This window comes from Monodon monoceros, unplaced genomic scaffold (assembly GCF_005190385.1).
Source record: "Monodon monoceros isolate NGI ecotype Baffin Bay Population unplaced genomic scaffold, NGI_Narwhal_1 Super_Scaffold_12, whole genome shotgun sequence".
NCBI classification, from domain to species: domain Eukaryota; kingdom Metazoa; phylum Chordata; class Mammalia; order Artiodactyla; family Monodontidae; genus Monodon; species Monodon monoceros.
In genome coordinates, this window is record NW_021703768.1 from 164,387,529 (window position 1) to 164,448,476 (window position 60,948).

Here is a 60,948-nt window from a genome sequence, read left to right on the forward strand (position 1 = left end):
GTGATGGACATGTTTCGGAACTAGATAGAGGCACTGGTGGCACGACATTGCGAACGTACTCAATGCCACTGAACCGTTCACTTGCAAATGGTTAATTTCATGTTATGTGAATTTCACCTCGTTAAAAAAAAAAGCGGAAGACCTTCTCTTACTCCCTCATCCTCTACCAATTTAAAACCCTAGCCCCCGCCCCCCTTCTGGACATGGGTGGTAGTGATGGTTGCATAACAATGTGACTGTACTTAATTCCACTGAACTGTACACTTAAAAAAGGCTGAGAAAAAAAGCTGGTAAATTTTATGTGTATTTTACCATCGTTTAAAAAAAAAAAGACCAGCCTCCCATCCCAGTTCCCATCTTCAAATGTTCCTTTCCCTCTCCTCTCACTTAGCCAAATTTGAAATGAATTTGTGTTTCCAGGTGTGATTCATTGTGAAGCAACATCAGTCACCCCCTCAGAATGTGGGCTCCACAAGGCTTTCTGTGTCTCTGGCACCAGACCAAATGATCTTTTCATATGCTCAGAGAGGTTTAGCTATTTGCCTAAGGTCACACAGCAATAAAAACAGCTTCTAATCATTAAGCATTTTCTTTCCCAAGTGCCTAACTCATTGAATTCTCAGAACCAGCCTTGAGAGGCAGGTTCCATTATTATCACTACTTGATAGAGGAAGAAACAGAGGCTCAGAGAGGGAAAGTGACTGGTCCAGGGTAACACAGCAAGGACATGAGGGAACCTGGAAGTGAAGGGCTTGAGAGTGGGGCAGGGCTGGGGGGTGCGGGTGGGCAGGACTAATGGGTCCTCTCAACCTGAGAAGTCTAGAACCTGAGTGGTCACGCTTCCAAAGCCTCTGTTTCCCCAAATCACTCCATTGTACTCACTACTTCTGGCTCTGGAGGTACAGCGTGGAAGGGGCTCCCAGGTCCCCAAGAGGCTCCCATGAGCAGTTCAAGTCGCCCAAGGGTCCAAATCCATAGCACTGCAATGGCCCAGGGCTGCCTGGAGAGGGAGGAGGGAGGGTCCGAGGGAAGGGGGTCAATTCCCCAAGCCGCCCTCACACCCCAGAACTTGAACTCCCCCCACCCCTTACGGAAGTGATCAGCAGGAAGGGGGCGTTGGGCACCGCTCCCCAGGCTTCGGGCATAACTCCTCCCCTCCCTCTACCAGCTACATCCTGTTACCACCCGAAGAGCCCTTTCCCCTACCACCCCCCAACCCCGGACTCCGGCTCCCACCTCGCTGCCGCCCATTCCCCAACTCCTCTCATCGCCCGGTCCCTGTCCCGGGGGGGAGCAGAGTGGCATCCGGACCTTTGTCATTCATTCCACAAACTTGCGGTTCACCCTGGAGGATGTGCGTTTCCGCGGAGCGCGGCGGCAGAGCGCCGACACGAGTTCGCTCCGTAACTCACCCTGGGGCCGAGTCCTGCAGAATAGCAGCATCAACAGAGGCAGCAAAACCAGCTTCGGCCGCCGCCGCGGCGGGAAGGGAGCGGCCCGGGGTCCCCGCATGGCGTCCCCGCGCCCCCAGTCCGGCCCGGCCCTGCCCGGCCCAGCGCTGCAGCGCCGCCCGATTATCTCTCGGGGTCCAGCGCCCGAACAGCAAAGGGAAGCGGAGCCGCCCCTCCCAGCCGCCTCCGCACCTTGCGCTTCGGCTTCCCGCCCCTTCGCTGCACCGGAAAGTCCCTCGCGGGGCTGAGGAGGGGTAGTAGGGGGTGGGCGGCGCTGAGGCGTGGCCGAGCTCCGCAGACACCTGCCCCTCCTCTCCCCCAACAGGCTGCCGAGTCCTTTGGAACTTTTTATCTTTGGGGTTGGAGAAGGTTCTGATCCGCTCTCCCCACTGAGCTTCCCACCCCAGGATATGAAGGGAACCCAGGGGCCCCTCCACCAACCCTGGGGTCCGCAGCTTTAGAACCCCCAGCAGGCGAGGTCGGAGGAAGAGGGGCTGGCAGACAGGGGGACGGGAGCGGGCAAAGGCTGGAATGGGGTGGTGGTATAATTGGGGCTGGCAAGGGGACAGCGGCCACAGTTGGGACAGGAGAGAGTCACAGTTTGGGTAAGGGTCTCGGTGTGGCCAGTTTGGGTAGAGTAGGGGCATCCTTTGCGGCGGGAGACAGTATAGGACAGGAAAGGCGTGATATGGGCTGCGGAGAGGTCAGGGTCCCCATTTGGCCAGGTAGGGGCACAGCTTGCTCAGGGTCAGGATAGGCAGGCTGCTCAAAGGTCAGGATTGGGTCGGGGGGGGACTCTGTCCAAGTCCGCAGTGCCTGACCTCTGAGACTCGCTGATGAATGAATGCATGAGGGGCCAGAAACAGGTGCCCAGCTGGATACCGGTTAGGTGGATGGCAGGGCTGGGGCGTTCACCCTGGTGCTGCCTGGCTGCCCAGTTGCCCTTCCAGCAGGGGCTGCTGATTTGACTCTTGCCACACCCGCATTTGCAGCAGTTGCTGGAGAGGCCAGCCAGGACATTGCGGCTGCCCCGCAGAGCCCCTGGGGTGCCCTGCCAACCCGGTCAGCCTCTATAGAAGGCCTGGAGGGACTTGGTCAGGGCCAGCCACTCGCTGGAGGCCACTGCCTCATCCAGCTCGCTGTCTGCATTGGAATCTGCGTCTGGGAAGGCATCCCTTGCAAAAGATGAAAAGAGTTAGTGCTTGGGACTCTGTCAAACCCAGAGTCCAGGCTCCTGGCTGGTCCAGCTACTTCTCTGTTCTTGTGACTCAGCCTCCTGAGTAAAGATTTTGATTCCATTCAGACCTGGGTTCCCGCTTTGATGGGCAGCTTACTCAACCTCATTGAGCTTGACTTTCCTCTTCTGTCGTATCTTTTCCCCTACTATTTATTTACTGAGGACCTGATGGTTAAGAACATGTGTTTGGGAGCTGAACTGACTGAGCACCAATCCCATTATCATCTCTCAGCTTCCGTTTCCTTGTCGGCAAAACGGGGATAATAACTCCTACCTTCCAGGGTTTTATACAGAGTAGATGATTTAATTAATACCCATTAAAAAAAAAAAAACTTAGAATAGTGTCTGGCACATGGTAGGCACTCAACTTTGTCCTAATCTGTTTTCACTGAATTTTGCTGCTTAACAAACCTGCAAGATACAGGGGCTGTGCCTCCCTTTTGCAGATAAAGAGGATCAGGGGAGGAAAGCAACTTGGTAGGAGGGTCACCCACTAGGTGGCAAATCTAGCCTTGTACTCACCACACCCCTCACACTCCCTTCTCTGAAGGCTTGGAAAACACTTTAGTTTCGGCTTCTGAAAGGCACTTCCCAGTGTTGTGCAAAGAGCAGCCTTGCCTAATGCAGGGCACAGGGCTCCCAAGTAGCAGCAGACTTTTAGCTGGTGTGGATGGCTTGCTGCCCCTCCCCCATCCAGCTCCCCCAGCCTTGACACAGCTTTGAGGGCCTGGCCCATCTCCCCAGCTGCATGTGGTGGAGGAGGGACTCTCCTGCCCCAGCCCCTCATCTCACCTCTGTCCCTGGCTCCTTGGACCCATCTTGTGTCCTGTCAATGCCCCTAACACACACACAGCACCTCCCCAGCCTCACCCATAGCTTCACAGGCCAGGATGTCTGACCTCTCCACCAGGAGCCCCCACAGGTGCAGATGACTGCTCGGATGAATTCACGGCCGCAAAGCTTCACTCCGTAGGGTGCTGCCTGGGCCTCGGTCCACAGCTCCCCAGCCAGCACCCCCATGGCCAGCAGCAGCAGCAGAGGACGTTTGGCCATGCTGGACAGGACTGCCTGAGATGTGAGAGGTGGCACAGCAAGGCAGCTTCCTGTGGTTGGTGCCTCCACCGCCTCCTGGCCCCCCATTTATACATCTTAGCTCCCCCCTCTTGTCATGCCCGTCATGGGGGAGCGAAGTGACCTCCTTTATCTCCACTAGCAGAGAGGAGGCAGGCACGTGGCCCCCTCCACCCCTCCAGCACTGACCTTTCCCGTTTCCTAGACCAAGCGATAACCTTTCACCAGGGATGGGGTGACGTGGTCCAGCTCACTGTCATCTTCAACAGAGAGAGGTGAGAAGGCCTCCACTTAGCAGAGACCAGGAACCCAGACCCCCACCAGACCGGGAGAGAGGGCACAGCCAGCCCCCCATCACCACCATACTGCTAGGGTCCCAGGCCTTCTCCATAACAACAAGAATAATGAGTGCTTACACAGTATGCACTGTGGGGCCAGGCACTGCTCTAAATATGTATATTTGTTTAATTGATTTAATCCTCCCAACAGCCTATGATAATAGTTCTCATTTGAGCAAGCCTCAGAATCTCCTGGAGGGCTTGTTAAAACACACATCACTGGGCCCTATGTGCAGAGTGTCTGAAAATCTGCATTGGCAAAAAATTTCCAGGCCATGCTAATGCTGCTGGTCCAGAAACCACACTTTTTTTTTTTTTTTAACTTTTTATGTTATATTGGAGTATAGCCAATTCATAATGTTGTGATATTTTCAGGTGCACAGCAAAGGGCCTCAGCTATACATACACATGTATCCATTCTCCCCCAAACTCCCCTCCCATCCAGGCTGCCACATAACATTGAGCAGAGTTCCCTGTGCTCTACAGTAGGTCCTTGTTCAGAAACCACACCTTTAAGAGCCACTGGACTATGAGACTAGGACTAAGACTGTCTCCAGGTTACAGGTGAGGATACAGAAGAGTGACCTAAGGTGCCCAAGATCAGCTAGTAAGTGGAGGTGGGAGTTGGGGTTCAAACAGAGCCTCTGGTTCCAGAGCTCATGCTCTCCAAGGGAAAAAATTTTTTTTTTGATTTTTATTGGAGTATAGTTGATTTACAATGTTGTGTTAGTTTCAGGTGCACAGCAAAGTGAATCAGTTATACATACACATATATCCACTGTTTTTTAAGATTCTTTTCCCATATAGGCCATTACAGAGTATTGAGTAGAGTTCCCTGTTCTATACAGTAGGTTCTTATTAGTTATCTATTTTATTTGTAGTAGTGTGTGTATGTCAGTCCCAATCTCCAAATGTATCCCTCCCCCTAGGGAAAATTTTTAAGGATTAAAAAAAATGTTGGGACTACCCTGGTGGTGCAGTGGTTAGGAATCTGCCTGCCAATGCAGGGGACACGGGTTCGAGGCCTGGTCCGGGAAGATTCCACATGCCACAGAGCAACTAAGCTCATGCACCACAACTACTGAGCCCGCGCGCCTAGAGCCCATGCTCCCCAACAAGAGAAGCCACTGCAATAAGCCCGCGAACCGCAACGAAGAGTAGCCCCCGCTCGCCGCAACTAGAGAAAGCCTGCGTGCAGCAACAGACCCAATGCAGCCAAAAATAAATAAGTAAATTTATTTTTTAAAAAATTGTTATGGGAACAGAGTTTCAGTTTCGCAGATGAAAAGGGTTGTAGAGATGGATGGTAGTGATGGTTGCACGACCATGTGAATGTACTTTATGTCGTTGAACTGGACACTTAAAATGGTTAAGATGGTACATTTCATGTTATGTGTATGTTACCATAATTTTAAATATAATTTTTAAACGTTTAACTAATATCATATACAGAGAGGAACTGTCGTGTGCTGGGCAATGTTTAACAGTGGGCTTTCCGGATACAAATGAACTTATTTACAAAACAGAAATAGACCCACAGACAGAAGACAAACTTATCATTACCAAAGGGGAAAGGGGTGGGGGAGGGATAAATTAGGAGGTTGGGATTAACATATACACACTACTATATATAAAATAGATAACCAACAAGGACCTACTGTATAGCACAGGGAACTATACTCAATATTTTGTAATAACCTATAAGGGAAAAAATCTGAAAAAGAATATATATATATGTATATATATATATATATACACACACATATATATATGTGTGTATAACTGAATCACTGTTCTATACATCTGAAACTAACACATTGTAAATTAACTACGCTTCAATTTTTTAAATAATTTTTTTAAAATATTTATTTATTTATTTATTTGACCGCACCAGGCCTTAGTTGCAGCACGCGGGATCTTTAGTTGTGGCATGCGGGATCTAGTTCTCTGACCAGGATTGAACCCGGGTCCCTTGCATTGGGAGCACGGAGCCTTAGCCACTGGACCACCAGGGAAGTCCCTATACTTCAATTTTTTAAAAAATAAATTATTTTATTTTATTTATTTTTGGTTGCGTTGGGTCTTCATTACTGCATGCGGGTTTTCTCTAGTTGCTGCGAGCGGGGGCTACTCTTCGTTGCGGTGCGCGGGCCTTTCATTGCGGTGACTTCTCTTGCTGCAGAGCACGGGGGCTCTAGGTGTGCAGGCTTCAGTAGTTGCGGCTCGTGGGCTCTAGAGCACGGGCTCAGTAGCTGCGGCACACGGGATTAGTTGCTCCGCGGCATGTGGGATCTTCCCAGACCAGGGATGTCCCCTGCATTGGCAGGCAGATTCTTAACCACTGCGCCACCAGGGAAGTCCCCTATACTTCACTTTTTAAAAATATTAAAAAAAATAACAAAACAAAACAAGTAAACCCCAATGGGCTCTCCGGGAAAAAAAAAAAAAAAAAAGGCCCTGATTTATACCAGTTATAGGTTTCTGGCCAATTTCAAGCTACCAGCGTGATATCAGTGTGATGTTGCCAAATTCCTGAAAAGGTAACAATCAGTTTTCACAAGTCAGTATAAGCCGGCTCCAGGACACCACCAAAATGTGAAAAACATTGCAATTTGCTCAATTTAAAAAATAATGATTTTTTTAAACACTCATGTCATCATTACCCAGATCAAGAAGAAGGACAGTGCCAGCACCACAGATGTCAAGCCCCCCCGCCCCGCATCCCCAGTCACAATTTCTCCCCTACAGAGGTAGCCACCATCCTGACTTCAGCCATCACCACTTCTTTGCTTTTTATTCGTTTTTTTTTTTTTTTTTTTTTTTTTGTCACCATGCCACATGGTTTATGCGATCTTAGTTCCCCAAGCAGGGATTGAACCCAGACCCTCTGCAGTGAGGGCTCGGAGTCCTAACCACTGGACCGCCAGAGAATTCCCTGCTTTTAATTAGTTTTAACACCAACCTGGGCATCTCTGAAACAGATAACTGAATCTCTGAAACATAACTGAGTCTATATATTTTTTTTTCCTTTTTTTTTTTCATTCTAACAAGTTGAACTTTTTATCAAAGTTCATACAGATCTGGGCACATACAGAAAAGTGCCCAGATCATCAGTGGACACCTGGAAGAATTTTCACAAACTGAACACACTTCTGCATCCACCCCTCGGGTCCAGAAACAGAACATTCCCAGCCTCCATCCAGAGCAGGGAAATTAAACTCCACCATCTGGGAGGAGGAGTATGGAAGAATTTGTGGACATATGTTAAAACTATACTAACTAATAAATGCTTTGAGTGAGATGCTTTGAGGCTATGCAAAGATCCTGTTTCCCGTTCCACCCACTGATATTAGCATTCATTGGTGGATCGTGTGCATATGCTATTATTTATTATTTGGAATTCTTCTGTAAGGAAGAGTTGTTTCATCTCCATTTATTTACTTGTGCAATTATTTGTTTATACCAATATGGACCCATGAATAGTTATTTTTATTCTTTGGGTTAAAATTCAATACTATTATTATTTATTTCACCACCCAAATTGTTCCAGCTTTGGCCATTGGGAGCTCTTTCAATTGGTCTCTGCTCTAAGCATTTTCTTTCAGGCACTGCTCTTTTGACATGACTATCTCTCTCTGTCTCTGTCTCTCTGTCTCTCTGTCTGTCTGTCTCTCTGTCTCTGTCTCTCTCTCTCTCTCTCTCTCTATATATATATATATATATTTTTTAAGTACTTCCTTACTGTCTGGCACCACAAGATGTTCCAGGCTCATGTTGCATTTCCCCTGCCCCAGTCCTAGTATCAGACATTTTCCCAAGGAGCCTGTGTTCCCTTTACTGGAGAGTGGCATTGAGAAGCCAAGACCTGGATGCTGAGTCTGCTCATTGCTACTGAGGGTGGGAGTTGATGTTGTTGCTTCTGGGCCTTCTCAGCTGACAGCATCACTTTAAAAAAAATATATTGAGGTAAAATTCATATGAAATAAAATTGACCTTTTTTTTTTTTTTTTTTGTGGTACGCGGGCCTCTCACTGTTGTGGCCTCTCCCGTTGCGGAGCACAGGCTCCGGATGCGCAGGCTCAGCGGCCATGGCTCACGGGCCCAGCCGCTCCGCGGCCTGTGGGATCTTCCCGGACCGGGGCACGAACCCGTGTCCCCTGCATCGGCAGGCGGACTCTCAACCACTGCGCCACCAGGGAAGCCCAAAATTGACCATTTTAATGTTACATGCACATGCATGTTCATAGTAGCACTAGTCACAATAGCCAAAAAGTGGAAACAACCCTGATGCCCATCAACAGATGACTGGATAAACAAAATATGGTCCATCCATACAATGGAATATCACTCAGCCTAGAAAGGAACGAAGCAATGACACATGCTACAATGTGGATGAACCTTGAAAGCATTATGCTGAGTGAAAGAAGCCAGACACCAAAGGTCACATAGTGGATAATTCCATTTATAGGAGATGTCTGGAATAGGCACACGCATAGAGACAGAAAGCAGACTAGTGGTTGCCAAGGGTTGGGAGGAGGGAGGAATCAGGAGTAATTCCTACCGGTATGTCTCTGGGGTGACGAAAACATTTTGGATCTAGACAGAGGTGGTGGTTGCACATTATGAATATACTAAATACCGCTGAATTGTTCACTTTACCACGGTTAATTTTATATGTCAATTTCACCTCAATTTATTTATTTATTTTTTTTGTTTTTTGTTTTTTGCCACACCGTGCAGCTTGTGTAGCTTCCCCAGTGAGGGATCGGAACTGTACCCCCTGCAGTGGAAGTGCAGTCCTATTTAATTATTTATATTATATATTTTAAAATTTCACCTCAATTTACAAAAAACAACAATAAGGGCTCTGGTGATGGGCAGAGCGGGGTTCGAATCCCATGTCTGCCTAGTTCCTGCTGTGTGACCTTCGGCAAGTCACTTAAGCTCTCTGTGCCTTGGTTTCCTCACCTGTAAAACAAGGAGGATTCAATGAGTGCGTCAAATTCTTAAAACAGTCTGTGGCATGCAGTAAGTGCTGTTTAATTAAATGTTTTTTTTTTAATTTTTTAATTTTTATTTTTATTTTGGCTGTGTTGGGTCTTTGTTGATGCACGAGGGCTTTCTCTAGTTGTGGCGATCGGGGGCTACTCTTCATTGTGGTGTGTGGCCTTCTCATTGTGGTGGCTTCTCTTGTTGTGAAGTGTGGTCTCTAGGCGTGCGGGCTTCAGTAGTTGCGGCACATGGGCTCAGTAGTTGTGGCACGCGGGCTCTAGAGCCCAGGCTCAGTAGTTGTGGTGCATGGGCTTAGCTGCTCCTCAGCATGTGGAATCTTCCCAGACCAGGGCTCGAATCCGTGTCCCCTGCATTGGCAGGCGGATTCTTATCCACCGTGCCACCAGGGAAGCCCCTTAAATGTTATGTCTACTTGACACATCCCTTTTGGATTTGAACTTTATTCCTTTGTCCTTTTCTTCATGACAGACTCCTGGCCTTGGTTGCCCCCAAGGCCAAGGACAACGCTCCAGAAGACAGGAGTCGTATCTGACTGTACTGCTTCAAAAGGGTTGATGAATAATATGTTCCCCTCCTCTGCCTCTTCTCCTGGCCGCTCTCTACGGATGTACCCTTCTGCCCTTTTCTCCATATCCCCAATCCTGGCCCAGGGGCTGCTGATGAACAAACACGTCAGGAAATATTTGTTGCCTGACTGTTTGACTTTAACTGACTGTCCCAGAACCAGAAGCTTCTTTTGTGCCTCACACAGAATCAGAATTTTGAGCCCATCACAGCTGAGTGCAAATCCCACTTCCTGTGAGCAAGGCGCTGCACCTCTATGAGTTCATTGGGAAGATGTAGATAATAAGCGTATCTACTTTATGGGGTTGTTTGAGGACTTGGGTGAAATTATGCAAAGCGCTTAGCACTGGGCATAACACCCAAGTGCAGAGGGTTGAATGGTGATCACCTCCTGGTGATATATCGCAGGACCTGTGAATGTGATCTTATTTGGAAAAAAGGATCTTTGTGGATATAATTAAGGACTCTGAAATGAGATCATCCTGGATTATCTGGGTGGGCCCTAAATCCGATGACAAGTGTTAATAGACAGAGACAGAAGAGAAAAGGCCAAGTGAAGATAGAAGCAGAGATTGGAGTGATGTAGCCAAAGAGGCCAAGTCATGCCAGGAGCCACCAAAAGCTGCAAGAGAATGAAAGATCCTCCCCTAGAGCCTTGGGCACGAGCCACGGCTCTGCTGACACTTTGATTTCAGACTTCTGGCCTGCAAAACTGTGAGCGAATAAATTTCCACTGCTGTAAGCCACCCAATTGTGGTGAACTGTTACAGCAGCCATAGGAAACTCATATATAAGAATTGGGAAATGTTATCTGCTGCCAATATCATTATTGTTACTGTCATCACCACCACCACCATTATCATGGGCAGCATAAAAATGCACTTAAGGGACTTCCCTCGTGGCACAGTGGTTAAGAATCTGCCTGCCAGGGCTTTCCTGGTGGCGCAGTGGTTGAGAGTCCGCCTGCCGATGCAGGGGACACGGATTCGTGCCCCGGTCCGGGAAGATCCCACATGCCGCGGAGCGGCTGGGCCCGTGAGCCGTGGCCGCTGAGGCTGCGCGTCCGGAGCCTGTGCTCCATCCGCAACGGGAGAGGCCACAACAGTGAGAGGCCCGTGTACCACAAAAAAAAAAAAAAAAAAAAAAAGGAATCTTCTTGCCAATGCAGGGGACACGGGTTTCAGCCCTGGTCCGGGAAGATCCCACATGCCGCAGAGCAACGAAGCTCATGTGCCACAACTACTGAGCCTGCAGTCCAGAGCGTGATCCACAACTAGTGAGCCCACGTGCCGCAACTACTGAAGCCCGTGCGCCTAGAGCCTGTGCTCCGCAACAAGAGAAGCCACCGCAATGAGAAGCCCGCGCACCACAATGAAGAGTAGCCCCCGCTCGCCGCAACTAGAGAAAGCCCGTGTGCAGCAACTAAGACCCAACACAGCCAAAAATAAATAAATAAATAAATAAATTTATATTAAAAAAAACACCCACAACCCAGGTCTTTAAAAAAAAAAGCACTCAAATCTTACCAATCAATCCTAAATAAAGCCATTCTCCTAATCTGTTAACTAATTTTATTTATTTTTATTTTTTTATTTATTTAATTTTTGGCTGTACCAGGTCTTAGTTGCAGCACGCGGGATCTTTTAGTTGCGGCATGCGGGCTCATAGTTGCAACATGCGGACTTCTTAGTTGTGGTGTGTGAACTCTTAGCTGCGGCATGCATGTGGGATCTAGTTCCCCGACCAGGGATCAAACCTGGGCCCGCGGCTTTGGGAGTGTGGAGTCTTACCCACTGGACTACCAGGAAAGTCCAGTTAATTTTATTTTTGAACAGTTAATACATTCATGGGCTTCAAAAAAATGAAAAGTATAAGGTTTATGCTGCAGTGTCTCCCTCCCAAGTCTTAGTTCCCCTCTCTTCACCCACAGGTAACCCACTGCTCTTGATTTCCTGAGTATCTTTCTGGAATTTCTGTGCACATATGAAAAGAAATATGAATACAAGTCCTTATCCCTCCACCCCCTCCAACACACACACACACACACCTGCTTTTACATTAAAGGTAGCATTAAAATGTTGGGTTTTTTATTGTGGTAAAATATATATAACATAAAATATACCATTTTTAAGTATAAAGTTCAGTGGCATTAAGTACATTCACATTGTCATGCAATTATCACCATCATCCATCTCCAGAAATTTTTCATCTTCCCAAACTGAATCTCTGTACCCAGTTCAACAGGTACTCCCCATTCCTCCCTCTCCCAGCTCCTGGTAACCACCATTCCACATTTTGTCTCTATGAATTTGCTTTTTCAAGGTACATTGCAAATTGGAACGACACAGGACTTTCCCTTTTGTGTCTAGATTGTTGCATTTAGCGTAATCATTCAAGGTTCATCCATGTGGTAGAATGTGTCAGAATTTCAGTTCAAGGTAACATGTTTTACATATCCTTCTGCACCTTCCTCCTCCACACACCCCCCCCCCAACTTAACAACAAATGCTGGAGTGCTCCCCTTTCCAAAGCTCTCTTTATGCACCCTTGTCATTTTCTACAGCCGGATGGTATTTTGCCATGTAGATACCCCATAGTTAATTTCACTGCCAGAGACAGACAGTTTTTCATTCGTTTGTTCTTAGGTTAACACTGCAGTGAAGAACCTTGCACAAATGTCATTTCACACGTATGCAAGTGTATCTGTATATAAATTCTGCAATGTGAGATTTCTGGCTCGAAGATTATGTGCATTTGTAATTTTTACAGATATTACCAGATTTCCTTCCTTGAGGGTTAGATTAATTCACACTCCCTCCAGCAATGGATAAGAGTCCTGTTTCCCTTCAGCTTCACCAATAGAATATTATCAAACTTTGGATTTTTGCCAAAAGAACAAGTGAAAAGTGGTATCTCAGAGTAGAGAAAATTTGCATTTGCCTAACCACAAGCAAGGCAGAACATGTTTCCATATTTCCATGTGTTTAAGAGCTATTTATAGTTTTCTTTTTCCTCTCTGGTCACCTTCCTTGTCCATAATTCTTTCAGGTTGTTGATCTTTTCCTTCCTGATTTCTAGGAGTTTTTTTTTTTTTAATTTTTTTCTTTTTTAAAAAAATTAGTTAATTATTTTTGGCTGCGTTGGGTCTTGGTTGCTACGAGCCGGCTTTCTCTAGTTGCCACGAGCAGGGTATACTCTTTGTTGCAGTACGTGGGCTTCTCACTGAGGTGTCTTCTCTTTGTTGCAGAGCACGGTCTCTAGGCGCACAGGCTTCAGTAGTTGTGGCATGTGGGCTCAGTAGTTGTGGTGCACGGGCTTAGTTGCTCCACGGCATGTGGGATCTTCCTGGACCAGGGCTGAAACCCGTGTCCCCTGCATTGGCAGGCGGATTCTTAACCACTGGGCCACCAGGGAAGTCCCTTCTTTTGTTTTGTTTTGTTTTGTTTTGTTGGCCACTCCATGCAGCTTGCAGGATCTCAGTTCCCTGACCAGGGATTGAACCCGGTCCACGGCAGTGAAAGCCCAGAATCCTAACCACTAGGCCACCAGAACTCCCCTAGCAGTTCTTATATGTTAAGGAAGCTTACCATATGGTTATGAAATGTGTAGTAAATATTTTTTCCCGATTTGTCATTTCTCTAAACTCTTAAGATTACTGACCACTAACATTTATTGAGGATTTGCTACATGTCTGGCTTTGTCCTAGGTTCTTTAAACACACCATCTCTGTTCAACCTTATTGACACCATTTTTCATCTCTAAATACTACAACACACATTTTCCTACATAATATAATGCCATTTTCACACCTAACAAAATATACAGTCATTCTTCAGTATCATCTTACACCAAAGCGAATGTTAACATTTCCCCAAGTCTCTGAAATATCTGTTCAGAGTTGGTTTAGAGCAGTGCTGGCCAATAGCACTTTCTCTGATGATGAGAATGTGTTTTCCCATATAGTAGTCACTAGCTACATGTGGCTGTTGAGCGCTTAAAATGTTTCCTGTGAGACTGAGGAACTGAATTCTTCATTGTATTTTATTTTACTTTCTTTAAGTTTTAATAGCCGCATGGAAAATTATAGGCCAATATCCCTGATGAAGCTAGATGCAAAAACTCTCAACAAAATATTAGCAAATCAGGGACTTCCTGGCAGTCCAGTGGTTAAGACTCTGAGCTTCCACTGCAGGGACTAGGGTCCGACCCCTGGTCAGGGAACCAAGATCCTGCATGCCCTGTGGCTCGGCCAAAAAAAAAAAAAAAAATTAGCAAATCAAATTCAACAATACATTGAAGGGATCATACACCATGATCAAGTGGGATTTATTCTAGGGATGCAAAGAGGTTCAACACCTGTAAATTAATCAGCGTGATAAACCACATTAACAAAATGAAGGATAAAAATCATGTGATCATCTCAATAGAGGCAGAAAAAATACCTGACAAAATTCAATATCCTTTCCTGATAAAAACTCTCAGCAAACTGCTATTCAGAGGAAATGTACTTAATGTAACAAAGGCCATATACGACAAGCCCACAACTAACATCATACTCAACACTGAAAGTGTTTCCTCTAAAATTAGGAACAAGACAAGGGTGCCCACTCACTACTTCTATTCAACATAGCACTGGAAGTCCTAGCCAGAGCAGTTAGGCAAGAAAAAGAAATAAAAGGCATCCCCTCCCGTAAAAATAGCCACACAGGACTAGCAATTACCATATAAGACAGTGCAGATATAGAATATGACTTCCTCACCCAAATACATCTCACCTGTACTCACTCTATTATTCCCCTCCCACTTGGCCCTCAGCCTTTTGCAGTGTGATATCTGCCCCCCGGCAAATTGCCACTGAACCCAGGTCTCACCCCAGCCCCGCTTCTCCCCAGATTCTATCATATCTTCATTGGTTCATGCAAAGCCCTCACCAGTTTAATTTCTGTCCCCTCCATCCCAGATCCCCAGTTCCTTGCCCTTCCCAAACCTTTGCCAGCATCCCTAAAGCATTTGCTACCTGTTCTTAAGCTGGTAGATATTCTTAAATAATAGGATGTATCATTTTGTGTGTTTATACTTTTACTTTATATGCTTATACAAGTATGCTGTAATTTGCAAAATGACATTGTGTACTAGGTCTCCATCTGTATCCTTTTCAGTGATACATTGTGGGATTTTTTTGTTTATTTTGTTTTTCTTTTTTTTTTCTTTTTTTTAACCAGATTGAAAGCATTTATTAACTTCTTTCCTTCAGCCTCCTCTCAACAAAAAGTTGTCTTTCCAGAGTTGGGGGGATGGGGAATAGGTTGACACAGGTTCATGTAGATATGCATACACCCCAAGCATTTTCTCTAAAAGCCTAATTATTTAGGGCATTGTCTCTCAGATCTTTGTTATTTTTAAATCTCAGTCCATTCTTTTCTTTTACAAATCTTCTTTTCAGTGCCTCCAGAAATCTTCCACGCGTGAAGATTGTCTTCATGCATCAGATTCATGGATATATCTGCACAGTGTTTATATATCAAACATAAATAAATAAATAAATATATATATATATATATTTCTTTTACCCTACTGTGTACATAGTTTGAAAAGTTAGAAGAACCACCCTGGGATTCCCTGGTGGCGCAGTGGTTAAGAATCCGCCTGCCAATGCAAGGCACGTGGGTTCAAGTCCTGGTCCGGGAAGATCCCACATGCCTCGGAGCAACTAAGCCCGTGCGCCACAACTACTAAGCCTGCGCTCTAGAGCCCGCGAGCCACAACTACTGAGCCCACGTGCCACAACTACTGAAGCCCGCGCGCCTAGAGCCCACGCTCTGCAACAAGAGAAGCCACCGCAATGAGAAGCCCGCTCACCGCAATGAAGAGTAGCCCCCGCTCACCACAACTAGAGAAAGCCCGCACATAGCAACAAAGACCCAACACAGCCAAAAATAAATAAATTTTAAAAATTAAAAAAAAAAAAGAACAAGCCTGCTAATCATTCACTACACCTCATGTTTAATCAGCAGAAATGCACAGGCTTTTAAGATGAATTTCCAGCATAACAGAAGGACATCTTGTTTGCATTTCAATGCACCAAGTGTCAGATTCTTATTTCATTACTCACTGGCACATTAATGGATGGCTCTTAATTTCTTTTTTTCTCTCTTTTAGCAAAACTCCATGAAGACCTCTCACTCTTGGGTCAGGAGCAAGGTTGCCTTATTTTAAAATGCTATAGTGTCTGAGTTTCACCGCATCAGCATCACATTTTTTAAGAGCTACTTTGTTGCTTTCACTGTTAGATTAGTACTCTATCATTCAGCATTCTTATTTCATCTTTCTAGTCCCTGAGGGAGGGACACCTACATTGCTTCCAACTTCCTGCTTCAATGAGCATTCTTATCTGGTGCAAAACTCAGTGAATATAAAAACTTGGAAGAGAATTACCAAAGTTGTAGTTCTCTCAATTTAACAGGGATCCAATAACTGGCTTAAACAAGAGAGAATGTTTGTCTCTGCTGGCAGACAGCCTGAGGACCCTGGGTCCTTCTGTCAGTTGCTCCACCATCCTCCAGGGCAGTATCTCCAAGGACATTTGGCTGTGTCTGGAGACATCCTCGGTTGTCACACCTGGCAAAGGGAGGGGTTGGGGAGGTTGTGTGCTCCTGGCATGTAGTGAGTGGTGGCCAGGTATGCTGCTCAATACTCTACAGTGCACAAAATATCCCCCTGCGACAAAGAACAATTTGGCCTCAAATGTCGATGATGTCGCCTGCCCTACAATAGTCCCCAATCTTTTATTTTTTTCTTTTTTGGCCGCACTGCGAGGCATGCAGGACCTTAGTTCCCCGACCAGGGATGGAACCTGTGCCCTCTGCAGTGGGAGCGTGGAGTCTTAACCACTGGATCACCAGGGAAGTCCCCCACTCCTTTTTGTCATGACTGACGCGTTGAAGACACCGGGACAGTTGTCCTGTAGCACACTCCACCCTTGGGGTTTGTCAGTTGCTTCCTGATGTCATTTAACTTGTTCCTCTACGCTTCCCATTTCCTGCAAACTGGATGTTAGGTCAAGAGACCTGATCAGAGTCAAGTTTAACATTTTGGCAAGATGTGTCCCAGGGGAAGCTGTGAACTTCCATTGGTATCACATCAGGAGGCCCCGGAGGCCCAAGGGTCCCTCTACTGTGATGCTCAGCTTCACTGCAGCTAACACTGGTGACAGTCTGGCCTCTGTGATGAAGTCTGCATCCCTACACCTAGTGAACCCTGGGCGTATCTTGCTCCCCAACATCTTCTCACCCGCTGTTTGAGAACACCCATCGATGAATACTGCCCAAATCAATTATTCATTGGCTTCTGCAAAATGGTGATTGTTCTAATTCTCTCATTCCTTCCAGTTTTTTTGGCCATGCCACACAGCTTGCGGGATCTTAGTTTCCCAAGCAGGGATGGGGCCAGGGATCAAACCCAGGCCCCCTGCAGTGGAAGCGCGAAGTCCTAACCGCTGGATCGCCAGGGAATTCTCTCCTTCCACATTTTTTAGCTGGCATTCTTAGACTGTTTGGTGACCATGAAAAGTTACTAGTGGGAAGGCAAGATCGTGCTTAATTCCTTACTTTTAATTACCAACATTTTCGGAAAGGAGTTGGTTGAGAGCTACTTCCAATGGGTTAATAAGTGTGTGTGTGTTTTAACTTTCAAATCGAGGTATAACATACATAAAGTGCACACATCTTAAAGGGAGAGCTCAGGGAATTTTTACAGCTATATACCCGTGCAACCACCACCAGATAAAAATATAGAGCATTTCTAATCCCACACTGCCTTCCCTGCCATTAAGTTTTATAATGAGTAATTTTAATTGAAGAAATGATTTCCAGGCTTGATTGTACCCATCTTGGAGGTTCAAGGACTTCAGGAAGGTGGGAAAATGGGTGAGAAGTAAAAATAGGGCTTCTTGGCACTCCCCCACCCAACATGGCTGGCTCTGGCACCCAAACCTGTCTCACAGAAGTAGCTGCAAGGGTCGAGCGACTTGTTTTGCCAGTCAGGGTTTATCTCGGGCACCTCCTGCCTGGAAGTCTCATTAATTCTTGGGGCTCAGCTAGCATTTCCAAGCAGACGGGGACTGCCCCTTCTAGTCTTCCATCGAGGGTCACACCCAGGGGCAGAAAAGCACACTGGAAAGTCCCAGAGAAGGAGACAGGCTGTCTGGGTTCTGCTGCCTTCAGTTACATGATCCTAGAGGAGGTACTTTCCCTTCTGAGCCTTTGTTTGCTTACCTGTCAAGTGGGGGGAATATTCCGCTTTGCTGGGTTCTTGGGAGGATTTCAGCAGAATCATCAGACTACCTTTACATTTCTGACCTCACCTCTTGGCACTTTCCTCTTTGCTAATTCCACCCCTGCCAGATGTTTGTTCCAGTCCCCAGGCCTTTGCTTCTGCAGTTCCCTCCACCTCCGCTTTGTGGGGCTTGCTTGCTTTCTACAACTCAGGCGCAGTTCGAATGAGCCCCTCCTCAGGTTACGTGGGCTACAGCGGTCTCTCTTATCACGCACACTCTAATGTTGCTTTTTTTTTTTTAAGAGTCTTTGTTGTTGTTGTTTTCTAAATTGAAGTATAGTTGATTTACAATGTTGTGTTAGTTTCAGGTGTAGAGCAAAGTTATTCATATATATATATATATATATATATACACTTTCTCAGATCCTTTTCCCTTATAGGTTATTACAAAATATTGAGTATAGTTCCCTGTGCTATATTATCAGTCCTTTCTGATTATTTTCTACATAGTAGCGCCTCACAGCTCTTACGAACCTATCTTGAGTATTAATTTCACTGCTTATTGTGTCTCCTCCTGTAGTAGAATACAGAGTCTAGGGACTTGTCTGCTTTTTTCACTTTTACAGGCAGGGCCTTGCCTGAGGAAAGTGTAATGTTCGTTGAACTAGGAAACATAAACCCAGAGAGGTGGAGCCACTTTCTCATTTGTCACACAGCAAAATCTGAATTAGAACTTCAGGCTCCAAGCCTTTGCTTTCTTTTCCCTCCCTCTTTGGTGGGGATTAGGACACAAAACTTAAGGGTTGTCAAAAAAATTAGTCATCGAGATATTTTTAAAAGTCAAAATTGGGAATTCCCTGGCGGTCCGGTGGTTAGGACTCTGCGCTTTCACTGCGGAGGGCCGGGGTTCAATCCCTGGTCTGGGAACTAAGATCCTGGCCAGCTGTGCCGCTGCCAGGAAAAAAAAAAAAAGTAGAAAGAAGCAAGCTGTGTGTCGCTGCCAGGAAAAAAAAAAAAAAATTAATGTCAACAAAAAGCAAAAGATAAGATTCGACCTTGCACTCGCATGACTCACCCCGCCCTAATCCCAGTTCTGGCAGATCCCGTCTTTATTTAAAATTTTGCTATTCTGTTCACCATGGATTTATTTTTTTCCCATTAATTTTGATATTTAAAAAATATTGCAATACTTCATTAGAATGTTATTCATCTTGATGATTGAGTTTTTCCACCCAAGACGCTCACCCTAGTACAAGCCCCGCTTCTGTCTCTTCTCCTCCCCTAGAGAAACTGAGGCACGGAGGACTCGGGGTGGGAGTGGGGGAAGGATGGGGGAGCTGTGTGGAGTCGGTTGAGCAACCCGAGCTGCCCCGGGAGGGGCTGGACGGTGACCTTTGCTTATCGCCCGCGGAATAAGCAGCTAATTAAGTCTCCCTCGCCTGCGGGAGACTTTTCCCAGGTCGGCCCGCGCCTCCTGCAGGGCCGAGACAGCCGCGGTAGCCCCGGCAGCGGTGACCTTTCCGAGTCCAATGGGGCGGGGAGGCGGGAGAGAGCGGGATGGATTTAGGCGGAAATGGTGGCGGTGGGTATCGCGGCCCTGGGATCGAACCCCGCCCGTCTCGGCTCCCCAAGTTCATCCTACCACCGTTGGGTAATAGGGGAAGGGAAAGAGCGCCCGGTGACGTCATCGAACCCCGAGCCCGGCCTCCGCCGCCAACGTCACAGACAAGCAGCGCAGCGTCACCGCATTCCTCCCGTGACGTCAGCGCGCAAGGCCAAGAACTGGCCCATAGGGGAAGGGAGAAGTCTGAAGGAAGATCTTTACTTTCTCGCACTTCATATTTGGTAAGGCGTTTAAAGTACGCAGAAACGGACTACCACTCCCATCTGGCCTTGCGTGCTGCGCACGCGCACAGCTTCCAGCGAGAGCGCGCGGCAAGCCTTTGGGCTAGATTGACGTCCCTTTAGTCGAACCAAAAGGCAAGTTTTACGGCCGCAAACCAGTCCCGACCTTACAGGCCCCACCCCTTTATTCTTAGCCCGCAGCTTCCTTGAGGGAGTGACGGGCTCCTCTGCCTTTGAAGGCTTAGTTTCCCTTGATGGACATTCACACCGATGAATCAGAGCGTCGGGAAGTCGAGAGGCTGTTGAAAGACGTGCCTTGGAGCCAATAGCTTAGCGGCAGGGCCTGGCGCCATCCAATCACTTTTCCCAGTGCCGCCAATCACCCTGGACCCCGCCCCCAGCGCGTGACGTAAGTAGGGTGGGTAGCAACAGTTGCCCCGGTGAGGGAAACGGAGGCGCCATAGCCACGGTAGTCGTGGCGACCAAGCAACCCGGCAACGCGAGTCAACAACAACAACCGACCGGCCGACCCCCACCCCCACCCCCCCGGCCCGGCCCGGGGACCCCGGCACGTTCTGTCCCCCTCCCAACATCGCCTCCGAGACCTGTGGAAAGCCCTTCCGCGGACAGAAGTAGGGAGAAGCCGAGGTAACCCGTGCGGCCCCAGGGTGGCGGTCCGGGCCGGGGAGGACAGCGAGGCCCGGGCGGCGGGTGTCTCTGTAATCATAATCTTGGGGGAAGGGGCGGGCGGTCAAAATGGCGGCGGCGACTGTCGGGGCCGTGGGGGAGGGGGCTGGGGCCCGGCTGGGGCTACACCACCCGCCCCCGGGCCCCGCAGCCCGGCCCCCGCGAGGGGCGGGCGCTCGCAGGCAGACGGCGAGTGGAGGTAGGCCGGCCAGCCAGGGCGGGGGGCTTTTATATGTCGGGAGGCACAAGGGGGCGGGACTGGGAGGGCTGGGCCAATGGGAACGAGGGAGGGGCGAGGCGGGACCGAAGTGAGTGGGCGGGGCCAGGCCATAAGGTGTGGGCGGGACCGGCCGGTGCCCCGGGAACTGGGTGGGGCAGCTGCCCCCTAGGCATTCCTGCTCGCGTAAGGGATGGAAGCCGCCTGTGCTTTGTCACTTTAGAACCTGCCAGGACTCAAGTGTGTACCACATGTGAGGCCTCAGTTTTCTATCCTGTAAAGTGGGGAGAATCACTGCCATCGCCTTTTTTTTGTATTTCAGGGACTCCTAATTCCTTTCAGGAATTTCTCTAGGGCTCATTCTTGAACTTTTTACTCCTATCTACTTTTTCTGAATGTTTTTTATAGATTAACTGTTAGTCTTGATTTCAATGCTGTTCGCTCCTAAATCTGCCTTCTCTCTGAGAAGAGATGAAGGTAGACAATTTCATGAAGCTGTGGGATAGGGGTATGGCTTTAGTCTGGACGATTTGGTTCGCAGAAAGCGAAGCCCATGGCAGAGAGGAGTGATCTTGGGTGACTGAGTTAGAAGAACAGAAACTTGATTGCTTCTATGTGAGCAGCTCTAAGATCTAAGATCTCGTCTTGTCCCTGGGCAGGGGGCTTGTTCCTGGAGATGGGACCATTCCTAGCTGTTCTGCCCATTCTGGTCTTCCTTTGGGGAAGGAAGTAAATGATGGAGTAAAGGGCGCCTGAGGAAGTTTCTGACGCTGCTTCTCTTGGCTAGACACATGTTTTTGTGTCAGTCAAGTTGGTGTCAACTGGGTCACATGTCACTGAGGAGGTACCGGCTTACAGAGCCACGTGGGCAGGGAGCTGGGACACCGAGATCAGAGGGAAGGGGAAGTGTTCCACATTTGTTAGAGGAGAATCTGAGTGACTGCTTTGCCGGGACAAGATCTGCCAGCTTGGGGAAGAATTTTTTTTTTTTTTTTTTAAACAGCAGCTGGGCCAAGTCCACTGTGCTTATTCTCTGTCTTGCTTTGGAGCTTGGCATCAGCAGAACCGAGTGCATGCTGCAGCCGTTTTCTTTTAAAATCAATCAGTAAACTTCAGGGAGAAAGAACGTTTCAGGTTCTCCCAAAGCTTTCCCTCAAGAATTTGAGATAAGGCTTGGGAGTGTCACTTCTCCAGGGATTTTTCCCAGGTCAGGAAATAACCTGATCTGGGAAATATTTCTAAACTCTAGAAATAACCAAGTTGCCAGGTCATCGGTACCTGTTAGAAAGGCGAGCTCTGAGCAGAAAGTGATCTAGTCTTGTTAACTGCCCCACCCCGTTCTTATATCTTATGCATTTGAAAGGCCCAAGCCCAGAGGGGTTCCTGAAGGGAACACTGGCTTTGGTCCCTTGTCCTTGAAACAATCAACTGCTTTCTAGCTGTATGCTCCTGGGCAAGTAACTTAACTTCTCTGGACCTTAGTTTCCTCCCATCTAAACTAGGGACAGTGATCATTGGTAATGATTTTAATCTCATATTACTATGCTGTGGATCCCATAAAAGAATACATGTTGAGCATCAAATACATAGTAATTGCTCAAACTATGTTGGCTGCTACTGTTATTATGATGGTTGTTGCTTCCTGCTCAGCCTTTGGAATTATACCATTCGCATTTATTTTTATCATTTTGAATCGGGTGACAGCCTAGTGGCTTTAAGGCTTGACTCACTTGCTGTGTGGGCCGATGACTGGGCTCCCGGGAAGCTGAGTGCTAGGACTCTAGTTTCTAGTGGGAAAGTGTCACTCTCCTAAGGCCCTTCTCCAGCTTTAGGAGGTAGCCAGAAAGAAAATTTTTCCCTGGGCCCAGGCTCAGACTCAACCTTCCGGGAGGCAGCTGGATGAGCTGGGGCTGTGGGTGTCATGGGAAAGGTGGGGACCTGGGAAGGGTGTCTCTGGAGCTAAGGGTCTCTCCCTCCCCTTCCTGCCACATGCTCCAGCATTTTGGGGCTGAAGACAGGGGATAGGCTAGGCAGGATCCACCCCCCTCCCCATCACCACCTACTAGGGACACGGCCTCCAGATAGCAACCACACAGCGCATAGTCTTCCTGGCCTAAGGGGCCTGTTCTGGACCAGGAGACATCACCTGCCCCTGTAGCACAAGCTTGCTGCTGGCAGGAGGCAGTAACTTTTTCACAAGGTCTTACCAAGTGGGCAGATTTGAACCGGCTTTTGACAGTCACTAGCAGTGTGTTCCCAGCATTGTGGACACTCATTTGACAGTAAAAGTTGAGCCCCAGCTGTGTGCTTGTCAGTGTTTTAGTAGCTGGGGATAGAGTCATGGGCAAGGCAGGTCACATCTCCACCCCTGGGGAAAGCTTACCTTCCTGGTCGTGGAGGGAAGAGGAAAATAAACAGGATACAGGGCCAGGAAAAAAATAAAACAGGAGTATGTACTCCAGAGGGCTTGGAAGGGGGTTACTTGAGACCTGAGAAGGTAGCATATGAACTAGGACATGAGTGATAAGGAGCCAGCAGCTGGAGGCGAGGAGAGCATGCCAGTAGATGGAAGAGCTGGTGCAAAGGTCCTGAGGCAGGAGGAGGCCTGGAGCATTTGGGAAGCCACATTGTGGCTAGAACATTCAGAATGAGAAAGGGGAAAGGGCCAGATCCCACACGGCCCTATGGGTCATGGGGAGGGCTCTGGATTTTATTCTCTGTGATGGGGCGCCTTAGAGCCTTCTCAATAGAGAAGTGACACGATAGGGTTTGTGTTTTCAAAGGATCTTATAGACTATACAGGCAAGAGTAAAGCCAGGAGCCAGTGATGAGAGGGTCCAGGCAAGAGATGATGGTAGCCCAGACTAGCATGGTATTGATAAAGATGGAGGGAAATGCCCAGCCTTAGGATCTATTTTGGAGGAATTATTGACAAGTCTTAAAAACTAAGTGGCTAGGGAATTCCCTGGCAGTCTAGTGGTGAGGACTCCATGCTTTCACTGCTGAGGCCTAGGTTTAACCCCTGGTTGGGGAACTAAGATCCTACAAGCTACATGGTGTAGCCAAAACAAAAAACAAAAAAACTGGATATAGAGGATGAAGGAAACACACATTATTATATTTAATTTCCCCATTCCCCCAAAAGTTCATTTTTGAAGCCAGTCTACAAGTGAGGGAAGTGAGGTTTTCTTTCCATTTCCTTGGGAGGGCCTTGTCCAAGATGTAAACCATTCAGTTAAGTATCTGGCATCTAAAACAGTTGGCAAACTACGGCCTTCACCTGTTTTATATGGCCTGTGAGCTAAGACTGATTTTTACATTTTTAAGACTGATATTTTGTGACATGATTAATATATCATGATATGTGAAAATTATGAAAATTCAAATCTAAGTATCTAGAAATAAACTTTTATTGGCACACAGCCACACTTGCTTGTTTACATATTGTCCATGGCTACTTTAATACTCCAGGGGCAAAGTTGAGTCATTGCAATAGGCTGTCTGCCTTCAAAACCAAAAATGTTGACTGCACAGAAATTTGCCAGCCTCTGACCTAAAGAATTGATTCAAACATTCTCCAAAAACAGGTGTTGGCTTTGAAGATAGGTGCAGCCATTGGTGCTTTTTTTTGGCAGTTTCGTTGCTAAGGAACAGATCTGCTGAGTCATGCTCAGATAGACCGGGAATGCCTCATCCTGTATAAATATTTGTGACTTATTCCTCTCTAGGGAACACCCTACAGAACTCTGCTTAACCTAGTCTTCCACAAATGGCAAAAAAATGGGGGTTCCCTGGTGAAATAGTTATGGGAAATATGTCATTCTGTATCATTCTTCCTGGAGACTAACAATGACAGTGCTGAGAAGGTCTCCCAACAGAGAAGTTGGTTTAACTGTTTTATCCATCTCCTCTTCCTCCCCCTTTTTTTTTTTTTTTTTTTTGTGGTACGCAGGCCTCTTACTGCTGTGGCCTCTCCCGTTGCGGAGCACAAGCTCCGGACGCACAGGCTCAGCGGCCATGGCTCACGGGCGCAGCCGCTCTGCGGCATGTGGGATCTTCCCGGACCGGGGCATGAACCTGTGTCCCCTGCATCGGCAGGCAGGCAGACTCTCAACTACTGTGCCACCAGGGAAGCCCCTCTTCCCCTTTTTGAGCTCAGCCTTTCAGTTGTCTCATCGCCACCTCCCCCTGCTCCTGAGGGGAAGGGAGGAGGCCTGCAGGGTTGGCACCTCGAGGAGGAGAAAGCACCAGCAAGTGTGGAGCTTTTAAAGCCCTTTTGTGGTGGGAGGGGCCCCTAGGGGCCAGCTCTCTTAGGGCTGGGAAGGTCCAAGCCAGGGTTTCTCAGTGCCCCCAGAACCACCTGCCTCTGAATCATCCAGGGGACTAGCTCAAACAGCAAACTCCAGGGTCATCCCAGACTCTGGCAGTGGGGCCTAGGAACCTGCATTTAACTAACTCCCCAGGTGAGGCTGATGAACACCAGAGTCAGAGTCCCCCTTGGCACCTCTTTCCAAGAGCTTGAGGACTGTGTCTCTCTCCCCCTTCCAGCCCCAACTGGCATGGATGTTTGTTGAATGAATAATAATAATAGCAACTTCCATTTCTCAGTGCTTATTGGGTGCTGGGCTGATCACATTGGATCTTTACAACAGCCTTATGAAACAGGTGTTCTTATCATCCCCAGGTGACAGATGGGAAAACTGAGGCCCGGAGGAAAGTCAGTTACACGTTTATGAATTAAGAGACAGGCCAGGGTTCATGTGGAGGTGGGTCTGACACTGGGCAGACAGGTGCTGATCAGCTGCAGTGACTTGAGCACCTGATCTGGGCCAGAGTTTGGACCCAGTAGCATGAGACCGGAGGAGGTGGGCCTCTCTAATGCTGGCAGAAAAGAGTTTGGGAAGTGCAGGGGCTGGGGGAAGATGTCTTCTCTGTGTGCATGGCAGGCAGTAGCCTCTTCCCTCTCCCGGTGGGCAAGCTCCCCCTGCTGCCTGAGTCCCTGGCAGGCCACCCTTCCGTCCTGCCCAGTGGGAAAGCCCAGAACAGCGCCCCTGGACCTGAACCAGGGCCCATTCCCCCTTGGCAAGAGAGACCATGTGCCTCACCCAGCTCCTGGGAGAGGGACCACAACCTTTTAGCAGCCACAAAAGCTGCCTCTGCCTGGTCAGGTGGGCCCCATTCTGAGGTCAGCGGGGGCTGCTGGGCCTGCCCTGTGGCCAGGACCTGTTCCCAGCCCAGCTGCCCCTGGTCCTAGAAGGCCACTTTCCTTGAGGAGCTCACATCTGGTGTCACCACCCATAGCTGCCCTCACTTTTGTGGCAGCAAGCAGCTCAGGAGGCTTTTTGGACTCAAACAGCATCCCTGTGTCTGGCACCCCACTGGGAATGATACTCAGCCAAGGATCCAAGCCCAGATGGCAGGCAATTAGGGAACTGGCATAGGTTGGCCGGGAGATAGCTTTCCCCATGACTTTCCTTTCTGGCAATTAGCCAGCTAGTCAAGTGCTTAGAATGCCCAGGGTTCAGATGCAGTCCTGCCACTTCCCTGCTGTGTGGCCTGGGACAATCTCAACCTCTCTGAGCCTCAGCTCCTCCTCTGGCAGAAGGAACCCAAATTCAGATGTGATGGTTGCAAAGTCTTAAATTAAGTAATGTAGGGGGACTTCCCTGGTGGCGCAGTGGTTAAGAATCTGACTGCCAGTGCAGGGGACACAGGTTCGAGCCCTGGTCCAGGAAGATCCCATATGCCGCGGAGCAACTAAGCCCGTGCGTCACAAGTACTGAGGCCGCGTGCCGCAACTAATGAAGCCAGCGTGCCTAGAGCCCATGCTCCACCACAATGAGAAGCCCGGGCACCGCTCGCCGCAACTAGAGAAAGCCCGTGCGCAGCAACGAAGACCCAATGCAGCCAAAAATAAATAAATTAATTTAAAAAAAAAAGAAAACCACAAGCTTAAAAAAAAAAAAGTCATGTAGGGACTTCCCTGGCGTGGCGGTCCAGTGGTTAAGACTCCACACTTCCACTACAGGGGGCACGGGTTCAACCCCTGGTCAGGGTACTAAGATCCCACGTGCCACGTGGCGCGGCCAAAAAACAAAAATTAAAATTGAGTAATGTAAAGAAAGCGCTCAGCACAGTGCCCAGCCTGCAGGAGCCCTCAGGAGAGCTGTATTATTTGTTTTTGGGTGAGAGCCGGAGCTCTCCCAGCACAGGGGTCCCCCAGGCACTGGGGCCTAGGAAGGAAGAAGGCAGGAATCCTGGGCAGGGATGAGTGGAAGAGGTGCAGACCAGCTCCAGTCCATACTTAGTTGCCCTGCAGTGATGGATTTGTTATATCTTGCCACCAGCCTCAGGATTTAATTAAGTTACTGATGAACTCAAATGTGTCTCTAGGGAGCCAGGAGCTGTCCCTGGTTTCCTCTGCCTGTAGATTAATTCTTGTTTTTCCTTCTTGTTTTTTCCTCCTCTTCTCCCCCGCCCCGCCCCACCTTTCTTCCCAAGCAAGCAAAAAAAAAAAAAAAGAAAAGCCTTATTTATTATCATTTTCCCCACTGTTGGCATGGCAACACAGGCGTACGTTACTGAGCTACAGGCAGCCCCGCAACCATCCCAGCCGCCACAGGCCCCTCCACAAGCCCAGCCCCAGCCACCGCCACCACCAGCCTCAGCAGCACCCCAGCCCCCCCAGCCCCCCGCCACCACCGCCAACCCTCAGCCCCAGTATGTCACCGAGCTGCAGAGTCCGCAGCCTCAGGCACAGCCACCGGGCGGCCAGAAGCAGTACGTGACAGAGCTCCCGGCCACCCCCACGCCCTCACAGCCGGCCGGCACACCCGCCCCGTCCCCAGCGTCCCAGCAGTACATCGTGGTCACCGTCTCCGGTAAGTGGACACGTGCTCAGAGCGAGGGCACTCAGTGAACAACCCCAAAGGGAGTTTTGGGGAGCCTAGCATCCTGGATGTGGGGGCACCCTGGCGCCCTCCCATTGTCACTTATTATGCCTGTTACCAGGAGGGCAGCTTTTAAACTCTCTGGGGTTCCCAGGTGGGATCTGGGGGGCACCTCTGGGGAAGGAGTAGTCAGACCAAGCAGGGAGGCCTCTGTGCCCCCAAACTCCTCCCCACCGGGGCAGCTCTTAGAGCTGTTTCTGTCTCTATCCTCAAGTAAGGTGTCACTTGAAGAAAGGATTGGGCAGTGGAGTTAATTTGCAAACGCCTGCTGGAGATGGAGGGTGAACACACAGCCATCATCCGTAAAGGGATCATAACAGCTTCGAGCGCTCAGGGGCTGCGTGTGAGGTGCTCCCTGTGGCAGTTCAGGGAGGTCCGCTGGGAGGCCTGGAGGGACCACTTCCCCTCCCCTCCCATTTCATTTTTGGCAAGACTCAGGCCAAGCGGGGCTCTTGGCTGGGCGAGTTCGTGAGCATGTGATGTGGCCAAGGGCTCCTGTTTGTCACTGTGGCCGCCCCTTGAGGCTGTGGAGCAAATGACCAGGAAGCTTGGGTCATGGCACCCATGGTTCCTGCCTAGAGCATCTTCCCCATGCCCGCTTATTCTAGAATGGGGATGGGCTGAGCAGAGGGAAGTGGGAGCACAGGGTCACGACAGGCAGTCTCTCCCCTAAGGGAGAATGTGGAGCTCCGAACAGGGCTCGGCGTCATTAGTGGTTTCTGATGTGCTCTGTGTAGAGGGGAGGATGCAGCAAAACCTCATGTTGAGGCTGGCCCTGGTCCTCCCAGAGTGGAAAAGGAAGTGGTGGGGATCCTAAGGGCATCCTGGGAGGCTGCGGAAGGAGCAGGTCAAGACTGCGTTTAGGACCATAGGACAATAAAGGGTCAAAATTTGTGGCAGTTGACATGGCCCCTTAGGACCAGGACAGAAGCAGCTGGGCCCCGGCAGCATCCTGGAGGCTCCTGGCTGTGTCGGGGTCCCCAGGGAGGGCCAGGGGGTGGGGCACGCAGGGGCTCAGGACAGTGACTCTTTAACACACAGACTGGTGTGGAGGGATGGTACGCAAGAGTCAGCTGAGTGCAGAGTGAGGCCAGGCCAAGGACGTGGCCAGGGTCACCGGGCCACAGATCTCCAGGGGGCTCTCGGTGCTGCACAGGGATCCTGCTACATTTCCTAGCCAGCATACCCCTCACTGTCCGAGAAACCCACTCCCGCATCTCTCACCTCTGTCACCTCCCTCTCACTCTGTGCTCTTTTGACCCCTGACCCTGCTGCTGACCTCTCTGGGGACAAGGCATCATCACATGACAAGAAGGACCCCTTCTCCCACCCAGCCAGCCTCCCAGCACCCGGGGTCCATCTGCACCCACCAGCTCTGCTTTCTGGCTTCTGGAAGGGTGAATCGGCCCCCTGCCTGTTCCAGGCTGCCCCCTCCAAGACTTGCTTCTGCCATCCTGGCCTCCTCACTGGGTCCCTCTCTTGCTGATCTTCTCCACCTGCTTGAAAAGATGCAACAGCTCCCATTTTAACCGGGCCTCCCAGGCCCTGCACCCCCTTCAGCTGCTGCCCGATTCTCTTCCCTTTAAGTTCGAATTCCTCAAAGGATTCATGCTCCCTTCCATAGTCTCTTCTCCCTCACCTCAGCCACTTGCACCTTCCCTCGCCATAGTCCTAGTCAGGGTCACCCATGGCCCCTGTCTTGTCGATCCACTGGTCACTCTCTGTTCTTCTCTTCCTTAGCCTCTGGGCAGCGCCTGACACACTGGTCCCCCTCCTCCCAGAGCTGCCCTCCTGCCCTGGTCTCTGCCCACGTCCCTCCTTCCTCCTCATCTCCCTGACTTTGTCAGCAATGACCTCATCAGGTCTGAGGTCTCCTCTCTGCTCCAGTGATTCTCCCTTCATGGTGGCCTTGTCCAGTGTCTCAGCTTGCGATGCCACCTCTTATGCTGACAGTGCCATGCTGAGGTCTGCATCCTGGGCTTCAGCCCTGAGCCCTGGCTACCTGGGAGCCATCAAAGGGACCTCTCAAACCAGCATGGCCAAATAGAAGTCTGGATTTGTTTCCTTCTTCAAATCTGGCCTCCATTGAGACTTCCTTGTCCTAGTAAATATCACCCCCAGGTCTGGGTCAGCCTTGATTCCTGTCTTACCCATCCTTTTTTATTTTTTTTTTCTGGCTGTACCGTGTGGCACGTGGGATCTTAGTTCCCTGACCGGGGATCGAAACCTTGCCCCTGAAGTGGGAGCGCAGGGTCTTAACCACTGGACCGCCAAGGAAGTCCCCTGTCTCACCCACCCTTGAGCAAGCAAGATCTCTTGGCTCCACCTCCTAAATGCAGCCAGAACCCACCACCTCTCCCACCTCCACGGCCCCCTACCCTGGTCCAGCCTCTGCTCATACCCTTCACAGTCCTCCCCCCACAGCAACCAGAGGGAGCCTCTTGCCAGCTCTTGATTAGGTTCCATCATGTCCCAGCTCAACCCAGATTATTCCAAGGCAGGTGGCCCTGGGAGCACTCTCTGAGAAACCTTGGCCTGGCCTTTCTTGGCCCTAGGAGATCTGGCCCCCTGTGGCTCACAGGAAGGGGCTTAAAAAGCTCCACACTCCCTGTGCCCCTGCTGACAAGTGTCCAACCTCCTGACTCTGGCCTTCAAGGCCTGCTGGCCACCCAGCCCTACCTGGTACTAACCTGCCCCCTAGCATACCTGCTTCAGCCCCACTGGTCTTCCTGTGGCTCCTCAAACCTTCCAGGCTTAGTTCGTCTCTGGGCCTTTGCACTCACGTTGCCCTCTGCCGGGAGCACTCCCATCCCAGACCTTCTGGTGGTTCATCCCTCGCGAATGCTGGCCGGACCCAGCTCAGTCCTCATACCCCATTAGCCCCTGGGCAGCCAAGAGCAGGTAGGAGGGCTTGTCTGTCACTGCTGGAGGACTTTTCGTAGCCTACAGGGCATCTTATTGGCCCTGAACCTCCTGAGTGCTGGCTTTTGCTGCTTCAGGTGTCCAGGGTCCCCAGAACAAGGGTCTGCAATGGATGCACATCTCCAGGCCCCAGAACACCCCAAGTCCCAGCCTACCTCCTCCCTTCCCCTTGTCTTCTCCAGCTCCTCCCAGCGCTCCCCCAGGGAGTCCCTGGTGCTTACAGGTCAAAGCCTTTGTTTCCCTCCTCCCCTGGTCCCCCCATCTTGCTGTGGGGCACTCAGTGTGGACGGGTTGCAGTGTTGGCGTGAATGGCTGTTGGCGTGAATCTTAACCTCCCTTCTTTGGTCAGGCAGTGGCTTAATTGTCTTCCACAGTGGTCCTGGGGAATTTCATTTCCCTTCTGCTCCCAGTTCTGCCAGGAGCAAGCCTGTCCCCGGAAGGCTTACTGGGCAATGCTTCCTTGATTTGTTCTAAGAGGAGGTTGGGTTGCGCCCTGTCACTGAACTTGTGCTGCTCCGTTCACCCCTCCGCCATCCCCTTGCCGTGATTTCCTAGGGTTCCTCCATAACCCTCTCCCACTTTTAGTGTCCCTTTTATCTAAGGGTGGCCCTTGGGCCATGTGAGCCAGTCCTAGGGGTGGAGGTGGGGGTGTAACTGACACCAGCAAAGGCTTCAGCAAGGTGCCTGGGGTTCCTCCAGAGCCAGAAGCAATCTGAGCTGAGCAGGGACCCAGGGAGTGGCAGGGAGGAGGCAGGGAGGGGCCCTGGACCCAGACCTGGAGCCTAGGCTGGAAGCCAGCCAGGAGCAGCACCAGAAGCAGCTCAACTAACCCGATCCTTGCAAGCTCTGCCCTAAGGTGACTTTGGAGGTGATGGGAAGGAAGCTCAAATTTCCCGGCTTAGGAGCAATCCTCTAGATCCATAAATCCCTGTCCTCAGAGGCAACCGGACTCTCACCCAAAACCCGGGTGGAAGGGTCCCGCCAGCTGTCCCTAGGAAAGCGAAAGTGAGCCTGTGGAAGGGGATAGGGCTGGGCTGGAGGAGGGACCATGTCCAGCCTCTCTTCCCTGCTTCTGACCTGGAGTCCTTGGGAGTCCAACAAGACTTGTGTCCAGGAGAGGGACATGGAGGGTGTTTGTCAGTGTCCCCAAGCATAGATGGGGAAACCGAGGTCAGGGCAGACAAGGGACTCAGGACGCTGGGGGCAGCAGGAGTCCACAGGCCCCGCAAAGAACCTTTGACTGAAATCATCGTTAGGATGGGAGCAAAGGATCAGGAGGGAGAGGGCCATGACTGCCCCATCTGTTGTCCGTGGTGAACTGGGTCCCAGCTTGGAGTCGAGCCTCAGGTTTCCCTCCGTCTTCCCCTAAGTAGCTCGTGACATTCGAGGCCTGAGTAGGTCTCAGTGAGGAAGTGCAAGGCCCAGGGAGGAAGAGACACTCATCAGGTTAAGGGACAGGAGTCAGCTGCCGCTTCCTGACTGGAGACTTGAGACAGCAGGGCCCTCTCTGGTCTGGTGCACATGCCCAGAATGGAGTTTGCACGCACGCGCGCGCACACACACACACACACACACTCAGAGCCAGGGCTAGACACAATGGTAGGGAGCCTGCCCTAGCTACAGGCAGACAGGGGCTCACACATCGGAAGCCCCTTGTCCAGAGAGTAGACTCTGGAACCTCACCTGCCCGGCATGCCCTCCTGGCCTGGCAAAGATGGGGATTCTGGCCTTGAGGGCTACCCCAGAGGCAGGAGATGGGCAACAACACTGGTTCCCAGGGCTTCCCTGTCCCAGGCAGATGCTTGATCTCAGCAAGTCCCCAGGCCTCCAACTGCTCAGGGTCCCGCTTAAGGATCAGCCTTGGCATTTTCATCAGGGCACCGGGGCCTAGGAGGCGGCTGGGGCCAGCCCCACATTCGCTGCCCACCCTGAGCCAGGCCAAACCTGCCACGGGCCTCCTCTGTCAGGCACTATCCCTTGGGCTGTGCCTGGCTTCCTGTGCCTCATGGACACCCAGGTGTGCCGGGCCCCTCACATGACGTGGGGCTTTCTCGGGTTCCTCCCAGCGGGCCAGCTCAGGGAGGGCCTCCTCTTTTACCATTCAGGGAAGCCTAAGTACAATAGATGCGAGGGACAATTCCAGCAAAACATAGGAATCGGTGCCCCCTGGAACTGGTTGCAGAGGCAGCTGGCCAAGCAGGCCTGCGGTTACTGTCTGCCCCACATCTGGCTACCACTCCCCCACACCCAACATACATACATTCATGTGCTCTGCCCCAGACTTGGCCCCTGAGGTCCTTGCTTCTACCTAGGGTGACCTTTCTGTCCCGGCCAGGCCCTTCTCCATGTCTCCCCACAGCAGCTGAGGCCCAGCTCCCCGCTTTGGAGGCTGAGCCCCAAAGGGATGCTCTGGACCTTGTGGTGTCCCCATAGGCCCCTGGCTCACTGTCCTCCGGTACCCACAGGCCTGAGTCTGCACACCACTGCCTTTGGGCCCTCAGCCTGGGCCTGACCGTTGACTCTGGGTTCCACACATGGTGTGACAGTCATGTGGGCACGGACACGAGCCTGTGTTCTGGTCTGCCAGTTCCCGGCTGGACGACCTCGGACAAAGTTACTTCCCCTCTTCTGGTCTCTGTTGCCCTCGCTAAAAACAGAGGTAATAAAAGTTCTTTCCATTTCCAGCTGCCCAGGAAGATGCTACTGCAGTGCCTGGGGCACCGGAAGTGCTATAGTTACTTTTATTATTCCTTGCCCACTGCCCTCCAATCCCACCAGAGTGCTCCCAGGGCATGGGACTGGGACCTTGGCTCCTTCTGGCAGCACATTGGAGGAAGGGCAGGTGCATGTGTGCCCCCAGCCCTACCCCACAACTGAAACTGCTGGGAGCAACCAGGCGACACAGAGGGGGTGGGGTGGATTGTGTCCCAGCTGGGGTGAGGGTCTCCCAACCAGTGCCTCTCAGGGACACTCGTGCTCCACGCCCCTCCCTCGCCCCCAGCTCACCTGTTAATCACTTAGCGAGGTGTGCATGAAACCCGACCCGTGCCTTCCTGATAGCATCTCTGGGTACCAGCCTCCCTCCTGACCCCACACAGTGGCCCCAGCCCCACGAAGGCCCCACGAAGGCTCTGCCCACTGGGAGGGAAGTGTGTTTATCCTAAGAGGACAGCCAGGAACTCTGCATCCACTGGGGGGATTAGCTCCCCAAGGTTGCAGGTATAAAGCCGCCCGCACAGCCTGCTGTTCCCAAAGAGGTGGGCGAAGAGTGCTGGGCAGGCTCCCCCGGGGCGGTGGGGCAGGTGGGCACCATGTTCTATGATTGCCTCTTCTTGGCTGCCTGTCAGCGTGAGTACCCGCCCGCCCAGCTCCAAGCCCTCTGCCCCCCTACACCCCAGTGAGGACTGGGAAGCAGGGACGGTGGAGAGGGAGGGGGTGTTTGGCCGCAGGCCTGTGAGACCTTCTGGGGCGACTTCTCTGACCAGCTTCCATCCCTGGGAAGCCAGGGGTCATTTCAAGGAAGGTGGCCCCGACGCCTTGCAAGGCTGTGGGACCTGCGGGGGGGCGGGGGGCGGGGTCAGTCACGGTCCACAGTCCTGCCTGTTGGGCAGAGGCATCCATCCCTCCAAGCCTCCGCTGCATGATGGCTTCTCAGTCACCGCTTCTGGTCTGACTTCGGGACAGTGAGGGTAGGGGTGAGGAGGGAGGCTGCTTCTGGGTGTTAAGGATTATAGGCCCTTGGGGCCCCCAGCCCACCCCAATGTTGGGCAGTGTTGGGGCTGACCAGGGGCCAGGCAGGATTCTTGGAGAGCCTAGCCCCATCCAGAGCTAGCTTCAGGCTGCATTGTCGCATCCCAGCGGGCTCAGGCTCAGGGTGGGGGCAGTGGCGGCAGGCAGAGCTGACCTGGTGACCTTTCCCTACAGAAGGTGCCATGCGGGCCAGCGAGACTGTGTCAGAGGCCAGCCCGGGCTCCACGGCCAGCCAGACTGGAGTCCCCACTCAGGTGGTGCAGCAGGTGCAGGGCACCCAGCAGGTAGGACACACACCCCTCCCCCAGGGGTGTGTAGAGAGGGCACCTGAGGGGGGCAGCGAGGCTGTGGCCGTGGGTACCTTGCTTCCCCCCTGGTTCTGCTGCCCGAACCATCTGCTCACCTGTTCTTATCAAGATGTTCACTGCTGCCGCCCCAGCAAATCCCCCCACCTCCCTGCTCCGGGCCGGGCCTCCCTGGGGAAGCCAGCGTGGCTCAGGTCCCTCCTCCTTCCCCCACAGCGGCTGCTGGTCCAGACGAGTGTGCAGACCAAGCCGGGCCACGTGTCACCCCTCCAGCTCACCAACATCCCGGTGCCCCAACAGGTAAGCGCCCCGCATCCAGCCCCCACCCTCACAGCCTCCCCAGGGTGCAGAACCCACCCCTGTGGCCTGCTCTTATCTACCCTCACCAGCATCAAGGCTATGGGGCCTATCCAGGGGCTGCCCTACCTGCTGCCTCCAGCCGGTGAGGCCGTGTCAGTCAGGGCCCATTGGGGAAGGAAGAGCTGCAGGAGTCATCTTAACAGAGACCTGAGGATTGACAGTAAGGAACGTGGCTGGTGGGTCCAGCCCCAGTGTCCCAAAGCAGAGAAGCCAAAGCCGGTTAGGAACCAAGAACCCATAGCCAGCACAGGGGCGTGAGTGCACGGTGGTCTGTCGCCTGGAAGGCTACACACCGGGTGCTGGCATCCAGCGTGGACCGGGACAAAGTCCTGTCAGGTTTCAAGGGTGAGAGCACATTTCCTGTGCCCTGTGGAGCCAGGCTCCCTGGACACAGACTCCAGCTCTGCTGCACATGGGCTCCAGGATCTCGGGCAAGTACTTTCACTGTCCTAAACCTCTGTGAAGTGGGGGAGTGACTGCAGCATCAGGACTGTCAGGGCGATTCTGTGAGCTAGCAGGCATGCAGCACTAGAACGGCGCCTGGCACGACACAGGTGCTCATTAAAAACACACAGGCCGGGGCTTCCCTGGTGGCGCAGTGGTTGAGAGTCCGCCTGCCGATGCAGGGGACGCGGGTTCGTGCCCCGGTCCGGGAAGATCCCACATGCCGCGGAGCGGCTGGGCCCGTGAGCCATGGCCGCCGAGCCTGCGCGTCCGCAGCCTGTGCTCCGCAACGGGAGAGGCCATGGCAGTGAGAGGCCCGCGTACCGCAAAAAAAAAAAACAACAGAAAAAACGAAAAAAACCCCAGGCCGTTGTCAGTGAACTGTGGTCCTTCTGGCTCCAGGCTCTCCCCACACAGCGTCTGGTGGTGCAGAGCACAGCCCCGGGCGGCAAGAGTGGCCAGGTCTCCCTGACGGTGCATGGCACGCAGCAGGTGCACTCACCTCCTGAGGTAGGTGGCGGCCCCTTTGGCCACCCTCCCCACCCCTCTCCCCAGAGGGGTCAGGACTCACTCCTCCCAAGTCTTTGTTGACCCTGGCTGGGGTGACTCGGCCGCCAGATCCTACCCCTGCTGGCTCTGAGCTGAGCCCGGCTCCAGGAGGAGGAGGCAGCTTCTCCCCTGGGTCGAGATGGGCCTTGAAGCTCCAGCTCAGGGCACTGCATCCCAGGAGGCAAAGTGGGCCCCTCTTCCCTTGACAGGGTGGGTAGAGGTTCCTCCTCTGACCACAGGATGGAATCCAGGGACCCCTGAACACCAGTGAGGGTGTGGAGGCAGGCGAGCCGTGGGTGGCCGGGAGCATGGGTGTCAGCAATCAGAGCTCCAGGTCAGATCCCTGGCTCAGCCATTCAGTCCTGGGGACTCTGGGCAGGCCCTCAGAGCCTACTGAGCCCCGAGTTAGAAATGTGTGAAACAGTTAATGATACCCACTGTGACACAGCACGGCCCAGAGCTGTCGGGCTCTGCAGCCAGCCCACCTGGGGTCAGCACCTGGTGCCACCACTCACAACCGTGTGGCCCTGCACACGTCCCTTCCCATCTGTGCGTCAGCAAATCATCTGGAAAGTAGGGGTGCCCTCACCTATCCTTTCTCACTTCAGGGCTGCAGCCCATCTGATGATGGAGGCAGCAGGTGGCCCATGAGCTGAGGCTCGAGTCCCAGCCCTCTTCGCTGGGGAAGATGGGTCTGAACTCTGAGCCTTGCATCTGGGATGACTGGGGCTGTGGTGGGGACCAGGCATTTGGATGCAAAGGATGGTTACCAGCTTAGGTGGTTGGCTACGTCCCCTCTGGCTGCTGCCCTCCCCTAATAGCTCTCTGGACAGCCCTCTCGAGCAGGGTTTTGTCAGGCCCCGGCCGCTCCACACACACACCGTGTCTCCTTCCATTGCAGCGGTCGCCAGTGCAGGCCAATAGCTCCTCCAGCAAGACGGCTGGGGCCCCCACGGGCACAGTGCCTCAGCAGCTGCAAGTCCACGGCGTCCAGCAGAGTGTCCCCGTCACCCAAGAGGTGCCAGGCAAAGGCGGGCAGTGGCAGGGGCGAGGGTGCTGGCCAGGCGGCCTCTGCGTCCTCCTTCACTTGTCAGTGGGAGTTGCAGTGGGGAAGGCCTGTGAGAGACCAGCAGATGGGGGTCCAGCCCCAGCCTGCCACCTAGGCCTTTGGCAAGCACCTCTGCTTCTCTCCAGACTTCACGTTCTCACCTAAATAACGGCTCCTCCCTGAGGGCCTGGGAGCAGGGCGGTTGGGGCCGCCGTGAGGATGAAGTGCGTCCTCGTGGAAAGCACCTGACACCGAGCAGGCACTGGAAACAGCTTCGAGAAACAGCCTTGGCCTCTCTGGGCCCATTTGCCTGGAGGAAACCCCAAGGCCAAGTCCTGGCTCGCCCCTCGGGGGCTCAGCGAGAGGCCTCAGCCTCCAAAACCATGCCCAGTCTTCTGGAGGAGGCCTCACTCTGAGCTGCCCACCCCGGCAGCCAGAGCAGGTTAAGAGGCAAGGGCTGTCTGCCATCTGGTCGTTACCACTCAGGTTGGGAGGTTCCCGATCCCCTGGAGAACCAGATGAAAACCATAGACCCTTTCCCTGGAGGAAAGCAGAAACCCCACCCTGAAGGATTCACAGATATTCTCCTGCCTGGCACCAGAGCCCCTCTGAACCTCTAGGCCTGGGTTCAAGTCCTGGCCCCATCACTCAGCAGCTTCCCGCCTCCCAGCCTCTGTCCCTCACTCTGTGCCCTGAGGGTAATGCCGCATCCCCTCCATAGCATGGAAGTAAGGACAGCCAGTATCATGGGCGAGCGGGATAACCCATGTAGGGAGTGGGGGTAGAGCGCAGGGAACCCCTCAGTCAGTCCCAAGTTCAACTCAGTGCTACTTCCCATCAGCCTCACCTTGTTGAGCCTGGGTTACACACCTGTAACATGGCGCCCAGAGGCAACCTGATAATGAACCTGGAAGGCACTAGGTGCAGGGCCAGCAGTGAAAAGCCGGAGAAAGGTGGCGTCTTTCCTCATGGGGCTGCTGTGAGGCTTACATGAGTTCACGTGGGCAGGGGGTGGTGCTCAGGGGCAGGTGGGCAGCCATCATTGCCATCGTTACCGTAGTCTGACTTGCCTTTCCTTCCCCAGAGGTCCGTGGTCCAGGCCACTCCACAAGTGCCCAAAGCTGGCCCCGTGCAGCAGCTCACAGTGCAAGGGCTCCAGCCGGTCCACGTGGCTCAAGAGGTGTGTGTCTCCCCCACCTACCTCTGGGCAAACTGGGGCTAGGCCTGGGTTGAGCTGGGGAGGGGTGCAGGCCCCTCAGGCCGCAGGGAGGGAGTGGAGCTCCCCTGGGGGGATGTGGGTGGGTAGGTGGGGAGGCAGCTGGAGCCTTCAGAACCCCAGCCCCATCCTGGGCTCCACCTCTGGCCCTGGGCTGCGGATGCGGTCCTGGAGCCTTACTCCTTCCGGGCACCTGGCAGTTTAAGGCCCAGGTTTCGCTGAGAGAGATCTCGGTTCTCCCTCCCTCACACGGGGTGGGGATCTTCTGGTCGGGTTGCTGAGTGAGCTCAGCAGCCTCGTGGGCGGTGGAGGCCTGGAGCCCCACCCGCGGCCGCCCCCGGTGACCCCCCAGTGTCTCTGTTTGTCCTCCAGAGCTCAGGCAGTCAGTTTCCCGCTAGGAAGGCAGAGCAGCAAGAGCCCCGGCCCACGCCGCCACCGGAGCCGCCGCCCCGGCCGCCCACGCCTGGGCCCGGGCCGGGCGTGCTGGCCCCGGAACCGCCAGCGTGCAGCGGGGAGGCCCCGCAGCTAGGCAGCCCCGAGCCGCCGCCGCCCCATTACGAGCCGGGCGCCGAGCAGTGGGTGGAGCTGGTGGGCGTGCTGCCCCCGCACCTGCTCCTGCCGCAGCAGAAAGTGGTCCTCGAGCCACGGCCCGGGCTCCTGGCCCGAGCCAGCCCCGACCAGAGGGTCAGGATCCAGAGAGTCCCCCAAGTGCTAGTGTTCGGCACGGCCGCCACGGCCCTCAAAGTAGGTGGCGGACGAATGGGCGGGGTGCAAAGAGAGGGCGGGGGCGGGATCCGCCGGCCCCGGCCCGCGCCCGGCCCCGCAGGCCCTGTAGACCCCACCTCCACCCAGCCAGTCTGAGGACCCGCCTCTGATTCCCCCTAAATCGGGCTCCAGGTCCCAGGCTCTGCCACTACAGACTGGGGTGGGGGATGGGGTGGGGAACTCAGGCCCCGCCCCAAAGACTTTGTCAGTAGTTCCAGATTCTGGCCCACAAACGGGGCCCCACCCCTGGCCCCGGCTCCGCCCCTAGCATCCGGTTCAAGGTTTCTAGGCCGCGTCCCTGTAGACAGGGGTCCGTCCCTGATCCAGGCTCCAGCCCTGAAGCCATGTCTGTAGTTCCAGGCTCCGGCTTTAGTGACAGCCTTGTACCAGGACTTGGCTCTGCCGCTGGGTTTCAACTTTCACGCCCACGGTAGGACCCTGTCTGGGGTCCCCTCTGTGCACCTCAGGCCCTACCTTTACTGTCCCCAGCCCAAGCAGAGAGTCCTGGCTTCTCCTGACACAGCTGTGCCTGATTCCCAGCCCTGGCCCCGTCCAGGGTATTCAGAGAGCCCAGAAGTGCAGCCTTCCAGCTGGGGAGCTGCCAGACTTTTAGAAGCAGAGGCGAGGAGCTGGCCCACCCCTGACCCTCTGTGTACCCTTCCTCCTGTGCCAGGTGCAGCAGCTCCAGCAGGTACCAGTCCCACATGTGTACTCCAGCCAAGTGCAGTATGTGGAGGGCAGTGATGCCAGCTACACGGCCAGCGCCATGTGAGTGGGGAGGGGACTGGGGGAAGGGACAGCAGGAGGGGCATGGGTCTGCTCAGGACCCCCTGGGACTTGAGGCCCCAGCCCCCAGCGGACCAGCCAGCCTTCAAGGCCTCAAGTGGCGGTAAAGCAGAGGGGACCCTGGCAAGTTGGGAAGGGCATCCCAGCAAGGCATAAGAGCTTTGGAATCAGGTTGGTCTGGTTCTATGCAAGAAAACAGAAAACAAAAATGGGAAAATTTTTTTTTTAATTTTACAAGATAAAAATTTCTAAGGAATAGGGAATGTTAAACTGTGAAAAAAAAGTTTCCTTCACTCCTGACCCCCAAACATGCCCCAGAGGGGAGGCTGTGGCCCATTTCTTTGTTTCCTCCCAGAGATACTCTGAGAATAGAAATTACCCCCTTTCTTTGTTCAGAAATAGAGGCAGCGTGTTCTGTCCCCTATCTCTTCCCCTGCCATGTAGCTCGAAGCTCTTCGACCATGTGGGTCCCAGTCACCCTCTTTAACTGCTGTGTGATACTCCACCATACAGCCGCAGCATGAATGACATAGCCAGTCCCCACCCAGCCAACACGTAGGTGACTTCCACTCACTGGTGCTGCACACAGCTCAGCGTCAGCATGTGCCACATCAGGCAGATGTCAGCCCCAGGCCTGCCTTACCCCCGGCTCTGGCTCCTTGCTGGGGATGCTCCATATATATTACCATGGAGAAGGAGCTCCCCTTCTCCATGGGAATAATTCCAGGGCTTATAGTCTCTAGTTGTTGTTTCAGTTTTTGGAAGCTTCATTTGGCTTTCTTTGCATTTGCCTGATTTTTTTCTTATGTCCCTGCCACCTGTTCTTGTGGGCATGACGCTGGGGGTGGATTAGCTCATGGAATGACTTGGTCTCTGGGTCCTGATGCTGTGGCTGACCCCAAAGGGTGTGACCCTGGCACCTGAGTCGTGGTCTACAGCATGCAGCTACCTCATAGTTCTGTTGATTTATTTCCAGTGCTGCCAGTCTCTCTTATCTGTGCAGTTGACCAGAATTGGCAGGGACCACAGAGGACATTCCAAAGAGGAGCCGGGCTCCCGAGGGCCCCCAGGGGCTCTTCTGCCTCTCCTGGTCTGTCTTTTGCTTCTTTTTCTTTTTTAATAAAATTATTTATTTATTTATTTTTGGCTGCATTGGGTCTTCGTTGCTGCGCACGGGCTTTCTCTAGTTGCGGTGAGCGGGGCCTATTCCTCGTTGTGGTGCACGGGCTTATTGTGGTGGCTTCTCTTGTTGCGGAGCATGGACTCTAGGCACACGGGCTTCAGTAGTTGTGGCACACAGGCTCAGTAGTTGTGGCTCACGGGCTCTAGAGCGCAGGCTCAGTAGCTGTGGTGCAAGGGCTTAGTTGCTCCGTGGCATGTGGGATCTTCCCGGACCAGGGCTCGAACACATGTCCCCTGCATTGGCAGGCGGATTCTTAACCACTGCGCCACCAGGGAAGTCCTGGTCTGTCTTTTGCTTCTGGTTCAGTTCTTCCTTCTGTGTTTATGTGTTTGATCACACGGAGTCCATTGTTGCCATCAGATTCTTCTGCTATGTGAAGTTTTTGAGGACACTGTATATTACCTCTCCCTCATAGTGGGTCATTACCATGTTCCCAGCCCTTTGCTGGTCCAGATCCCCACGCTGACCAAAGCCACAGCCCTTGGGCCTCTGTCCCTGGCCCTGTCCAGCTTGTGTCCAGAGATACACACATTCATTTATTCAGTCATTCAGCAAACAGTTACCAAAGCAATGTTTTCTGGGAGCACGTGTCGCGTGTAGGGTGCTGGGCTGGTTTTGGCTCCTGCCGAGGTGGGCATGGGCACTTACCAGTCCCTGCTCGGGTCACGCACTCTGGGTGTCACCCGTGCAGTAGATGTGAACTGATGCGAACCAGGGCACAGTGATCAAGAGCTGCATCCTGGTGTCTGATGGGCAATGCTGCGCACCTCAAGTGATCACATCCCCCAGCCCAGTCCCTCTCCTTGCTGCCCGCGGAGGCCCCCAAGACTCCCTCCGCTGCATCCTTCAGCACCTTCTGAGCCAGGCCGCTCCTGACGGGCCTCCCTCCCTTTCTGGATTCTAAAAATTTAACTTATGTTTTTAAATCACTAATACATTGAGAGGGCTCAAAATTCAAAACTGTGTCCAGCCACGTTTAGTGAAGTGCCTGCCCCCAGTCCACGGGCCCTCCACCCTCACAGATGGCAGATATAGATACGAAATGCCATGTAATCTCCCCCTTCTTCCCACTCTCTGCACCCTTCCCTGCCTCTTTTGTTCACCTAACCGAATGTTCTGGAGCTTGTTTGGCAGGACCCCAAGACCTTCTTCCTCCTTCCTCACCCCTGTGTAAGATTCCATCACCTTTTAACTTGACATCCCACTAAAGATGGACCGCCCCCCCCCCCCCCGCCAGTCATTTTTACTCTCTTGCTATAATTTGCAGCCTTGAGCTCATGTGACCTGATGCAGATCCTGGGATAGCTGGAGAACTCTCCGGGGTGGGGTGGGTTTCTGGGTCAAAGGGAAACACATCTGTACCCCGATAGTCATTGTTGACCAGCCCCTCAGGGTGACGGCTGCTGGATTTAGAAGTAGAGCCCCCGCTTCTCCAGCACCCTCTTCCTGCCTCATGTGCCTTGGTGTGTACCACCTTCTGAAGTGCCCTCAATTTACCTTTGCACTTGGCTTCTCCTCTGGCTCCCTCGCTAAGGCATTAACTCCCCTGTGGGGGACCTTTTCTCTCTCATCCACTGTTGGGTCCAGCGTACCTAGAACAGTGCCCAGCATACAGCAGGCACTCAATAGTTCTTTTTTTTTTTTTCGGCTGCAGTGCGTGGTTTGTGGGATTTTAGTTCCCTGACCAGGGATTGAGCCCGGGCCCCTGGCAGTGAGAGCGTGAGTCCTAACCGCTGGACCACCAGGGAATTCCCTCAGTAGCTCTTTTTATGATTTACTGAAGTGTGTAGCCTATTGCAAGTTACTTAGCTCTTCCAGTTCCACTTCCTCCCATCTGAAGTAGGGACTCCCAAGTCAGGGGGCCACTTTGAGGATTAAGTGAAAATTTGCCCATCATGCACCTGGGGTGATGCGCGGGGCTGTTGCTTCCTGCTCTCCTTCTGCCCCCTCAGTCATGCCCCTGTGCCACCCAGCTCTTGTCCCCTGACTCCCTCCCTCTACTTTTGCAGCCGCTCCAGCACCTACCCCTACCCCGAGACGCCGCTGTACACGCAGACGGCAGGCACCAGCTACTACGAGGCTGCGGGCACGGCTGCCCAGGTCAGCACACCTGCCACCTCCCAGGCGGTGGCCAGCAGTGGCTCTGTGCCCATGTACGTGTCCGGCAGCCAGGTCGTCGCCAGCTCCACCAGCAGTGGGAGTGGGGCCAGCAACAGCAGCAGCGGCGGCAGTGGCGGCGGGGGAGGCGGTGGCGGTGGCGGTGGCGGTGGCAGCAGCAGTGGCAGCGGAGCAGGCACCTACGTGATCCAAGGCGGCTACATGCTGGGCAGTGCCAGCCAGTCCTACTCCCACACCACCCGTGCCTCACCAGCCACTGTAAGTGCCAACCCAGGCCCCAGGGGAGGCGGGGGTGGGAGGGGGACCCTGGGTGGGAGTGGTGGGTGGTGGATGGTGGTTGCTGGCCACCGTCAGCAGGAGCCTGGTTAGCCTGGTGTCAGGATGCTCAGGTGAAGATGGCCTTGGATTGAATCCTCGCTGTGTGGCCTCATACAAGTTACTCAGCCTCTCTGGGCCTCAGCTAATATGCATGACGCTCTTGGAGCTATTACCCAAGAAGTGTCATCTACTCTGATAGTAACTGGTGATGGCGGATAGATAGCAAGGGGAGGGAGATGCAGGCACCACCATGCAAGAAGCTGCCCCGAGCAAGGTTCTGTGTCCATCCCGAAGGCAGCGAGATAACCTTCCTCTGCCTAGCGTGGCTCTGTGGAGCAGCCCTAGATCCTAATCCTGACTGGGCCCCTCACCAGCTCTGTGACTGTAGGTGGGTTGTCCTGGGGTGGTCCCTGTCCTCTTGGAGCTTGACGTCTGATGCGATGGCTTCCCCTCGTTATTTTTTTTATTTTTTTATTCATTCATTTATTTTTGGCTGTGTTGGGTCTTCATTGCTGTGCGTGGGCTTTCTCTAGGTGCAGTGAGCAGGGGCTACTCTTCGTTGCGGTGCGTGGGCTTCTCATTGCGGTGGCTTCTCTCATTGCGGTGGCTTCTCTCATTGCGGAGCACGGGCTCTAGGCGTGCGGGCTTCAGTAGTTGTGGCTCACGGGCTCTAGAGCGCAGGCTCAGTAGTTGTGGCGCATGGGCTTAGCTGCTCCATGGCATGTGGGATCTTCCCGGACCAGGGATGGAACCCGTGTCGCCTCCACTGGCAGGCAGATTCTTAACCACTGCACCACCAGGGAAGTCCCTTCCCCTCATTTTTAACTATCGCCCTCTCCCATGGCGACCCATTGTGGACCCATAACCAAGACAGAAGGTTTCTCAGAAGACAGGACCTCCCTTATGCACCCATGCAGCCTGGCTTCTAAGTGTAATATTTTAATGCTGGTCATAACCCACATAACTGATTTCATGACTCCCTAATGGGTCCTGAAAACATGCTTCGCTAGACCAGTGCCGTCTGATAGAACATCCTCCAGTGATAAATATTTTCTCTCTGTGCTGCCTAGTGCAGGGGCCTCTGGCCACGTGAGGCTATTGAGCACTTGAAATGTGAGTTTCAAGGTCCCGGGAACTGAGTTGTTTTTTTAAAAAACTATTTCAAAAGAATTATAGTCACAGAAGCTGCACAAAAGTACAGAGATCCCTGTGGACCCTTCACCCAGGTTACCCCACTAATTACATTTTACGTAACCGTAGTACAGCATCTAGCTAGGAAACTGACATTGGTACAATGTGAGGGTGTCTACTTCTGTGTCTTTTTATCACATGGGTAGGTTTGGGAAACCACTATCACAGTCAAAATGCAGAACTGTTCCGTCACCACACACCCCTCCTGCTAACCCTTTGTAGTCACCCTTGCCTTCCTCCCTCCCAGCATCCCTAACCCCCGGCACTCACGAATCTGTTCCCCATTTCTCTAATGCTGTCATTTCGAGGATGTTCTATGAATGGACTCATACTTTACGTGACCTTTTGACATTGGCTTTTTCCATTCGGTGTAAATTAATTTAACAGCTCTGTGTGGCTGGTGGTGACTGATTTGGACAGTGCAGTTCTAGAGAGTTCCACTGGATTTAGCTCCCATGGGTGATTGTGATATGACACCCTCTCCAGTGTGGTTGTCAAGATCACAATCAGAAATAAATATAGAGAGCACTTAGCAACGAGCACTTGAGAAATGGAAGCAATTCTTAGCATTCTTCCATCCCTCCTCGGGCCCCAGGTCCAGTGGCTCCTGGACAACTATGAGACAGCCGAGGGCGTGAGCCTGCCTCGGAGCACCCTCTACTGCCACTACCTGCTGCACTGCCAGGAGCAGAAGCTGGAGCCCGTCAACGCCGCCTCCTTCGGCAAGCTCATCCGCTCTGTCTTCATGGGCCTGCGCACCCGACGTCTCGGCACCAGGTGGGGCCACCTGCCCCTGACAGTCCCTAGCAGCCACAGGGCCCAACCTCACCCTAAGTTATCGAGGTCCTCAGCTCCCCTTGTCCTCTCGCTCACTCCACTCCAGCCCCACTGACCTCTTCACAGCTCCTCTGACACTTGCATGCTCCTACCTCAGGGCCTTTGCACTGCCTGTGCCTTCTGCCTCACGTACCTTTCCCCACCTCCTGACTCAAACGTCCCCTGACCCCCTTAACTAAAACTCCAGCCTTCCCTCACTTCCTTGGCATCCAACCCCCTTACTTTATTCTCCTTAGCACTGAGCACCATCCAACATGCCTCTTACGTTACTTCTCCTTTTTGATCTGTTTTCCAGTGCTGAAATGCACGTCCCTTGAGAGTGCAGGGGCTACACACAGTCAGTGCTTAATCAGGGCCTATGAGTCAGTGAATTCACTTAGGAAGGAGCAAGGAGCCCTCCCATGAACCCGCTCTTCCCTGCCTCTCCTTTGCAATCCCCCACACCTCTCCAGGCTGAGCCCCGCTCTTCTCTTGGTTCCAGCTCCCAGCTTAGGCCTTAGACATCACCTCATTCATGCATGTGTACATGCGGAACCTTGGGCAAAGTACTGCATGTCTCTGTGCCTCAGTTTCCTCAGCTGTCAATCTAGGATGCTAGGAGTACCCTTCATAGGGTAGGGATGAGGAGCACGTGGATTCGAATATGCTAAGTGCTCAGAACAGTGCCTGGAAGATTGTTATGACTAGCAGACAGCAAACACCTGCTAAGTGCCTGCCCCTGACTCTGGCCCTGTCTTCACAGAGCTCAGTCTGCAGTTGGGGGCCTCTCCTTGGCACCCATAGTCCCTGTGGCTTCCCCAGCCCAGCGCCCCCAGCTCTGTGGAAATATGGGTCTCGCCCCCTGGGCTCTGTTCGGCCCCCTAGCAGAGAGGAGAGGCAGGTGTGATGTGAAGCTCCCGGTGGACGATCGGTGACCAGCCCCAGCCCAGCCCTCATCCTCTGCCTCCCTCCCAGGGGCAACTCCAAGTACCACTACTACGGCCTGCGCATCAAGGCCAGCTCACCCCTGCTGCGGCTGATGGAGGACCAGCAGCACATGGCCATGCGGGGCCAACCCTTCTCGCAAAAACAGAGGTAGGAGGGCAGGGCTGGCCCGGTGCTGGCGGGCAGGGAAAGGCATGGCAGCCCATCTCCACTCCAGTCCCCTGCCTATCCCTTCTCCAGGCTCAAACCCATCCAGAAGATGGAGGGCATGACCAACGGTGTGGCCGTGGGGCCACAGCAGGCCACTGGGCTGTCGGACATCAGCGCCCAGGTCCAGCAGTACCAGCAGTTTCTGGGTGAGGGCTCCCTGGCCTCTGGGGCGGGCCCAGGGCAGGGTCTGTGGCCCCCTGGAGAGTGTGCAGATGGCTCACTTGTCCTCCCGGAACCTCTTCGCCCCCAGTGCGCACGGGGGAACTTCTGCTTGGTAGCAAAGTGGTGCCGACTTAGCAGGATCCCAGGATGAGGCTCAAGGGTGCAGGCAGCTGGGGGATACAGGGGCTCACGGTGTCTCCTCTGCCCCCAGATGCCTCGAGGAGCCTTCCTGACTTCTCAGAGCTCGACCTCCAGGGCAAAGTGCTGCCCGAAGGCATCGGGCCTGGGGACATCAAGGCCTTCCAGGTCCTGTACCGGGAACACTGTGAGGTAGGGCATCTGGGCAGTGGGCAGGGGCGAGGGAGGGCCACGCTGCCGCTCAGCCCCGTTGAGCATCCAGCCTCCCCAACAGGCCATCGTCGATGTCATGGTGAACCTGCAGTTCACCCTGGTGGAGACGCTGTGGAAAACCTTCTGGAGGTACAACCTGAGCCAGCCCAGCGAGGCACCGCCGCTGGCTGTGTGAGTGCCTTTGGGGGAGGGGGGGAGGAAGGGAGGAGGCTGGGTACCATGTGAGTCAGCCCCCAAGGCTGGGGCGGCCAGACCTCAGACTTCATGCAGGAGTGGGGGCTCCTCTCTACCCCTGCAGTTTGTGGGGTGCACGTGGCCTTCTGAGCCCGCCTCCAGAGTGTGCATCGGTACCGGTCTGATGCTCGGTGTTTGGGATGGCGTGCCCCACCAAGCCATTTCCTCCCTGCAGTGGGTAGATGCCTGTGCCCCAGTGTGCAGGGTGTTAAGATCCCTGTCTGACCCTGGGGGCAGTGGGGTCTGTGTCAGCCTGACCCCGGGAGTCTTCCAGAGACAGAGAGTACCTGCCTGACCCCAGGGTGGGGTGAGGGCGCTGTGCCCTTCTGACCCTGGGTACAGGACCATGGAATGTCCTTGTGACCCCCGGGTGGGGTGGGTGCCCACAGGCACGATGAGGCCGAGAAGCGGCTGCCCAAGGCCAGCCTGGTGCTCCTCTCCAAGTTCGAGCCCGTGCTCCAGTGGACCAAGCACTGTGACAACGTGCTGTACCAGGGCCTGGTGGAGATCCTCATCCCCGATGTGCTGCGGCCCATCCCCAGTAAGTGCACGGCCCCCCGGTCCCCGCACCCCACCCCACCCCTAAGTCCTGACCAGCCCCCCTACCGCCCACAGGTGCCTTGACCCAAGCGATCCGGAACTTTGCCAAGAGCCTGGAGAGCTGGCTCACCCACGCCATGGTGAACATACCTGAGGAGATGCTGCGGGTGAAGGTGAGGGCGTGACGGGGGCTGAGGGGCCAGCTTGGCCCACAGCCCGGGGCCTCCCTCCCGGCTGTGGGGGGGGGGGGGGCTGGGGGCCTCGGTCTCCTCTGCCTGACAGAGGCGGTAAGATTTGTCCCCGTGTCTGTCCCATCAGAGTGAGCTTTGGGCGTTGTCTTTACAAACCAGCTTCCTCAGGAGCCCACTTCTGAAACACGACCTGTGTGTGGTGTTTTTAAGATGCAACACAGCATCTTAAAAAAATTAAAACCAAATGCACACTTGAAGTAGTTCTCTTCAGAGAGCTTCAACAGAAAGTGCTTTAGGTGTTCAGAAAGAGATAAAATCTTAAAAAAACCAAAACCAAAAACATCTATAAGGAAACAGAATAGCCCTCTTTGTCAATGCTGCACATTCACTAACTACCAAGATGTGAGGAATTAGATGGAGTGTGCTTGCTCTTGAGCAAAAAGAAAAAAAAAAGAAAAGAGAGAGAGAAAAAAAAAAGTTTGTTTTCAAAGTCCCGAAAATGCCAACAAGACAGCTAAACAGAAAGGGATGTCTGAAGAATGACCCCTGGGTACGCTGGACACAGGGCTGGGGTTGGGGGCCTGTGGAGAGAGTAGAAGCTGGATCCCGGGGGAGCCCTTCAGAATGGGTAAGACTTATGTATTCATTCATTTATTCCACACGCATTTATTGAGCACCTGCTGTGTGCTCGGCATGGTTCTGAGTGCTGGGAGCACAGCAATGACCAAGATGCACAAAACTCTGGCCCTCCCGGAGCTGACATTCAAGGGAATAATAATACAAACAAAATGAAACCAAAGGTTATGGAAGTAGTGCCCTTTCTGGGCAGTGCCCTCCGAGATTTACTTGTGTCCTTTGATGAAAAATAATAATGCTCTTCAGATACAATACATTGATTTTTTTGGGAGGCATTCTTTGGGTGGGTGGTCGCCCAAAGTTTGAAAACCCCGACCCTTTGATCTCCCAACGAAAGCAACAAGGTACATTCCTCCCTTTTAGGAGAAAGAAACAGGCTCAGAGAGGTCGCATTGGGTGGGGCAGGGGGCTGTGCGGGGTGGGTTCCGCGGAAGCCACAAGCCCCGGGCCCCACAGGTAGCAGCGGCCGGCGCCTTCGCGCAGACCCTGCGGCGCTACACGTCGCTCAACCACCTGGCGCAGGCGGCGCGTGCTGTGCTGCAGAACACCGCGCAGATCAACCAGATGCTGAGCGATCTCAATCGCGTGGACTTCGCCAACGTGCAGGTGAGCGTGGACGGGGCAGGCGAGCGCGGGGCGGCCCGGCGTTTCGGGCCCGGGGTGGCGGTTGAGCCCCGGGCACCTGCCCGCTGTGTCCCAGGAGCAGGCCTCGTGGGTATGCCGCTGCGAGGACCGCGTGGTGCAGCGGCTGGAGCAGGACTTCAAAGTGACTCTGCAGCAGCAGAACTCACTGGAGCAGTGGGCGGCGTGGCTGGACGGCGTCGTGAGCCAAGTGCTTAAGCCCTACCAGGGCAGCGCCGGCTTTCCCAAGGCCGCTAAGCTCTTCCTCCTCAAGTGGTCCTTCTACAGGTGCGCTCTGGCTGGGCGGGATGCGGGCGGGGAAGGGGCTGGGCGGGAGGACGTTCCTCCCACCAGGGCCGGACCCAGAGAAGGCTCCTTTGCTTTGGGATCAGGCCAAAATGGGACCAGTGAAGGCTCTGCCTCTTCGAGGAGGGTGGGGCTGGATGAGGGCCCCAGCCCCACCCTCTCTGGCTGGACCAGAGAAAGCCCCACCCCCTGGGGGGACTCGGGTGCCTTTTAGAAAGTCGAAGGTCCTGCTGGTGGTGGGCGGGGCTCGGGCCCTCCTCCCTCTCTGAGGGACGCCCTGCCTCTCTGACCGGGAAGCCTGTGTGCGGGGCCGGGCGGTGGTAACTGGGCTTGCTCGGGCCTGGGGTCCTTACGGCAGGGAAGAGGGGCGCGGGGCGGGTCCCGGCCTGAGGATTTCCTCTCTGTCGCCTCCCACAGCTCCATGGTGATCCGGGACCTGACTCTGCGCAGCGCCGCCAGCTTCGGCTCCTTCCATCTCATACGGCTGCTCTACGATGAGTACATGTACTACCTGATCGAGCATCGCGTGGCCCAGGCCAAGGGCGAGACCCCCATTGCCGTCATGGGCGAGGTGCGCACGACGGGTCCGCTGAGGGCACGGGAGGGGTGCCCCTAGGCAGGACCCTCATTCCTTCTCCTCTCCCCTCCTTCCAGTTCGCCAACCTGGCCACCACGCTGAACCCCCTGGACCCGGACAAAGGTAGGTAAAGCGTGCCCCTACCGAGGGCCAGAGTCCAGGGGGTGGCGTACAGCGAGGCTGGGGTGGAGGAGGCGGCGGTTGGGGAGCCATGTGGCGGCCTGGTGGCGCCGCCACCCCACACTGAGCCAGGCCTGGTCCGTGTACCCCAGACGAGGAGGAGGAAGAGGAGGAGGAAAGCGAGGACGAGCTGCCGCAGGACATCTCGCTCGCGGCCGGTGGCGAGTCACCCGCGCTGGGCCCCGAGGCTCTGGAGCCACCGGCCAAGCTGGCGCGGACAGACGCACGTGGCCTCTTCGTGCAGGCGCTGCCCTCCAGCTAAGCCCGTGGCCTCCCCCGCCGCCCCCCGCCGCCCCGCCCGCCCTACCCTGCTGCCCCTCCTCGCCAGGGTCCCTCACAGCTTCTGTGGCTTCGCTGTCACCGCTCCAGCCTCGGCCGGGGCCGGGAGGGGGCCTCCGAGACAGGGAAGGTAAGGGGGTCCCTGCCCCGGATGGAGCCGGCACAGTCACAGGGCCGGGCGGAGCCGCAGCTGCAAACTCTGACACAAAAGACGTGCCTTAAGGAACCCGCCGACGTGCCCAGGTGCCCCCTGGGGCAGCCAGCTTGGCCCTTGGCCCCAAAGGCCGCAGCATCTCCCTCCCCCAGCCCCACCCCCACCCCCCCCAGGGGGCAGGCAGGCAGGCCCCCTCCCTTGCAGAACTGTTAACTTATTCAGCTCGCTGGCTTTGCACAGCCTGTCCTAGGCCCAGCCCTGAGCCCCGGGTGGGCGCAGGTGGGCATCACCTGGGGACCCGCCACTGTCAGCAGCAGCCCCGGGATCCCTCCCCCAGCAGCCCCACCGCTTCCCACTCCTTGGTATAAGTGCAATTAAAGCTGTGGGTGTCGCATCTTCTCCAGAGCTGGGCCCTCCCCTGCCCCGCAGCCCTAGAGGGGGGCACTGCCCGGCCTGGATAGGGGGAGGGCAGAAGGGGCACCACCTCCAGCTTCCAAAGAGCAGCAGGCTGGACCGGGCGCCAAGCCCAGAGGGACCTGCTGCAGGCAGCGGGCCCGGAAGTGCCCACGCCTGCCCCAGCCAGGGCTGGGTGCTCCACTCGCTCAGATCCTGGACCCTGAGTCCTGGGCCCTCCTCGCCGCTGGTTTGTAATGGAATCTCTACGCTCCTACTCTCCCTGGAGACCGTGCTTCTCCTCCATGCGTGCGATCCCCGCCCTCCACATGACTATTGTGCGATTTGTGAGCGCCGCCTGAGCGGAGTCGGTAACTTGTTGGGCTTTTTTCCAACCATCATGGCCTTATCTGTTCCGGTTTTCTCAGTGTTTTCAACCTGTGAGATAGATGTTCATGGCAAAAAGCGAAAAAAGAGAAAAAACAAACCTGATCTATTGTATAAAAATCACTATTTTGTGTGCTCCGTGTGCTCCAGCTTTTGGGGTGGCTTGCCGACTCCCCCTCCTTACCCCTCGGGGCCTCCCTTCTCCTGGTGGTGGAAGTGTCCACGCGTGTGGTAGTCTAGTGTGCCGAGCTGTTTTCTACCTTTTTGTAGTCTTTCTTAAAACACAATAAATTCCGCTGTGATATTTGCCTACTGCTGACTTGCCGGGCCTTGGTGGGAACCTTGGGGCTGGGGGCTCCAGCTGGGCCCCGAGCACCTGAGTGGCAGGCAGGAAAGGGAACTCAGTGAGGTTCAGAAATAAAACATTTATTATGTGAAGAGGAACAACAGGGCCGGGAAGGGGAGGTGTGATGGCCACGAGGTTCACCACCTCAGGTCAGGGGAGAGGCTGGGGGGTGGACAGGGCAGGGGTATGGGATCCATCTGGCCTCCCTGGGGTGGGGGTAGGGGGGCAACGTCCACACCTGTAGCCGAGAAAAGGGGCAAACTCGTGAGGAACGAGGGCCCACGCCCAGCTTAGGGTGAAGGCGGGCGCTCAAGGCTGGTGGGGCAGGGGGCTCCCTCCCTCTGCCCCTTTCCAACTTAAATAGGCATAAATAAGAAGCGTCCAGACTCTCAGGCCACCAGGGGCTGCCCCGCCCAGCCCCCTTCCCGCAGCCTAACACTAGTGCCGGTCATCGGTCGGTCGGCAGAGGCTGCCGGGAAGGCGGCCAGCTCCCAGGCCGCGGAGGTAGTTGGAGTCAGTGTCCAGGGCGGCCGGGCCCTCACAGCACAATCCACGTGTATCGCTCACTGTCTGCCAGAACCTTCAGTGAGCACCCTGCAGGGAAGGGTGGGGACAAAGCCTTGGAACCTTGGCCTGCCCAGGCTGTAGGAGAGGCCTCTTTCCCTGACTTGATATGGGCCCAAAAGGTTCTGGAAGGCAGGCACCCTGCAAAGTTATGTCTGCCTCCTGCCTGCAGCCTTTCAATAAAATGTCTGTTGAATGACTGAATGACTGGCCGGGGGCCCCCAGGTGCCACACCTGAGCTGGCCCCCTGGCCTTGGCCTGGGCTGCCCTCCCCTCACCCAATGCCACGGTGTCCACTAGCTCAGCCAATGTGCTCCTCCATTCAGCAACACTTAGGGATTAGTGCGTGCTCTGGGCCTGGCCTGGCCCCAGGATAAGGACCTCAGTCCTGGACTGTCGTCAGGTCACGGGGCCCACCTTTGTGCAGCGCCTCGTTGGTCATCCTGTTGACATAACGGCCGCTGCTCTCAGGCACCAGCCACTTCATGACCATGTCCACGCAGCTCTTGCGGTATGAGCTCCAGACGCTGCCGCTGAGGGAGAGGGGGTGAGCAGTTCTCCTCACCCTGGCCCAACCCACCCCCAGCCCTGGCCCCCGGCCCTGCCTCACCTGGTCTGCCCTTTGACCTCAGTGAGGTCGCCCACGCTGACTGTCACAAAGATGCCCGTGTTGAGGTCCCATGCCACCTTGAGGCTGGTGTGATAGGTCTTTGGTCTACAGCGGGGAGGGATGGTGAGCAGAGGAGAAAGGGAGTGGGACCACAGGGTCCCTGAGCTTGAACCCAGGCTACCCAGAGGGGCCTTTATCTTTGAAGCAGTAATGGAGCGGCCAGTCCAAGTTTTGGTGGGCAGGGGGAGTCTTCTCACATCCCCCCTTCCCCCCACTGAGAGGTCTTGAGTGCAGGACCCCGCTGGGCAAGGGTGAGGGTGGGGTCCCTGCCCACTCACCGGAGCTGGCCCTCCTCGGTGGGGGACGGGAATGCCAGGAGCAGCAGGCCAATGTTAATGAGGACCTGGTTGGTCTCTGGGCAGACCTGGGGGCGGGGTGTGGATGGTGACACATGCTGAGAGTGCTGCCCAGAGCTGGGAGGCCCTGGGCCTGCCCTGCCCGACACCTGGGCCCACCTCCAGGATGACAATATCGTAGTCACTGAAGGAACAGAACTGGTGACCCCAAGTGGCATCATGGCGGATGACCTCGTTGATGACATACTCGAAGTCCAGTGTGAGCTGCTCCACTGTCAGGTACTGACCCTGTGGACAGTGGGCAGAGGGGGAGGGGGAGGATTGCGCCAACTGCCATCCCAGCAGGTCCCCCGGGAGCTGCCCCTTGGCCTGCCCGCTGCCAGCACCAACCTGGACGGCAGCCTGCTCCCGCATGGGCCGTAGGTTGCGGCCGCGGAGATCAGTCACCACGAAGGGCAGGGAGATCTTGTCATCCTCCAACTCTGAGAGGGCAGGATGTGGGGGTAGGGATGGCGGTAGGAGGCCTAGAGGCCCCTCCAGGCCAGCCTCCCACGCCTGGGACCCCACCAGGTGGGCTCCCCGCTCACCATCCTCTGGCTCCGTCCCCTCACCGGACCCCAACACATAATACAGCTTGGTGTAGTTGACGTATCCAGGCTCGGAGGCGGGCACCTCTGCTGCAAGGGGGCTGTCCCGGGGCGCCGCCTCCCCACCTGGGGCTAGGGGCTCAGAGGGCAGGCGGCAGCGGCTGCTAGAGGGCCCCGGGCAGGGGGGTGGCCGGACTTCCTCCGAGGTCCCACCCTTGGCCTCTTTGGCCCTGCGGAAGATGTCAGCCACAAACTCCTTGGCTTTGGCGATGGCAGGCGAGTGCTCGGGGGCCCCAGAGGGCCGGGCTGGGGCCGCTTCGGGGCAGAGGGTGGGGAGGACAGGGGGCATCTCTGGGCTCTGGGGCCCAGGGGGGCTGGGAGGGGCCGGGGGGTAGGTGGTGTGGTCGTACAGGATTTGGCAGAAGCTGCTATCACCTGGAACATAAAAATAAAGTGATGGATGTGGGAAGGGGGTCAACAGATGAGTTCAAGTCCAGAATGCTCTTCCGATCTCCCTCATTATGCTGGGGGGTTCTTAGAAATCCACCATGAGGAGACCCCTCTAGAAGATGTACATATTCTGAGATCAGTCTGAAACACCCAAAAGGGAAAAAGGACTTTTACACACACACACACACACACACACACACACACACACACACAAAATCATGTTCATTCAAACCTTACTCTTGAGCATCTGCTGTATGCCACACACTGAGGACTGAGGAGTGAACGAGACAGACAAAAATCCCTGCGCTTGGTAAGCTGACATGCCATCATCATACCAGGTAAAAGCCACTTAAGTCTGACAGTTTACTACACAGCCCTCTGTCCTTCCCAACGCGAGCCAGACCAGCACAGGCACAGACTGCCCGAATCCCAGGCCTCTATGACTCCATCTGACTGGGAGGCAGATCCCCCTCTGGGGAATGTCAGTGTGGAGAACCCAGCGCATTCACGAGCAGCAGCATGGCCAGGCCCTGGGCTCTGCCTGCCCTGCTTCATTTGGGCCCCCCTCAAGCAACCCTTGGAGAGGGGAACTGTCCTCCCAGTTCAGACTCAGGACTGAGGCTCAGAGAAACTTGTCCAAGGTCACACTGAGAGATAATACAAGTCTGCCAACGAACTCCTGTCTGCCAGAGTGGTGGCACTTCTTCTGGAGGGGAGGGGGAGTGAGTGGAAAATGTTCAAGTCAAAACTGCCCCTCTGTGTGAATACCCTCCTAGGGTGAGATGAGTGTTAAACACTGATGACAATGCCCCTCACCTGGGCTGTGTGCACACGGGCTGAATCCTGTCCCATGTGGTCCTTCCTAACGGGGCAGGGGGTGGCGGCCCCATCCAGGCCTGGCTTGTTGGGGGCTCACGGCTTGGCGAGAAGCAGGGCCTTGCCCGTGCCGGCACAGGTGGCCAGGGCAGGGGTGGGAGCCCCCTGGACAGGCCTGAGGACAAAGCACCCTGCCCCTTGCTGGTCTGTGGGCTTAGTTATATACATAGAATCCTCTTTTCATGTCCAATACCCTCCCACACCCCTAGGGACAACCATTTTAAATGTAGTTAGTGGGTATCTTTTTTTTTTTTTTTTTTGGCTGCACCGCGCAGCTTGCAGGATCTTAGTTCCCCGACCAGGGACTGAACCCAGGCCCTAAGTGAAAGCACGGAGTCCTAACCACTGGACTACCAGGGAATTCGCAGTGGGCATCTTTATTTGACTGCATTCTGGCAAAATTGGAACACGTCTTAAATTTAAATATAAGTGGTATCAGTATCAGGTGACAGATCTTCTTGTGTTTCTTCTGCACTTGAACATGTCTTTAAGGTACACTCTCCACAGATGTTCACGTTGGGGCTCTCCCTGCTGACCCAAGGGAAGTGCCCACCCTGTCCTACCTCCCCAAACCCCAGCGATGGACACCAGGCAGCCCCTGGCTCCTGCCACCAAACCTTCAGACATGTTTGGGTGCAGCGCTGCTGGGCCACAGGCACGTCTGTTGCCATAAGGCCCTGGGAGAGCGGGAGAGCCCCCAGGGCCCCACGCTGCCACCAGCCAGTGGCATTATCCAGCTTTTTAACATCTGCCACTCTGCCGGGGGACATCACCTGATTTTCACTGGCATTTCTGCGATCATCAAAGATGTAAGAAGGCCATCTGTCCACTAATCACTCCCTGAAATTTTTAATCAACGTTTCTCTTTTCGCGGAGAAGAACGCACTGCGCTGTCCAGCATGGTAGCCACTGACCGCATGTGACTACTTGAACTTAACATGACTAAAACTAAATTGAACAACTCAGTTCCTTGGTCACATGAGCCACGGTCAAGTGGCTACTGGTGGCAGCTAAATTAGATACAGCAGATCTGGAACATCCCAGCCCTGTGGAAAGTTCTAGTGGACAGTGCTGGGGTGGGGAGTGGCTGGGTTTGGATGCCACATTCCCACTTCCTGGCTGTGTGACCTTGGATGAGGGACTTCACCTCCCCAGGGCCCTGGTCTCCTCATCTGTGATGCAGGGTAGTGACAGCACCGAGCTCGCAGGGCCGCTTGGCCAAGTCATTAGGTCACAGGGCCCCGAGGCTGACAGCGCACGCGCAAAGGGCCTGTCCTCAGACCTGGGGGCCTACCTGCCGAGTGGACCGAGACGGCGCAGGCCACCAGGGAGTAGCTGGTGTTGAGCAGCACCACCTGGTCCTTCTTGAGCTGGAAGGCGGGCTGGAAAGTGGGGAAGGGGTAGACCACCTGGTACTTGGTGTGCAGCATGAAGCCATGCCGCAGGCACTGCGCGCTCGGGTCACCTGCAGCGACACAGGCCACGCAGGCTCAGCTGTGGCCCCAGGGCGGGGAAGCAGGCAGCCTGCGCCCCGGCCCCGGCCCCTCACCTGGGTGGGCGCGGCTGGCGTCCCGGCAGGCGGCACAGCGTCCTGGCGGCGGCACGGCCACGGTGCTGATGTAGATGTCCCGGTGGTTCTCATCGCTCATCATCATCGTGTTCATGAGCATGCCGTTGGCTGAGCGAGTGCTGGGGGCCAGCACAGCCTCAGAGCCTGGCCCAGGCGCCCGTCCCACCCACCCCTGACCACCCTATCCCTAAGTCTCACTTGAAGCCGAAGACAATGACCTTGGAGGCGTCACTGGGCCACTCGCACACGGTCAGGTACAGGTCACTGTAGATCTCCTCATCCTGGAAGAGCCGTACCTGCCGGACCTGAGAGGCATGTTTGGGTCGGGGGTCCGAGCGGGCCCAAGGCCCACCCGAGGCTGCACCAGCCAGCAGTACCGGGCCAGGGAGCCCCAAACAGCCCCCACCAGCACCCCTCTGCCTTCCTGAGGACAGGCTGAGGAGACTCACAAGCATTTCCCCTCACAAGTGGGGGACACAGGGAGGCCCGGCCCAGGATAGGACACGGCCAAGGAGAGCCCTGCCCCAGCAGAGGGGGCTCAGCCAGACACATCGGTTCCAAGCCCAACCCACCCTGAAACCTGTTCTCCTCTCTGAGCTTGTGTGTAAACTGGGGTTAGCGGCACTCACCTCCTGGGGTGGGGCATTTGAGGAGTCGAGGTCAGGGCTAAAGTGGGTGTGGCAGCCTGCTCGGCCCTAACAAAGCTAATGGGCCCTCCTGGCTTGAGCCCTCAAACCATATGAAATTGCTACCGTTGACCCATTTTCAACTCTAAAAATGGCCATTTCCTACACTCCGACCTGACACTCGGAGTCTCAGCCACGGCCCCACGAGTACGCGGTTCTCATTTGCGGACATGAAACCCGAGGCGCAGAGGGGTGCCGTGACCGGTGGGAGCCATGCTCTTGGAAGGGACGCCCAGCGTCAGGCCTGGCCCTACCAGCCTGAGCTTGCTGTGGACGTTGAACTCCCACCAGTACAGGTGGTAGATGTAGAAAGAGAAGTCGTCGTCCCCGCTGCTGCTGGTGTAGGAGAGAACATAACGGCCGCACTTGGAAAAGCCCAGGAAGATGTGTCTGTGTGGATGGGGGGAGGGGCAGAGTAACCAGGTCAGGGCCAGCCTGACGCCCCACCCAGCCACCCCCCTGCCTGGCCCCAGCCTCACCCTGCATAGAGAAAGTCTTCGTCCACAATGTTCTTGAGAGAGACGCAGACCCTGGGTGGCAGCTTCCGGAAGAGGCGAGGAGAGAGCTGCCCACTGATCTGAGGAAGGGGCAGCCAGGGCTCTTGAGGCACCACGTGGCGGAAACAGCCTGCAGCCCCCCAGTCCCCTCACCCAAGGCCGAGCAGCACCTTTGGGGTCCAGCCCAGCCATGCAGGCCTACTCCCTGCCAACCATAACGGTCCAGGGAGGTCCAAGCTCTGGAAGGTGCAAACGGTGTGAGCCTGACTCTCCACCAGGGACCCGAGCCATCCTCCTCCCACCTCCATAGCCTCAAGGTTCCTCTTGCCTAAGCCCCCAACCTTTGAGGACTAGGACTGGCATCACCGCCCCCAGTCACCCCTGGCCCACACTGGGCCACGGAGCTGCCTTCCTGAAGGCTGCCTCACTGCACAGTGAGCTGTGGGCAACGAGAACCGCTAAGGAGCCTGGAATGGGGGCTTGACCAACTACACTCACCTATTCCTGACCCACTAGCCCATACACGGGGCACACAGGCCCCTCGGGGGCCAGCTGAGGCAGACAGAAGGGTAAACCTGACCAGTGACCTTCGAACTCCTGCCCAATTCCCCCTTCCAACAGACTCCCTCATCCCAAAAACTTCACCAAGGACGGATTTGGGGGGCCAGGCAGGCACAAGTTGGGCACTGGGGGATCAGAGCACCTTGGACCCTGCTATCCAGTCTAATGGGGGAGATACAACCCAGCCCTCAAGGAGATCCCAGGGTGGAACAGCCCTGTCAGCGAGGCCCAGGCTGCTGGGGAGACACAATCCCTGTCCAGGGAGCTTCCAAGCTAAGGGCGGAGCCACAGCCCAACCCAGGGAGCAGTCAAGCTGAGGGTGGAGACTGTCCCTGCCCCAGGAACTCCAGTCAAAAGGAGAAGCCATAGCCCTGCGCTCACAGAGTTTCCAGCCTAATGGACAAGGCACACTACTCCCAATCCATGGAGACACAGACCTGCCCCAGTTGCTGCTGACCTGACAGCAGACTGTCCGCCCTCCCAGAGCTCCCAAACTGATGGGGGAAAGATCCCAGCACACTGAGAGTTTACAGTATCATGGGGAGACAGAGCCCTGCTCAGGTAGCTGAAGATCAGGCCTTCTCCAGGGAGCTCCCTCCCATTCAATGCGGGAGGCAGACGCAGCTACAGGAACTCGCAGCTCCCCTGTGGTCAGAGCTGGACAGAGAGAGGAACCCCAGGCGGAGGAATCCCAAAGCCGGTAGCAAGGGCTCTGCCAAGGGGGCGGTAAAGCTCCATAACGGAAGGGCCGTGGGAGCAGGGTTTTGAAAAATGAGTCTGACCCTGGATCGCCCCCTTCCTCCTTACTCCCCCAGCGGCCTCTAAGGCCCCCTCCATCCAAGCCCCCTTCACGGGGCCCCGCCCCCAGCCCCTCCATCCAAGCCCCATCCCCGGGACCCCGCCCCCAACCCCCTTCATCCAAGCTCCCGCAGCAGCCCCCCCAATCCAAGCCGTCTCCCCGGGGCCCCGCCCAACCCCTTTCCTCCGAGCCCCCCTCCCCCCGGGGCTCCGCCCCCAACCCCTCACCCCGCGAACGCCCTCCCTCCCTCCGCCTCCCTCGTCCCTCCTCCCCACCCTTCGACGCGCTCCTCCCAGACTCCAGGCCTCACCTTGACCCGCTCCAGCTGCTTGAGGACGTGCTCCCGCCGCCGCCCCGTTGCCCGCTTCCCCCCGGCGCCCCCGGGGCCGCCGCCGCCGCTCCCGGCCCCGCTGTTCCGCTCCGATTTCGAGCTGGGCGCCATTTTCACCCCCTCCCTCCACTTCCGGAGCAACCGGCCTCTTAGCCCCACCCCCTCCGCCTCTTCATTGGCCCTTTCTCAGCACTGCCGCCCGCGGGTTGGGTGAAAGCCCTCACTCAGGGCCTTTGCCCGCTACGCCTGTCCATCACAGCCACCTCGGCCCTTGATTGGTAGAGACGGTACAGTCCCCGCGGCCTGTCGCCGTATTCCCGCCTTCCCGCAAGGACGCCCCCGTCAGAGGCCCCATTTGCGCCCCTCGCCGAGATGACTTTGACTCAATAGGCAGAGGCGCCCATCAGTCCCCACGGCGTCACGCCCCCTTGTGGCTGGTGGGTTTCCATGGAGACCCAGGTGGTCCAGGCCTGTGGGCGGGGCGATGGGAGCCTGTGGTCCAGAAGGGCCCGAATTCCCAGCCCAGGGATCTCCGCGCCCCGTCCGGGTGCGCGGAGGCCTGGCGAGCATCCTGGGGCCACCGGGCCGGGCCGAAGGAAGGGATTTGCAAAATAAAAGGAAGAAATTCGATTAAAACATCTTTCAGATGGTCTGGGGGGCGGCCAGACTGGATGATGATGATGGTAATAATGACAACATTAATCACTTGTATATCACTTTACACTTGCCAGAAACAGTTCTGAGCTTACGGTTCTATGTAGTAGGTCGCTGTTATGCCCCTTTTATAGATGATAGTAATAACAATTGTTTAATGTCTGTTATGAGTATCATCTTCCTGTGCTTTTAGCTCATTTAACTTTCAAAACCGTTTTGGAGATGGGTCCTTTTATTATCTTCATTTTACACACGATGAAACTGAGCCTTACAGTGTAGCGCTCCTGAATGGTACATGTATACCCCAGATGCAAACTGTTACTATAATTAGAGAAGAATTAAATGGATCTGGCTCTCATATTCTTCCAAGCCTCTCACATTCATTTATTCAACAAATACTTATTGAGCACCTACTATGTTCTAAGCGCTGGGGATATAGCAGTAAAAAAGACAGGTAATAAACAAGGAAATTAATTT

General features: G+C 54.5%; 4 protein-coding genes across 6 annotated transcripts in view; 1 reads left to right on the forward strand and 3 right to left on the reverse strand.

Moving 5' to 3' along the window:
• Window positions 1-1,662, reverse strand: part of IL27RA (interleukin 27 receptor subunit alpha) — a 17,273-nt gene extending 15,611 nt beyond the window's left edge. The window contains exons 1-2 of the mRNA XM_029218048.1: window positions 1,413-1,662; window positions 883-1,000 (exon numbers count right to left, since the gene is read on the reverse strand). Of these exons, the coding sequence (XP_029073881.1) occupies window positions 883-1,000; window positions 1,413-1,512 (218 nt within the window). The 5' untranslated portion in view covers window positions 1,513-1,662. The remainder of the gene's footprint in view (window positions 1-882; window positions 1,001-1,412) is intronic.
• On the reverse strand, window positions 1,575-3,836 carry RLN3 (relaxin 3). Its single transcript, XM_029216875.1, is given in 5 exon segments — window positions 1,575-1,695; window positions 1,893-1,977; window positions 2,334-2,626; window positions 3,540-3,591; window positions 3,594-3,836. Coding segments are annotated over 5 exon segments (786 nt in total). The 5' UTR covers window positions 3,829-3,836.
• Window positions 3,837-20,091: 16,255 nt separating this feature from the next.
• RFX1 (regulatory factor X1) lies at window positions 20,092-51,888 on the forward strand. 3 transcript variants are annotated; one of them, XM_029216481.1, is made up of 21 exons: window positions 20,092-20,441; window positions 27,199-27,578; window positions 34,494-34,603; window positions 34,841-34,924; window positions 35,831-35,938; window positions 36,879-36,995; window positions 38,110-38,205; window positions 39,680-39,774; window positions 42,985-43,351; window positions 45,198-45,379; window positions 46,394-46,513; window positions 46,604-46,719; window positions 46,947-47,065; window positions 47,148-47,257; window positions 47,710-47,861; window positions 47,936-48,033; window positions 49,144-49,293; window positions 49,388-49,596; window positions 50,032-50,185; window positions 50,269-50,314; window positions 50,464-51,888. In XM_029216481.1, the coding sequence occupies exons 2-21, from the start codon at window positions 27,257-27,259 to the stop codon at window positions 50,631-50,633; spliced, it is 2,925 nt and encodes a 974-aa protein (XP_029072314.1). In that variant the 5' UTR covers window positions 20,092-20,441; window positions 27,199-27,256; the 3' UTR covers window positions 50,634-51,888. The 3 variants fall into 3 exon arrangements, with proteins under 3 accessions (XP_029072314.1, XP_029072315.1, XP_029072317.1); XM_029216482.1 differs by lacking the exon at window positions 36,879-36,995 and having other exon boundaries at window positions 50,464-51,801; XM_029216484.1 differs by lacking the exon at window positions 27,199-27,578 and having other exon boundaries at window positions 50,464-51,801.
• Window positions 51,889-51,989: 101 nt separating this feature from the next.
• DCAF15 (DDB1 and CUL4 associated factor 15) lies at window positions 51,990-59,961 on the reverse strand. The gene is made up of 13 exons (XM_029216485.1): window positions 59,797-59,961; window positions 58,109-58,206; window positions 57,884-58,019; window positions 57,142-57,248; window positions 56,923-57,062; window positions 56,668-56,838; window positions 54,048-54,482; window positions 53,851-53,942; window positions 53,620-53,748; window positions 53,443-53,528; window positions 53,105-53,209; window positions 52,912-53,027; window positions 51,990-52,524 (listed from the first exon to the last, which is right to left on the reverse strand). Exons 1-13 carry the CDS (start codon window positions 59,926-59,928, stop codon window positions 52,469-52,471), a joined length of 1,803 nt encoding a protein of 600 aa, XP_029072318.1. The 5' UTR covers window positions 59,929-59,961; the 3' UTR covers window positions 51,990-52,468.
• Window positions 59,962-60,948: the final 987 nt, after the last annotated feature.

What these genes read in the sequence shown, in the direction of transcription:
- RFX1 (XM_029216481.1), top strand. Translation starts at nt 27,257, where the DNA reads ATGGCAACACAGGCGTACGTTACTGAGCTACAGGCAGCCCCGCAACCA. An exon ending in GTGTCCCCGTCACCCAAGAG is followed by an intron (nt 36,996 to 38,109) that starts GTGCCAGGCAAA and finishes TTCCTTCCCCAG; the next exon opens with AGGTCCGTGGTCCAGGCCAC. An exon ending in AGCTACACGGCCAGCGCCAT is followed by an intron (nt 39,775 to 42,984) that starts GTGAGTGGGGAG and finishes CTACTTTTGCAG; the next exon opens with CCGCTCCAGCACCTACCCCT.
- DCAF15 (XM_029216485.1), bottom strand. Translation starts at nt 59,928, where the DNA reads ATGGCGCCCAGCTCGAAATCGGAGCGGAACAGCGGGGCCGGGAGCGGC. An exon ending in AGCAGCTGGAGCGGGTCAAG is followed by an intron (nt 58,207 to 59,796) that starts GTGAGGCCTGGA and finishes CCCCTTCCTCAG; the next exon opens with ATCAGTGGGCAGCTCTCTCC. An exon ending in GAAGACTTTCTCTATGCAGG is followed by an intron (nt 58,020 to 58,108) that starts GTGAGGCTGGGG and finishes CCATCCACACAG; the next exon opens with ACACATCTTCCTGGGCTTTT.